At 42.9% G+C, this 72,089-nt stretch overlaps 1 protein-coding gene across 1 annotated transcript; it reads right to left on the bottom strand.

The window, feature by feature from the left end:
• Positions 1 to 47,499: 47,499 nt before the first annotated feature.
• LOC122940435 (whey acidic protein-like) lies at positions 47,500 to 64,612 on the bottom strand. Its single transcript, XM_044297111.1, has 6 exons — positions 64,501 to 64,612; positions 60,704 to 60,856; positions 57,570 to 57,716; positions 56,239 to 56,376; positions 49,064 to 49,222; positions 47,500 to 48,007 (listed from the first exon to the last, which is right to left on the bottom strand). Exons 1-6 carry the CDS (start codon positions 64,574 to 64,576, stop codon positions 48,003 to 48,005), a joined length of 678 nt encoding a protein of 225 aa, XP_044153046.1. The 5' UTR covers positions 64,577 to 64,612; the 3' UTR covers positions 47,500 to 48,002.
• Between the last annotated feature and the right edge of the window lie 7,477 nt (positions 64,613 to 72,089).

Raw genomic sequence — 72,089 nt, 5'->3', positions numbered from 1 at the left:
TGCCACTTGGTCAGGAACTTGCTCTCCACTGTGGGGACTAAGATTAAAACCTGGTCCCCTGGACTGAACTGTCTAAGATGGGCCATTCTGTTGTATATGTTCGCTTGCACCTCCTGTGCCTGAAGCATATGCTCTTTCACAATAGGTGTTATTTGAGCTATTTGCTCCTGCAATGTAGTAACATGTTCAATGACACTTTTGTAAGGCATGACCTCTCTCTCCCAGGTCTCCTTAGCGATATCTAACAGGCCTCGTGGATGCTTTCCATACAACTGAAAATGCGAGAAAGCTATTGACACTTGGGGTACCTCTCTGATTGAGAACAGTAGATAAGGCAACAGGTAATCCCAATCTTTCTCGACCACTTTTTTTAAACATGGCCTTCAAAGTTTTATTGAAGCGTTCCACCAGGCCATCTGTATGTGGGTGGTACACTGAGGTACGCAACTGGGTAATTTTTAATACTTTACAGAGATCCTGCATGACCCTGGACATGAACAGGGTCCCATGGTCAGTCAGGATCTCCTTGGGCAGCCCTGTTCTGGAGAAAATCTGGAACAGTTATTTGGCTATAACTTTAGAGCTAGCTTTCTTCAAGGGCACCGCCTCAGGGTATCAGGTAGCATAATCCATTACCACTAATATATATTGGTGCCCCCTCCCGGATTTTACTAAAGGCCCGACTAAATCAATTGCAATTCTCTCGAATGGTATCTCGATAATTGGTAATGGTATTAGAGGGCTGCGGAAGTTTGCTACTGGAGAGGTTACTTGGCTAGTAGGGCAGGATTGGCAGTAATCCTTAATTTCTCTGTAACACCCGGGCCAATGAAACCTCTGCAAAACCCTTTGAAGGGTTTTATCTGCCCCCAGGTCCATTACCATGTGTCGGTATGGTTTAGGAACCATGAGCTGTTCCACTAATTCTTCACGGATTTTAGTCACCAGGTACAAGTTTTCATTCATTGCAAAGTGAGGGTACCTTTCATCTGCCCCTGACTCTTGAGGTGCCCCATTGACTTCCCCCACATTGTTTAAGGCCCGTTTTAGAGTCTCATCTTGGAACTGAGCAGTCACAAAGTTTCCACGAGACACCTTTAAGTCCGAGACCATCTCCTCAAGGGCAGACTCCTCCTCATTCTCGCCTACCATGGCCGAGAATGGAAAGTAAGGGACCATCTCAGGGTCAAGGAGCATGAGGCTATCTGTGGCTCCAGGGCATTGTTGCAGTACTGCCTTGGCCCACAGGTCCCAGAACACAGGACAGTCTCAGCCCATAATCATCTTGTGCATCAACCCGTGCACGACCTCTACCTGGTGGTATACCGTACCCTCTTCTGTTTTTAAGGTGACCTGGGCTATTGGGTAGACCTTGGTATCAACATGAATGCATGTAACTCCCAAGGTCTTCCCAGGAACCAACTTATGAGGAATACCGGCCGTTAGGAGCATGACCAGACTCCCCGAGTCCAGAAGTCCCGTTGTGGGGTTGCCATTTGCATTAATTGTACAAAAAGGAAGTCTTCCCTCAACATTAGAAACCGCACTACACACAAACATTGAGGTTTGTCTCCCCACAGAACAGTCCATTTGTTCTGGGCTGATGGAACATTGGACTGCCATATGTCCCAGGCCATGGCACCTCCAGCAGATGACCTCTCTTGGCCTCATAACGTCCACGGGGGGGGGGGGGGGGGGGGTTGTTAGTCCCTTTCTCTGCACTTCAGAGTCAACCCACGCCTTCCAGTAGGGGGAGTTCAAGGATTCTGAGGCACTGACAGCTAGGGTCGGCTCTACGGCATAGTACCTCTCTACCAAGCCTATTAAGTCATCTGCAATCTGCGGATTTCCTTGTGCAACCCAGCACTGTACCAGCTTAGAGAGAGCATGCAGGAATCGGTCCATTACGACCCGTTCCATTTTGGCTGGGGAACAGACATCCGGCTGTAGCCATTTTTGGACGAGGTGCAGTAGATCAAACATTTGGGACCTGGGCGGCTCGCCTCTATAAAATCCCCACTGGTGCACCCTCTGAGCTTGGACTGTGATGGTTACCCCCAGACGTGCCAATATTTCTGCCTCTAGTCAGGAGTATTCCCGTGCATCCTGCAACGATAAGTCATAATACGCCTTATGGGGTTCGCCAGAGAGAAAGGGGGCCAGCACCATTGCTCAGCTGGTAGTCTCTCACGCTCAAACATCGGCTTAAATACGGTGAGGAAGGCTTCTACGTCATCCTTTGCAGTCATTTTTTGTAGGGGCTTATTCACAGACCGTGTGAAGCCCGTGCCCGTATTGCAGACTGCATTTGCGGATCCGCAATACACGGGTCCCGTTCCGTGGTCATTCGGCATCACGGATCCAGACCCATTCATTTAAATGGGTCTGCAAATCCGGAGATGCGGAACGGAACCACGGAACGGAACACTACGGAAGCACTACAGAGTGCTTTCTGAGGTTCTGTTCCGTGCTTCCGCACTGCAAAAAGATAGAGCTTGCTCTATCTTTTTGCAGAACGGAGGGATAGCGGACCCATTCAATTTGCGGTCCACAGCACAGGCACAGGCTTCACACGGCTGTGTGAATAAGCCCTAAGGCATATTGCAAGTTTTTTCTTCCGCTCACATTCTGTCCAGCCACATACCCCATTGGTTGTGCTGCCACCCTCTCTCTTAGGGTTGCAATTTGCTCTGACAGTAGACGGTTCGTCTCCTGCTGAAGGGCATTAGCCTGCTGTTGAGCCTGCAAAGCCTCTGCATGAGCCCTTTGCTGCAGCAGATTGCTCTGCACCATCTGCTTGATAAGATCCTCCATTTTCACCGACTTTTGTTGAAGCTCCGCTGCTTTAACCCAGGACTTTAATTGAAAAACTTGCTTTTAACAAAATAGTCAATTCAGTAATTTAGGCTACTGGCCCTTGAAGAGTCCAACCAGACTAAAAAAATATATAGCTTCTGACATTTTACTTGTTGCTGCTTCAAGCAATCCTGGATGTGCCCGCATCCGACACCAATTGTAGGGATTTTCCAAATGGTAGCCTTCGGATAAATACACAGTAGCCTTTTAGTGGTGGAAATCAAAGTAAAAAAATGTATTTTATTGTTGGCACACCACAATTCAACAGACAGCAGTGATCAGCTTACTTCAGCCGACACTTAAAGAAAAAACAATTCAGTCTCGAATCTGAACAAATCACATAGGAAGGATTAGGGCACAGTACCATACTCCCCACGGAGTGGAAGGGGACCTTGCTTTGTCCTTTGTTCTCGGCAGAGACCCTCCGGTTTTCACTCGGCTCCAAAAACACACAGCTACACAGAGCTCCACCATCAGCCAGGTAATCATCACCCCTGACCTTGCTGGCTGACTTTTGTAAGCCCGTCAAAACCTGGCCTGGACCATGGGGAGTAGCCACACGCCCAGCACTATGGACACTCCCAATAAGAGCTGTCCCGGATTAGCTTTTCACAGCTATGCTAACTACCAAAGTGTCCATCAGCAACTGCTGCGGACATATGCACTACTGGCTCCTACTTCACCGAGGCTAGGAACCTCGGTGACACATATCTTCTATCTGTGATGGTCCCTTGAGCCTTTCTACATACCCCCGCTCCCCCCCCCCTGCCCAAAGTCGGGGGTTTGGGCAACTCCAGAAAACATGCAGTGTACTATGAATGGTCCCTTGTGCCTTTCTACAGGACATAAAGGGGAATAATTACTATGTAGGGGCATTTAGAGTACTGGTTGGAATTAGGTATTAAGTTATGTTTTGGGTGGAGTTACAGGCGTGGCCTAGTGTGGAAAAAAATTGCTGCGGCGCACAATTTGTCCATCTTTCTTCTTTTCTAAAGTTGGGAGGTATGCAGTACTATACTTATATTTGCCTTTAAGGGGTCAGACCTTAGCCATTTTGACACAGTCAGTATTTATGGGCCAAACCAGATGAGCCAAAATCTAGCTACAAAAACTGGAAAGAGTTGTGCCTCTTCTGTATTCTAGATCCACTCCTAGTTTTAGCTCACAAATTTTGCTGAAAAATACTGACCAGGTGAAAGTGCCCATGCTGAAAGAACATTTTTGAACTGTCGACAGGACTTTTTTTTCCCGTCCTGCATAACGGAAATGAGATGGATCCGTTATGCTTGCCCATAGACTTCTATTAGGATGGAGAAAAACAGAATGCCTCTTAAAGGCTTCCGTTTTTCATTCCGTCTGGCCATTCCATTATATTTCGTTATAAATGGAACCTATAACGGAATGGCATAATGCTAGTGCGAACCCACCCTTAACCACCTCAGGACCGCCGTACACAGGATTGCGTCCTGGCGGCGGCCCTGCTCTTCTGGGTGGACGCATATACGCGTCCTCCCGCGAGAGCCGAGATTTACTGTGAACGCGCGCACACAGGCGCGCGCGCTCACAGGAACGGAAGGTAAGCGAGTGGATCTCCAGCCTGCCAGCGGCGATCGCTCGCTGGCAGGCTGGAGATCCGAATTTTTTAACCCCCTAACAGGTATATTAGACGCTGTTTTCATAACAGCGTCTAATATACCTCCTACCTGGTCCTCTGGTGGTCCCTTTTGTTAGGATCGACCACCAGAGGACTCAGGTAGCTCAGTACAGTCGCACCAAACACCACACTACACTACACCCCCCCCCCCGTCACTTATTAACCCCTTATAAACCCCTGATCACCCATGATCACCCCATATAAACTCCCTGATCACCCCCCTGTCATTGATCACCGCCCTGTCATTGATCACCCCCCTGTCAGGCTCCGTTCAGACGTCCGTATGATTTTTACGGATCCACGGATACATGGATCGGATCCGCAAAAAGCATACGGACGTCTGAATGGAGCCTTACAGGGGGGTGATCAATGACAGGCGGGTGATCACCCATATACACTCCCTGATCACCCCCTGTCATTGATCACCCCCCTGTCATTGATCACCCCCCTGTAAGGCTCCATTCAGACGTCCGCATGATTTTTACGGATCCATGGATACATGGATCGGATCCGCAAAACACATGCGGACGTCTGAATGGAGCCTTACAGGGGGTGATCAATGACAGGCGGGTGATCACCCATATACACTCCCTGATCACCCCCTGTCATTGATCACCCCCCTGTAAGGCTCCATTCAGACGTCCGCATGTCTTTTGTGGATCCGATCCATGTATCCATGGATCCGTAAAAATCATGCGGACGTCTGAATGGAGCCTTACAGGGGGGGGTGATCAGTGACAGGGGGGTGATCACCCTGATCACCCCCTGTCATTGATAACCCCCCTGTAAGGCTCCATTCAGACGTCCGCATGTGTTTTGTGGATCCGATCCATGTATCCATGGATCCGTAAAAAATCATGCGGATGTCTGAATGGAGCCTTACAGGGGGGGTGATCAGTGACAGGGGGGTGATCACCCTGATCACCCCCTGTCATTGATAACCCCCCTGTAAGGCTCCATTCAGACGTCCGCATGTGTTTTGTGGATCCGATCCATGTATCCATGGATCCGTAAAAAATCATGCGGATGTCTGAATGGAGCCTTACAGGGGGGGTGATCAGTGACAGGGGGGTGATCACCCTGATCACCCCCTGTCATTAATAACCCCCCTGTAAGGCTCCATTCAGACGTCCGCATGTGTTTTGTGGATCCGATCCATGTATCCATGGATCCGTAAAAAATCATGCGGATGTCTGAATGGAGCCTTACAGGGGGGGTGATCAGTGACAGGGGGGTGATCACCCTGATCACCCTGATCACCCCCTGTCATTGATAACCCCCCTGTAAGGCTCCATTCAGACGTCCGCATGTGTTTTGTGGATCCGATCCATGGATCCGTAAAAAATCATGCGGATGTCTGAATGGAGCCTTACAGGGGGGGTGATCAGTGACAGGGGGGTGATCACCCTGATCACCCCCTGTCATTGATAACCCCCCTGTAAGGCTTCATTCAGACGTCCGCATGTGTTTTGTGGATCCGATCCATGTATCCATGTATCCGTAAAAAATCATGCGGATGTCTGAATGGAGCCTTACAGGGGGGGTGATCAGTGACAGGGGGGTGATCACCCTGATCACCCTGATCACCCCCTGTCATTGATAACCCCCCTGTAAGGCTCCATTCAGACGTCCGCATGTGTTTTGTGGATCCGATCCATGGATCCGTAAAAAATCATGCGGATGTCTGAATGGAGCCTTACAGGGGGGGTGATCAGTGACAGGGGGGTGATCACCCTGATCACCCCCTGTCATTGATAACCCCCCTGTAAGGCTCCATTCAGACGTCCGCATGTGTTTTGCGGATCCGATCCATGGATCCGTAAAAATTATACGGACGTCTGAATGGAGCCTTACCAGGGGGGTGATCAATGACAGGGGGGTGATCCGGGAGTCTATATGGGTGATTACCCCCCTGTCATTGATCACCCCCCTGTCATTGATCACCCCCCCCTGTAAGGCTCCATTCAGACATTTTTTTTGGCACAAGTTAGCGGAAATTTTTTGTTTGTTTTTGTTTTTGTTTTTTCTTACTAAGTCTCATATTCTACTAACTTGTGTCAAAAAATAAAATCTCACATGGACTCACCATACCCCTCACGGAATCCAAATGCGTAAACATTTTTAGACATTTATATTCCAGACTTCTTCTCACGCTTTAGGGCCCCTAAAAAGCCAGGGCAGTATAAATACCCCACATGTGACCCCATTTCGGAAAGAAGACACCCCAAGGTATTCGCTGAGGGGCATATTGAGTCCATGAAAGATTGAAATTTTTGTCCTAAGTTAGCGGAAAGTGAGACTTTGTGAGAAAAAAACCAAAAAAATCAATTTCCGCTAACTTATGCAAAAAATAAAAAATTTCTAGGAACTCGCCAGGCCCCTCATTGAATACCTTGGGGTGTCTTCTTTCCAAAGTGGGGTCACATGTGGGGTATTTATACTGCCCTGGCTTTTTAGGGGCCCGAAAGTGTGAGAAGAAGTCTGGGATCCAAATGTCTAAAAATGCCCTCCTAAAAGGAATTTGGGCCCCTTTGCGCATCTAGGCTGCAAAAAAGTGTCACACATCTGGTATCGCCGTACTCAGGAGAAGTTGGGGAATGTGTTTTGGGGTGTCATTTTACATATACCCATGCTGGGTGAGATAAATATCTTGGTCAAATGCCAACTTTGTATAAAAAAATGGGAAAAGTTGTCTTTTGCCAAGATATTTCTCTCATCCAGCATGGGTATATGTAAAATGACACCCCAAAACACATTCCCCAACTTCTCCTGAGTACGGCGATACCACATGTGTGACACTTTTTTGCTGCCAAGGTGGGCAAAGAGGCACATATTCCAAAGTGCACCTTTCGGATTTCACAGGCCATTTTTTACAGATTTTGATTGCAAGGTACTTCTTACACATTTGGGCCCCTAAATTGCCAGGGCAGTATAACTACGCCACAAGTGACCCCATTTTGGAAAGAAGACACCCCAAGGTATTCCGTGAGGGGCACGGCGAGTTCCTAGAATTTTTTATTTTTTGTCACAAGTTAGCGGAAAATGATGATTTTTCTTTTTTTTTTCTTTTTTCCTTACAAAGTCTCATATTCCACTAACTTGCGACAAAAAATAAAAGATTCTAGGAACTCGCCATGCCCCTCACGGAATACCTTGGGGTGTCTTCTTTCCAAAATGGGGTCACTTGTGGCGTAGTTATACTGCCCTGGCAATTTAGGGGCCCAAATGTGTGAGAAGAACTTTGCAATCAAAATGTGTAAAAAATGACCGGTGAAATCCAAAAGGTGCACTTTGGAATATGTGCCCCTTTGCCCACCTTGGCAGCAAAAAAGTGTCACACATCTGGTATCGCCGTACTCAGGAGAAGTTGGGGAATGTGTTTTGGGGTGTCATTTTACATATACCCATGCTGGGTGAGAAAAATATCTTGGTCAAATGCCAACTTTGTATAAAAAAATGGGAAAAGTTGTCTTTTGCCAAGATATTTCTCTCACCCAGCATGGGTATATGTAAAATGACACCCCAAAACACATTCCCCAACTTCTCCTGAGTACGGCGATACCAGATGTGTCACACTTTTTTGCTGCTAAGGTGGGCAAAGGGGCACATATTCCAAAGTGCACCTTTCAGATTTTGCAGGCCATTTTTTACACATTTTGATTGCAAGGTACTTCTCACACATTTGGGCCCCTAAATTGCCAGGGCAGTATAACTACGCCACAAGTGACCCCATTTTGGAAAGAAGACACCCCAAGGTATTCCGTGAGGGGCATGGCGAGTTCCTAGAATTTTTTATTTTTTGTCGCAAGTTAGTGGAATATGAGACTTTGTAAGGAAAAAAGAGAAAAAAAAAATCATCATTTTCCGCTAACTTGTGACAAAAAATAAAAAATTCTAGGAACTCGCCATGCCCCTCACGGAATACCTTGGGGTGTCTTCTTTCCAAAATGGGGTCACTTGTGGCGTAGTTATACTGCCCTGGCAATTTAGGGGCCCAAATGTGTGAGAAGAACTTTGCAATCAAAATGTGTAAAAAATGGCCTGTGAAATCCGAAAGGTGCACTTTGGAATATGTGCCCCTTTGCCCACCTTGGCAGCAAAAAAGTGTCACACATCTGGTATCGCCGTACTCAGGAGAAGTTGGGGAATGTGTTTTGGGGTGTCATTTTACATATACCCATGCTGGATGAGAGAATTATCTTGGCAAAAGACAACTTTTCCCATTTTTTTATACAAAGTTGGCATTTGACCAAGATATTTTTCTCACCCAGCATGGGTATATGTAAAATGACACCCCAAAACACATTCCCCAACTTCTCCTGAGTACGGCGATACCAGATGTGTGACACTTTTTTGCTGCCAAGGTGGGCAAAGGGGCACATATTCCAAAGTGCACCTTTTGGATTTCACCGGTCATTTTTTACACATTTTGATTGCAAAGTTCTTCTCACACATTTGGGCCCCTAAATTGCCAGGGCAGTATAACTACGCCACAAGTGACCCCATTTTGGAAAGAAGACACCCCAAGGTATTCCGTGAGGGGCATGGCGAGTTCCTAGAATTTTTTATTTTTTGTCGCAAGTTAGTGGAATATGAGACTTTGTAAGAAAAAATAAAAAAAATAAAATCATCATCATTTTCCGCTAACTTGTGACAAAAAATAAAAAGTTCTATGAACTCACTATGCCCATCAGCGAATACCTTAGGGTGTCTACTTTCCGAAATGGGGTCATTTGTGGGGGTTTTCTACTGTTTGGGCATTGTAGAGCCTCAGGAAACATGACAGGTGCTCAGAAAGTCAGAGCTGTTTCAAAAAGCGGAAATTCACATTTTTGTACCATAGTTTGTAAATGCTATAACTTTTACCCAAACCATTTTTTTTTTGCCCAAACATTTTTTTTTATCAAAGACATGTAGAACAATAAATTTGGCGGAAAATTTATATATGGATGTCGTTTTTTTTGCAAAATTTTACAGCTGAAAGTGAAAAATGTCATTTTTTTGCAATAAAACTTCGTTACATTTTGATTTATAACAAAAAAAGTAAAAATGTCAGCAGCAATAAAATACCACCAAATGAAAGCTCCATTAGTGAGAAGAAAAGGAGGTAAAATTAATTTGGGTGGTAAGTTGCATGACCGAGCGATAAACGGTGAAAGGAGTGTAGTGCCGAAGTGTAAAAAGTGCTCTGGTCATGAAGGGGGTTTCACCTAGCGGGGCTGAAGTGGTTAATTAACATTCACCATATGTCTACCTTAGGTTGGCATCATTTTGGTAATGTTATTGTATTTTTTCGGACGTTTCAAGTAATTTTCACAATCAACTTTTTTAAGGACCAGTTCAGTTCTGAAGTCACTTTGAGAAGCTTACATAATAGAAACCACCCATAAATTACCCCATTTTAGAAATGACACCAATCAAACTATTCAAAACTAAACTGCTGATAGATTACATGGTGGTTGTAACAGTGGAAATGAGCAGTGTACAATGTGATGGAAAAACCAATCCAGCCAGCAAAGGAGGCAATATGAGTAATTACAATACATTAGTAAGAGCCTTGTATTAACTTTCTCTACATGATAAATGTCACTCGCTGAAGTGACACAACCCCTTTAAGTATTCAACAGGAATTAAAGCAAAATGGAGGCGAATTTCACTTTTTTTGCTGATTTTTCATTGTAATCTATTTTTTTCTGTAACACATCTGCATTCTCTGAATGGACATTCTAAAAGAGATTAATCCTGACCCTCAGGACGTTTTTAGCCTATGGGCAGTCGTGAAGTGGTTAACAAACAATGTGAACCCAGCCTTATCTCTGCTGAGGAGAAAGCAAAGCTATTAAATATCTTTTTCTCCACTGTATTCACTGAGGAAAATAAACTGTCAGATATTTCATCTGACAGTTTATTTTCCTCAGTGAATACAGTGGAGAAAAAAATATTTAATAGCTTTGCTTTCTCCTCAGCAGAAATAAGAAAAAGAGTGTAAAAGTAAATTCCCCATTAAAAGTGCTGCAGCGTCTTAAAAAGATTAAAATAGATTTAAAAAAATTTAAAAAGTGCTGAAGCGTCTTAAAAAGATTAAAATAGACAAATCGCCGGGACCAGATGGCATACACCTCCGTATGCTAAGAGAATTAAGTAATGTCATAGCCAGACCCTTATTTCTGATATTTAAGGGCTCTATACTGACAGGGAGTGTTCCACAGGATTGGCGCATAGCAAATGTGGTGCCAATATTCAAAAAGGGTCCAAAAACAGAGCCCGGAAACTATAGGCCGGTAAGTTTAACATCTGTTGTGGGTAAACTGTTTAAAGGTTTTCTAAGAGATGCTATCTTGAAGAACCTCAATGAAAAAAAGGAAATAATGCCATATGAGCGTGGCTTCATGAGGCATCGGTCATGTCAAACTAATTTAGTCAGTTTCTTTGAGAAGGTGAGTTCTAGACTTGACCGCGGTGAATCAATGGATGTCATATATCTGGACTTCTCCAAAGCATTTGACACTGTACCACATAAAAGGTTAGTATATAAAATGAGAATGCTTGGACTGGGAGAAAATGTCTGTATGTGGGTAAGGAACTGGCTCAGTGATAGAAAACAGAGGGTGGTTATTAACGGTACACACTCAGATTGGGTAACTGTCACTAGCGGAGTACCTCAGGGGTCAGTATGTGGCCCTATTCTCTGGTATTTGCCGGGCACCAGTACTGGGAGAAGGGTGTGGGTTGGGGCGTGACCGAGAATGTTGTCCTTTTTGAGGCGAAGCAAGTGGCCACCGTAACTATACATTGTTAGCCTATTTTACATGGTCAGTATTTTTGTATCAATATTTGTAAGCCAAAACCAGGAGTTGGTCCAAAACACATTCGGCTCCAGGTGTAGAGCAATAGTTTTTTTGGAATGCATCCATCAGAACATCCTCCTCATCATTGAATAAACTGAAGACTGGCCGATTCTCTGCTAAGAAAATAATTAAAAGTTATTATTAAAGGGAGTCTGTCACCAACCTGACTGGTTTTAAACTGATCACATTGTTCAGTGGGGCACAAAGACATGACACAGATGGTACCTTTGTTTTGTTTTTCAGATCATCCAAATCGCCCAAAAAGTTTTTATGATATGCTAATGAGCCATCGCAAGTGTCCAGGGGCGAGAGTTTGCTGAAGGTGCCCAAGTTCCCCCGCCTCACTCGCACCTAACTCCACCCCTCAGTAAACTCCGGACAGCCCTGTGGCTCTGTGACATCATATATCCCTATAGGCCGTTCGCGCATCGCTGCCGGGCCCGAGCATGCGCAGTGTTCTGCTCACAGTGGGAAGAGGCACAGAGATATGCAGTGCGCATGCGCATGCGCACTGTATATCTCTGTGCCTCTGTGATGCACGAAAGGCCTAGAGGGAAATATGATGTCACAGAGCCACAGGGCTGGCCTGAGCTTAATGAGTGGCGTAGTTAGGCGCGAGTGAGGCGGGGGAACTTGGGCACCTTCAGCAAACTCTCCGCCCCTGGGCACTTGTGACGGCTCATTAGCACATCAATAAAAACTTTTTGGGCGATTTGGATGATCTGAAAAATGAAACAAAGGTACCATCTGTGTCATGTCTTTGTGTCCCACTGAACTATGTGATTGGTTTAAAACCGGTCAGGTTGGTGACTCCCTTTAAATTTATTAAACATTTTATTATAAAATGTATTCCATATATATCATAAAATTCGGTGTTTCCATGATCAATCTGCAGCGTGGGGGTCCCACACGGGTTCTACACACTTCCAAAATAAAGTGGGGCTCTTTTCTTTGATTTAAACCTGAAGGCATTCTAGTGTTCAACTGAAAAATCCAATAGGCGTCTCTCAACAGAATCCTCTTTTTATAATCTCCCCCTCTGGGGGGAGAAGAGAGTTTTTCAATAGCAAAAGCATGAAAAGAGTTAACTCTGCGATCATGTATGTGAATAAAATGTTTGGCAGCATTATAAATGTTTATTGCCGACGGGTTTGATATATAATTCAGATGTTCTAGAATCCTATTCTTAAATTTGCGCGAAGTGCTTCCGATGTACATTAAATCGCAAATATTGCAATGAATAACATAAATAACCTCTACACTATTGCAAATAATGTATGTCTTGATCGGAAAAGTTAGTGAATGGTCAGCATTGTGAAAAGTTTTTGTGACATTGACAAAGCTGCACGTTCTGCAAGAATGGCTACCACACCTGGTGAAGCCAATACATAGCCGTTTATAGTCGTCGATTTATGTACATCGGAAGCACTTCGCGCAAATTTAAGAATAGGATTCTAGAACATCTGAATTATATATCAAACCCTTAGGCAATAAACATTTCTAATTCTGCCAAACATTTTATTCACATACATGATCGCAGAGTTAACTCTTTTCATGCTTTTGCTATTGAAAAAGTCTCTTCTCCCCCCAGAGGGGGGAATTATAAAAAGAGAATTCTGTTAAGAGACGCCTATTGGATTTTTCAGTTGAACACTAAAATGCCTTCAGGTTTAAATCAAAGAAAAGAGCTGATGTATTTTTATCAATGATCTGATTGCATCACTTATGTTTTGCTTTTCGCTTTTTGTACTTTGCGTTAGAGGTCGCATTTAAATGCCATCGTTCGTTAGTGAATTAACTTTAGATTTTATTACTATTATATGTATGTCCGCATTTTACATGTCTTTATTCACACCATGCAGGTCCGTTTGTGTTCGAGGAGGGTGTGTTTCTGCATTATGTCAGGTAACTGCACGCTCCCGGCACCACACCTACATGTAATTCACATCAGGTGGTTGATGCTGGAGAGGTGGTTTTCCTCCTTTTCTCACCTCCCATTTTGGGGGAGTGGATTGTTTGGTGGATTTATAAAATCTCCCATTCCAACATCAACCTATGTTACAACTAAGGACATTTGTCCGAAACGCGTCAACAACCGCTTTGTGCGAGGATCTGTCTGCATCTATGTTACGTTCAATAAAGAGGAAGTTTTTACCAAATATCATTCCAGTGCCGGATATTTTTCCTTTCTTCAGGGCGATGTTAGCGTCAAAAAGAAGCGCTCTCCTTTTACACCCTTGTCAGCTGATTCCACATAGATGTCTACAGAACCTGTTCTATTACACACTTATACAAGTAGAGCGCCCCGGACAGAGTGGAGAGGATGTCAGCAGTAAGTTTGTGTTGACGTCACTGATTCATTTGCCCTTCCTCTGATCCATCAGAACAATAACCCCCAAAAAACTGATCCTGTCTGTGGAGCATCCGCCTTTACTCAGTCAGCATTTGCTCAATAATCCATCAGTATTGCTAATGCCAATAAAAACAGGAGTAGATCTAAAACAGAGATGACACGTGAATGGAATATTTGCATGTCTTCGGTGTTTTGTACCCACTCCTGCTTTTGGCTACCAAATCACAAGCCAATTCTGATGGGACCATAGAGGCCTTACAGCTGCTACACAGACAGGATCCGTTGTGCGTCTCATTTTTCCTTCCTTCTGACAGATCAGAAGAAAGGTCAAATAAATGATGATGTCAGCTAGACCGAAAGCCAAAATAGTGGGGAAGTGGGGAGGGTGTGAACAGCATGTGAAGTCCACAGAGTGTCCCTATGACAGAGTGGTGAGGTGGAAGCAGCATGAGGAGACCACACAGTGGCCCAATGACAAAGTCTGGAGGTGGCGGCAGCATCAGGAGGCCACCGATTGGCACAATCACAGAGTATGTAGTTGGCAGCAGTGTGTGGAGGCCAGCGAGTGGCCAGGTTATATAGTGTGGAGATGACAGCATCAGGAGGCCAGAGTGGCAAGGTGACATAGTGGGGACATGGCAGCATCAGTAGGCCACAGAGTGGCAAGGTGACAGTGTGGAGGTGGGTGGCAATACTAGTACTCGCTGAAGATGGTTGGTGAAAGAAGGAGCACTTTGCATCAGATGTTTGGCATCAGGCGGGTAACAGCATCAGAATAGTAGCTGGGGCAGGTAGACAGAAGAAAACTGTCTCTTTTGTCAAAATGTTGGTGTGGCACCATGGATGATCTAGTCTGATGCATCAGGCATTGGTGTTTTGAAATCCCGGCTGATCCACGCCTGATTCATCTTGTTGCAGTGTCCCACTATGTGCTATATGTGGGCACTTTAAACTCTTGTTAAATGCCATATCAAATGTATTGTGGTATAATGCTGTAGTTCCCTTTAACAGGCTGGCAGTGTCATTTACCTTTATTCGCCCCTAGGTGGTGCAGGAACCACCTAGATATATATCTGGGGGTGGGGTGTAAAGTTAGTGTGTCCGATATTAATGAACAGATGGGGAAGTTAATGGAGGAGATGGAAATTTTTATTTCCACCTAAATAAATAATAAAAGATTTTACTGCATATCAGTGCAGCGCTTAACGCCGAATACAAGTTTTTTTCCCACCCAAATATTTCAAAAGAGATTTTAGCGCATATCAGTGCAGCGTTTAACATAGAATACAAGATTTTTTCTGAAGTGAACAGAATGTAGTGGAGGAAGTAGGTCCACGCTGGAAGAGCAAGATGCGGACCTCGTGCGGTTTATGTGCTGCAGAAAAGTCCCCGTAGTGTCCAATAAGCAATACCGTAGATAGATGCGGGCTGGTGTGAATTATTTCACATTTTTGTGCAGGGTTAGTGCATAGTGTATTCACCTGTATTGGTGCACTGCTCTTATAGACGTCGTCACGTAAGGGCGCAGTGTGTGAAACATAAATACAAAATTTCAACACAACGTAATTCAGTCCATACCGCAAAATGGACTTTCCCACATATAACTGCAGTGCTGAATACTGGATATATCTTGATTTTTGTACAGAAATACACCACTAAAGGCTTTACCTCATATAACTGCAACAGTGAAAGCTGTATATATTTTTATTTTTCTACTGCTAAGTGCAGCAGCGAATGGCGAATGTATATTTCTTTTTCTACTGCTATATGTACCGTAAATAAAGTTTTTTCAAGATATAAGTGCAGAAGCGAATGGCGAATGTATATTTCTTTTTCTACTGATATAGGTCAATAAAGGTTTTTCTACATATAAGTGCACCAGCAAATGGCGAATGTATATTTATTTTTACGCCAGTAAAGGCTTTACCAGATATAACTGCAACAGTGAACTGAGAATATATTTTCTTGTAGTACTGAAATATGCCCCTATACGTTTTCACCAGAAATAACTGCGTATATATTTTTCTTTTTTTAATAAAATACGCCCCTGTACGCTTTCACCAGAAATAACTGCAGAAGTGACCTGAGAATATATATTTCTTGTTGGACTCAAATAGGCCACTATACTCTTTTCAACAGAAATAACTACAGAAGTGAACAGATAATATATTTTTCATTGTTTACTGAAATACGTTCCTATACGCTTTCAACAGAAATAACTGCAAAAGTGAACTGAAAATATATATTTCTTCTGCATATATATTTTTTGTATTGTATTCAAATAGGCCACTAAATGATATCAGTGCAGTTAACAGCAAAAGTGACCTGTGTATATATTTATCTTTTTCCAAAGGATAAAGCCAATAAAGGCTTTTCAACATAGCACTTGCACCCCAAAAACTAGATGCTGGAATGACAGAGAGGTATTATGAGACTATCTGGATCCCCATGTAATGTTTCCCTGCATTTGTAAATCGATTGTTTTCACAATGAGGAATTTACTATGACTCTCCCTAGCATCTCACATGTCTGTCACCAGTGGCGTCGCCAGGGGGGGGCCAGAGGGGGCCACGGCCCCCCCTACATCATGCTCGGCCCCCCCATGTGCCCCCCCAACTAAAATGCGCCCCCCCCAAAGTGAGCCGCCGCCGCCGGGCACAGGGAGATGAGCGCTTCCATTGCGCTCATCTCCTTACTACTGCCTGTGCCAGCGGCGGTGCAGGGGAGGGAGAGGCGTGTCCTTTCCCCTTGCTCTGATAGGCTGCCGGCACTAGGCCGGCAGCCTATCAGAGGCCGGCGCAGGCGGCGCGATGACGTCATCGCGCTGCCTGAGCCATACAGCGTGGGACACAGACCAGAAGAGGCCTGCATCGCATCGCTGCCACTGAGGTAAGTATAAGTGTTCTTTTTTTTTTTTTTTTTTTTTTTTTTTCTTACAATAGTGATACTGAAGGGGTGGGGGACTTAATAATGCCACATGATGGGGGGGACTTAATAATGCCACATGATGGGGGGGGACTTAATAATGCCACATGATGGGGGGGGACTTAATAATGCCACATGATGGGGGGGGACTTAATAATGCCACATGATGGGGGGGACTTAATAATGGCACATGATGGGGGGGACTTAATAATGGCACATGATGGGGGGACTTAATAATGGCACATGATCGGGGGGGACTTAATAATGGCACATGACGGAGGGGGGACTTAATAATGGCACATGACGGAGGGGGGACTTAATAATGGCACATGACGGGGGGGACTTAATAATGGCACATGATGGGGGGGACTTAATAATGGCACATGATGGGGGGGGACTTATTAATGGCACATGATGGGGGGGGACTTAATAATGGCACATGATGGGGGGGACTTAATAATGGCACATGATGGGGGGGACTTAATAATGGCACATGATGGGGGGGGACTTAATAATGGCACATGATGGGGGGGACTTAATAATGGCACATGATGGGGGGGGGACTTAATAATGGCACATGATGGGGGGGGACTTAATAATGGCACATGATGGGGGGGACTTAATAATGGCACATGATGGGGGGGGACTTAATAATGGCACATGATGGGGGGGACTTAATAATGGCACATGATGGGGGGGACTTAATAATGGCACATGATGGGGGGGGGACTTAATAATGGCACATGATGGGGGGGGACTTAATAATGGCACATGATGGGGGGGACTTAATAATGGCACATGATGGGGGGGGACTTAATAATGGCACATGATGGGGGGGGACTTAATAATGGCACATGATGGGGGGGACTTAATAATGGCACATGATGGGGGGGACTTAATAATGGCACATGATGGGGGGGGGACTTAATAATGGCACATGATGGGGGGGGACTTAATAATGCCACATGATGGGGGGGACTTAATAATGGCACATGATGGGGGGGGACTTAATAATGGCACATGATGGGGGGGGACTTAATAATGGCACATGATGGGGGGGGACTTATAATGGCACATGATGGGGGGGGACTTAATAATGGCACATGATGGGGGGGACTTAATAATGGCACATGATGGGGGGGGACTTAATAATGGCACATGATGGGGGGGACTTAATAATGGCACATGATGGGGGGGGACTTAATAATGGCACATGATGGGGGGGGACTTAATAATGGCACATGATGGGGGGGACTTAATAATGGCACATGATGGGGGGGGACTTAATAATGGCACATGATGGGGGGGACTTAATAATGGCACATGATGGGGGGGACTTAATAATGGCACATGATGGGGGGGGACTTAATAATGGCACATGATGGGGGGGACTTAATAATGGCACATGATGGGGGGGACTTAATAATGGCACATGATGGGGGGGACTTAATAATGGCACATGATGGGGGGGGACTTAATAATGGCACATGATGGGGGGGACTTAATAATGGCACATGATGGGGGGGACTTAATAATGGCACATGATGGGGGGGACTTAATAATGCCACATGATGGGGGGGGACTTAATAATGCCACATGATGGGGGGGACTTAATAATGCCACATGATGGGGGGGGACTTAATAATGCCACATGATGGGGGGGACTTAATAATGGCACATGATGGGGGGGACTTAATAATGGCACATGATGGGGGGACTTAATAATGGCACATGATGGGGGGGGACTTAATAATGCCACATGATGGGGGGGACTTAATAATGCCACATGATGGGGGGACTTAATAATGCCACATGATTACTGGCACGTAATGGGGGCTTATTACTGACGTAATGGGGGGCGACTTAATAATAGCACATGATTACTGGCACGTAATGGGGTCTTATTACTGACACGTAATGGGGGGCGACTTAATAATGGCACATGATTACTGGCACGTAATGGGGGGCTTATTACTGACACGTAATGGGGGGCTTATTACTGGCACATGATGGGGGGCTTATTACTGGCACATGATGGGGGGCTTATTACTGGCACGTAATGGGGGGCTTATTGCTGGCACGTAATGGGGGGCTTATTACTGGCACATTATTGGTGGGCACTATAGGGGCATCTACTGAGGCAACACAAAGAAGGGGTGTTTTATATGGGGGGCTCTGTACAGTAGCATTTTATACTGGGACACATTATGGTGGGTACTATGGGGAAGGGGGGAGAGGAGTACTATGGAGTCATCTACGGGGGCACTAAGAAGGGGTAATTTATACTTGCAAAATTATGGGGGACACTGAGGGCATCTACTGGGGCATTTTATACTGGTACATTATGGGGGGCACTAGGAGGAAGGGGGAGAGGAGCACTATGGGGGCATTTACTGGGGGCACTATATAGGGGTATTTTATACTGGCACATTATGGGGGACATTAGCTCAACTGGGGGCATAAGGGGGTATTTTTTGCATTGTCACATTATAAGGAGAATTATTTCTACTGGGGGGCATAATGGTGGGCTTTATTACTCCCCCATGGTATGACCCCCTAGTAGCAGCACCTGCCTCTCCCTGCTCTGCTGTCCCTCTGCCCCTTCTCCAAATCCTTATTATGAAATCTTTCTCATTAGGATAAAACACATCAGCTCCGCCGAGCCCCCGGCCAAAGTGTGGAAGTGGCGTCCGAGATCCCCAAGGGCCAAGCCAAGTAACTGTAAGTGTTCATATGAAATATGTTTATGTTATACACATATAGCCTACACTGTGCCACACAATATACAGTATACCTCTACACTGTGCCACACAATATACAGTATACCTCTACACTGTGCCACACAATATACAGTATACCTCTACACTGTGCCACACAGTATACCTCTACACTGTGCCACACAGTATACCTCTACACTGTGCCACACAGTATACCTCTACACTGTGCCACACAGTATACCTCTACACTGTGCCACACAGTATACCTCTACACTGTGCCACACAGTATACCGTATACCTCTACACTGTGCCCCACGATATACAGTATACCTCTACACTGTGCCCCACGATATACAGTATACCGCTACACTGTGCCACACAATATACAGTATACCGCTACACTGTGCCACACAATATACAGTATACCTCTACACTGTGCCACACAATATACAGTATACCTCTACACTGTGCCACACAATATACAGTATACCTCTACACTGTGCCACACAATATACAGTATACCTCTACACTGTGCCCCACGATATACAATATACCGCTACACTGTGCCACACAGTATACAGGATACCGCTACACTGTGGAGTCTGTTCTATAAGCACCCTTGTTCTGTGGCGGCGGACAGAAAATAATCTGGAAGTGCCTCTCCCGAGACCAGGCTCTGGATCCGCCACTGGTCTGGACCGCTCACAGGAGTGTACATTTCTTCTAAACTGTAATCCGTATCCTCTGACCTGCAGAAATGAGCGCTCGCTCGATAACAACTAACAGGCAGTACCTGTAGGCTGTAGCCTGGCCCTGTTACCGAAGCTAGCCGAGTGGTGTAAGGTTAAGGTACTAGTAGAGATGAGCGGCCGCTTAATCCTGATTTAAAGTTAAAGTTACTGCAGGATATGGATTACGGTTTAGAAATGTCAAATGTACACTCCTGTGAGAGGCGGGGAGGGGGATCTGTGGATGACACTGTTATGGAGGGGGAAATGGGGATGACACTGTTATGGAGGGGGAAATGGGGATGACACTGTCATGGGGTGGATCTGTGGATGACACATATAGCATAAGATGCTATACCCGGTATGTGGCATCCACAGATCCCCCCATAGCAGTGTCATCCACAGATCCCCCTCTTTATAAAAGTGTCATCCACAGACAGCTGGACTTTTCTTCCCTGTTGCGGTTTTAGGTATCGCAGCATTTCGAAGCGTACTTGTGTAAATGTATCGTTGTTATAGCTGCCCCCCCTACTTTTGTCCTGGCCCCCAGTGTGCCCCCCCAAATTTTGAAAGCTAGAGACGCCACTGTCTGTCACTGACTGTGAAATGATTCCTCTCACTGTCCTTTCCCTGCACTTGTAAATCGCTCTCCATACTAGCATCTACACATGTCTCTCCCTGACTGTGAAATGATTCATCTCACTTATCCTTTCCTTTTTTTTTAAACAGTTTATCTTTCACTCTCCCTAGCGCCTGCATACACGTCTGTCCCTGAACAATGTACAATGGTAAATGGCAGCATCTAAGATGGCCACCGCATTTATAGGGCTGTGACATCACCCGGCTGGCTGGCTGCTGGAAGGCTGCATTATGGGTCATTCCACCTTCTCAGAGTTCCTTGCCCCATGTCCTCACATGTGTAGCTGCCATTTTGGAGGCCATTTTAGGAAATAATGCGATTCGTTATCACGAAGCGTGAGGAAATTCGCAATCGTTCAGAATCTATTTTTTCCTGAAATGTGGAATGAATTTGACTTCGTCACCTTCGATTCGCTCATCTCTAATCACAACAGTTGCAATTAGTTGTTCCAATAGCGTTTGTCCCTCTGTATAGCTGCGGTATCCCAGCAGAACCGCACACAAATGCTGCACAGTACAAATGCACTATATAGAAATTATATTATAGGTATATCACACCTCTGCCTCAATCAGTTTTTTTTTTTGGGGGGGGGGGGCAACTGGTATATCACACCAGTAGAAATTATTTGTTCCAATGGCGTTTGTCACTCTGTGTAGCTGAGCTAACGCAGCTAAACCGCAAATAAATTCTGCACTACCCAAATGCACTATATAGAAAGTATATTATTGGTATATAACACCGCTGCTTCAATCAGTTTTTTTGGGGGGCAACTGGTATATCACACCAGTAGAAATAATTTGCTCCAATAGCATTTGTCCCTCTGTGTAGCTGCAGTATTGCAGCAGAACCGCACACAACTGCTGCATAATACAATTGCACTATAAAATACTTTCTATGTTAGAAAGTATATTATAAGTATATTGCACCCCTCAGTAAGTCACACATATCGATAGCACACCTATACCAGTCCTTAAAATGACTTTTGTGGCCCCATTAGCTAGCGTTTGGTGTCCCTAACAGTCTGTCCCTGCTCCACACAGCAACCTCTCCCTACACTGGCAAAACACTGAGTTTAAAATGGCAGCCAGATCAGGTTTATTTATAAGGTAGGGGGTATGTCCATGTGCTGAAACGTCTCAATTGGCTGTCCTGTACCACCTGATGGATGTGTCATGGGTCAAAGTTCTTCACAATGTAAAAGAATATGGCGCCGGCGGACATCGCCATATGTTCGCCCGTTTGACGAATCGCGAACGAGCAAAGTTTGCAACGAAACGACCGGCGGGTGAACCACAAGGCCATCTCTACTGATAGGTTAATCGGCTTCCTATGAAATTGGCCCTAGCTTTTGTATGTTAGATATAGGGAGATTATTAAATGTATGGCCCTGTAAGGGATCGCTCTCTCAATCAGGGCGGCGATGACAGATTCCTTTTCAGACAATGGGGTTCAAGTCCAAATGGTGCTTTATTCTGGCACTTCAGCACCAGCACAAACACAGAGAAAAATAAACACCTGTCCGTCTGGGCTCTACCTAATATATGTGTTGTCTGTATTTCACCTATAGAGTGCAATTCACAAACAGGGTATTAGGTTCCGACACTCAGCAGGACAGCTCATCAGGCACAGTCCCACACAGGAGAGAGATACAGCTTTATACAGCCTCGTGGCCCCTCAGCCCTCCTGGCTGAGACCACATAGAGCCTCTTCAGGCTTCCCACTCTCTAGGGTCACTTTCTTTCCCCTGGACTCCTACACTGAGGGTTGGTTTATCCCTTAGTGATTACAGCCATCTGGCCTCACCTGTGGTGGAATAGGGGTGTAGACTGAAATATCCACCCCCTCTACACCCCTATCACATAAGAGGCCTGTCACTGCCTCACATACTCCCCTCCTCTGTTCAAACCTGTGGGGGTGAACATTGGCACCAAACCAGGATGCTCGTGACAAGGCAGCCGCATTACCTACAGTTATCCCTTTGTTCTGCCACACCCAGGCCAGCAGAGCTCGGTTTGTCACAAACACAGACTTTCTATCCAGCAGATCGTGTCTAAGGGTCATTTAATGGTCAGACACTCTTGTTCTACTCTTTCACAAGCGACAATGATGCGCTTTCGCATCCTTTTATCTCGCTCTCTTTGTTTCTTTATTTTACTCTCAGAGTTTCGGTCTTGGCTTCTGGAACTCCTTTCAGAAGATGTTTTTATACAAACGATAGGCTCTCCCTTTGTATTCTCTGGCTTCCATACATGCCCTTTCTTGCACTGCTGCAACTCTTGACTAATCAGTTCACATAGTTGTTCCCGGTCATGTTAGTTTCCAGACACTTCCTCTTTTACTTTTCGGAGCTCCTTCAGCAGAGCATGCTTGTCCCTACTCACTCCTTTTAAACGCATCTGGTTCACTTTTTCTTTGGCCTTTTGCAGTTTCCCTTCCAGGGACCTCAATTTTGTTTCAACTTCTTTTTGACAGATCTTTCAGCATCTCTGCTTCCAGACTTTCTAGTTCTGGAATGATCAGATATTCTATTTCCAATCTCTTTCTTCTCTTTGGCAGTGGTTTTCTCAGGTTTGGAGGCAGCTTCAGAGTCCTTTGCTTCTTCAGTGACTTTTTCCACTTCGGCAGACTCTCTTCCAGCCTTATCTTCGGTCTCGGCAGAGTCTGAAGTTTTCTCCCACTCCAGCTCATCGGCCTTAGCTTCTTCAGCCTTTGTCTCTTTGGATTCTCCATTCTCTTTGCTAGCCTTCTCGGACATGGCATCATATACCTGCACTCCTCCCTTTCTTTCTCATCGAGGTTGGAGGCACTGTGGATATTAGGGTCCTTATCATACTCTTCATCTTCCTCTTCTGGCACTCCCTTCAGAGTGTTACCCAGGACATTGTTCTCCATTCGTGCCAGCTCCAGGAGAGCCATCCCATAGAAGTAGAAGGCATGTGCACACTGGTTAGCCGTCTCCCTGTATTTCTTCTCCAGAAGGCTGCTTGCTTCCTGGAAGGCATTGACGGCGGTGGGGATGTCTTTCATGACCAGGTCCCAGTTACTCACTGCCATGAGTCTCTTGGCGTCTGCATCCACATCAGCCCCATCAACTTTTTACATCTTCTCTGCCTCGTCCGGCACCGCTGCATCACCGTCTCCAGACCCATTCTTAACAGGCTCTGGCTTGGACTTCTGTAACGCCCTGAGTGGCATTACCACACTTACACCCTGCTTCTATCTGGGTAAGCAATCTCAATGTCATTTTATACATTTATTCCAGGTCCCATGTATTGTGCATTTCCTGTTATGCATCTGTTTATGTTCAAATGTAATGTGCCTGGTTCACCAGCAGGTGGTAGCAAATATGGCAGAGCAGTATGTAGAATAGAATGAAAAATTTCAGTCCATTCTAACCCCCCTGTGGAAGAGTGAGGGCGAGTCCCATGTCCTGCAGAAAGGGTGGGGACCAGTTAGTTCCAGTTATTTCCAGCTAACCCCCTGCTAAGGTAGCAGGTGTGCAGTGTTGTATCCCTCCTGGACATGTGTTACTACGCCAGCCAGAACACCTTCAAATCTTCTGGAACAGAGACAACACATCTAGAAGTCTCATTAGCCAGGAAGAAGTTGCCCTGTGCCTTGCCATAGAGTCAGACAAAGAGAGAAGCTGCAGCAGAAAGCAAAAGGCAATGTTCCTTTTTAATCCTGTCAGCATAGCAAAGGGTTTGCCTGCCATTTTCATGCTAAAGCTTGCTGGAAACGAAGACCAAGTCTGTAAACCTTTTGATTAAATGTTTATGCAAAGTAAAGCTGCAGTTGAACTTCATACAAAGTCTGGACTCATTTTCCTTCATCATCCTCTCCACCTCCTCCTATTCACCCTATTTGCTCTGCTTTGGACGACTGCGCCTGGGGTTCCCAGATATCCATGTAGGAGCATCGTGACAAGTGCACAGCCGCCCCTAGGACATCTTAGGCCACCCTCATACCACTCTGGCATTCCTACACCTGGGTTCCACCATCACCTTCTACATAGGGGGACTTAGTCCCTCGATGCTGAAATGCAACTTGCGTCACAAAAAGTTACATTTATTACATCTTAACCTCCCTGGCGGTGTTCCCGAGCGTGACTCGGGGTTAATTTTCGCTGCCAGGAGCGGTAACCCCGAGTCACGCTCGGGGTAACATTGCAGTCCTCCCTCACCTTCTGCCGGCGATCCGGCGATGTCCTCTGCTGTGAGCGCCGGCTGGCATATTACTTCCTGGTTCCGTTCCCTGCGAGCAGCAGCTGCGCATGGGGGCGGAACTGGGCGGGAAATTCAAAAAAATATAAACAGTAAAAGTGACACACACATATAAAATAGGTTATACATTGTAATCTGAGAGGATTACACTGTATAACCTCAGATCTGACATTTTATTACTGTACAGTGCCCCTTGCCTGCAATTTTACTGTAATTTGTGCCCATAAAATAAATTTATAACATAACACCAAATTTCATGCAAAAAATTGTACCACTTTTGGTACAAAATTCCAGACATAATCATACCGCCAGGGAGGTTAAAAAGACCCTAGCTACATATCGTGCATTGCACTTCTTGGCATCTTTCAGAGGACTCTCCTCCTCAGGTTTCTTATTTTCCTTCATCCATACTAGATGAGAGATATCTGATACTGTCACGGTACCTTATGTGACAGAGATTAGAAGATCGGAGAGACTGACTGCACGTGACAGTCTCTTGATTCTCAGTGTTGTGGTTTGGTAATGACCACACCTCTTGTCAGGTGCAGCCCGTGGTCATTACTGCATTTCCTACTTAGTTTGGTCTCACACTTCATACCATGCGGTTGATATTCTCTGCTTGGATTTGGAAGAGTTGGTGTGTGGACCTTACCTTTGTTCCTTACGGCACAAGGTGTTCGAAGAACATCACTGTACAGTTGTTACAGGACAACCTGGGAGCAGATGCACTGTCGATCTCATCTCTCATAGATTCTTGTGGCTGGGGTTGTATAAATGTGTGGAGGGCTATGTGTCAGCCTGTAGTACTTGTGCACATGCTAAGGTGACAAATACTCAGCCTTTAGGATCTCTACTTCCGTTGTCCAGACCTTGGACTCATTTGTCCATGGACTTTATTAGAGATTTGCTGAATTCCTCCGGAAAAACTGTAATTCTGGTGGTTGTTGATCGCTTCAGTAAGATGTTGCACTTTGTAGCATTACCAGGGCTACCTAATGCTAAAACTCTTGCACAAGTGTTTGTTGACAACATCGTAAAGCTACATGGTATTCCCTCTGATGTGGTGTCTGATAGGGGGACTCGGTTTGTTTCCAGATTCTGGAAGGCGTTTTGCGCTCGCTTGGGGGTACAATTGTCCTTCTCTTCGGCCTTTCACCCTCAGTCGAACGGACAGACTGAGTGCACTAACCAGAGCCTGGAGACTTATCTGAGATGTTTTGTCTCAAAGAATCAGGAGGAGTGGTCTTCCTTTTTGTCTTTGTCCGAGTTCGCCATAAATAACCGTAGGCAGGAGTCCAATAATACAGTGTTTCCCAACCAGCGTGCCTCCAGGTGTTGCAAAACTACAACTCCCAGCATGTCTGCACAGCCAAAGGCTGTCCGGGCATGCTGGGAGTTGTAGTTTTGCAACAGCTGGAGGCACGCTGGTTGGGAAACACTGCAATAATAAGTCGCTTTTTTGGGGGCTTATCGGTTCCATCCAAAGTTTGGCACATTTTCTGGTACTGAGACTTCTGGTATACCTGAAGAGGAAAGATTTTCCTCTTCTTTGTCATCTATTTGGTGGAAAATTCAAAATAATCTGAAAAAGATGGACAAGAAGTATAAACGAATGGCTGACAAGAGGCGTGTGAGTGGTCCGGACCTGAGAGTGGGTGATTCTGTGTGGCTGTCCACAAGAAACATTAAGTTGAAAGTACCTTCGTGGAAGTTGGGCCCAAGGTTTATTGGTCCATGTAAGATCTCTGCCATTATTAACCCGGTAGCCTTTCGTCTTGACCTTCCGCAGGCTTTAAAGATTCAGTTTTCCACAAATTTTTACTGGAGATATGTTGAACCTGCTGAACCGTCCTCCCTGCCACCCCCTCCTATCATGATGGACAGTAATCTTGAATTTTAGATCGCCAGGATAGTGGACTCCCAAATCCCTCCAGTATCTCATTCACTAAAAGGGTTACGGTCCAGAGGAGAGAATGTGGATTCCAGCAGCCGACGTTAATGTCAGTCGCCTTGTGAAAGGCTTTCACAGGGATAATCCAGATAAGGTCGGTCCTGGGTGCCCAGAGGTCACCTGTAGAAGGGGGGTACCGTCATGGTACCTTCTGTGACAGAGGTTAGAAGATCGGAGAGACTGACTGCATGTGAGGTTAACTGACAGTCTCTTGATTCTCAGTGTTGTGGTTTGGTATGTCCACACCTCTTGTCAGGTGGAGCCCGTGGTCATTACTGCTTCCCTACTTAGTTTGGTCTCACACTTCTTACCATGCAGTTGATATTCTCTGCTTGGATTTGGAAGAATTGGTGTGTGGACCATACTTGTGTTCCTGCTCATCCATTTTCTATAAGATAGGTTGTACTGCTCTTTGTATTTGGTTGTTCCCCTGTGTTTGTGGTTTCTAGGTCTCAGGGAGCCGCTGGTTCGTTCACCTGGGAAGGAACCAGTAGTCTCATTCCTTGCCACTACCTAGGGCATTTCAGATCTCCTAGGGTCTAGGTTCCGACATATGTATTTTCAAAACTTCAGGGTCTATACATACTGACAGGAGTCAGGGCCAGGTTTAGGGGCTTCTTAGGAGGTGACCTTTTTCCTCTCCCTAGCCTTGAGGCCTAGTTCTGTGTCCCTCCCCTGTATTTGTGACAGATACACAATTGGTTCCCTGTACAATGTAGTCCCCACTTTTCTCTGTTGCAGCAGCAGATGTAAGAGTACCACCGTTCTCTGTTGGAAACCCTGAGGAAGTTCCATCCCGGGTCCCTTAAGTGCTTAGTCTGTGTCTTCTGCAGTTTTCTGTGTATCTTTGGAGTCTTTAATCTTCTCATTGATATCAGACAGTAGACCATTTATCTGTAAGGAATGAATCAAGGCAACTGGACGCACTGTAGATTTCTTGAAAACGTTTCACTCGTTCTTCCAACGAGCTTTCTCAATTCTGAGTGACTGTACAAGAATTCTCTGTCACTCAGAATTGAGAAAGCTCGTTGGAAGAACGAGTGAAAAGTCTTCAAGAAATCTTCAGTACGTCCAGTTGCCTTGATTTATTCTTTACAGATATACAATGACCTGGATAAATGAGAACCTTCACAGACAGTAGACCCTTTAGTTCCTCTATCTCCTTCTGGGTCTCCTTCTTTGACTTTTCTGAAGCGTTCACAAGTTGTTCTGTGAGGACAGTTAGAGTTGAGACTATCGTATCTATGGACTACTTGGAGAGAGAGAAATCACCCTCATGTTTGCAGCTGTACTGATATGCCAGGCCTAGCCGGTAGTGAGCCTCTGCTAGCAGTCAGTCCTGCTCTTCTAGACGCTCCTTTTGGATGGTCAGACCTGCCAGGAATTCTTCCACTGCCTGGGTATAGTTCTCGGACTATACGCTGAAGTCTCCCTGCTTGATCAGGTTCATGTCCTGAACCCGCTCAGGCTCTCTTTCATGTGCCTGGTTCATGTTGTATGTCACAACCCCTTCATGAACCCTGCACCCGAGCTCACTAACTATAGAACACTGTGGAGACTGCTTATCCGCACCTGGTACGTGTGGTACACCTTGTAGCACTGACACACTTTACTGCACATTTATCACAGTGGGTTCCATCAACTGTGTGCTCTCAACATCAATCAGCATATTTAAATCACAAACATTTTTACCAGTAGGGGGAGCTTCTTCCCCGATCACATCCTGCAAAGAAAAGGGGGTGTAATAATAATAATCATCGTCATATATTTTAGATGACCCCACATTTTCATCATGCATTTCAATTAAGTTGACATGTTCACTCTGCGCCTTATGTGCACCATTGTTTTCAATGGTCGTTTCACCTAAACCATTGTATATACTGTGCATCTCCCTTACACCTTCATTTAAAGGGACAGGTACACAGGTACAGGTTCTACAGGAGTTTTGTCACTGGCTGCAGAAGTGTTTCCATTTCCCCACAACTCCAAGAACAAGGGGAAATCACGGGCCAACATTACACCATGCATGAGCGTATTTGCAACACCAAGTTCATAAGTCCCAGTTCTCACTGGAGTCTCACACTCAGTGAGAGCCACAGGATAGTTCTTGCTATCCCCATGTATGTCCAGCACGCTTAGCATTTTGTCCAACACATAGTCCGCAGCTACCAAGCATGTACCAGGCTCCCTTGGCTCCCTGCGTTCAACAATTCTTGGACTGGAATGCCATCCACCACAATGTCACACACTTTTGTCGCAGTCTCTAGTCCCGATGTCTTAACACTTACCGGCTCAGCAGGTATGGACTGTCGCGGGCTCACATCACAGTTCATGGCTTCTGAGGTAGCAGGGCACTGGACAGCAACGTGCCCAACCTCCAGAGCCGTGCTCACTATCACATTATCTGCTACCCCAGCAATAATAGGAACGGTCTTACCACTTGACATCACGGGTTTTGCACTCCCAGGAGATGAGTGCGCTGGTGCTCCAGGGACATCTCCCCAAGGTAATCATCCTCTCCTGGATCTTGGGAACCTCCTGCCCTTGGTTCCTGGTGCCACAATAACATAAAGGCTCCTCAATGCAGTGGTTGCCATGGGAAACACCTTGACTTTGAATCCAGTCTACTTTCTCAGGATGACGAGTCACACATTTTTCCTCTGATTCTCCAGCTGCTCCAAAGCTGCCAAAAAACTGAAAGTTTCTGCCCAGCACAAATGATCTCATATGCCCCATCAATTAACCCAATATATAAATAAGTCATTACACGTTGTAGAATTAACCAAATATCTTTATTTATTAGTTGGGTATTTAAAGGCCGCAATGCTTATTACTTAACCAGCAATTGAATTATATACTGATTAATTAATCAAACTTTTAATAACAAATAGAAATATAGAAATATTTTCTACCAATAACCATAAACCACAAAGTCCACTCGTGAGAGTGACTTAACCCCCGTCAATAAGCAAAGCGACTGGATAAATAAATAGGGAAGGGAGGGAGGGATCTTGAGAGGATACTTACGTGAATGCGCTAAAATCGTTATTTTCTGTTCTTTTATAGGTTCAGAAAGTCTGTTGATGAGATCTCCAATCAAATTCATCCAAAATACACGAGCACCCACAGCATCTGGGTTAGCCCATTCCTAAAGCAGGTAAGTAATAAATATTTATCAAACTGTCAATTATCAATGTTAGGTGCCATGACATCATGGCTCCCCACATTGAATGTACAATTTGGTTCGCTCCATGATGTCATATGCCCCATCAATCAACCCAATATATAAATAAGTCATTACACGTTGTAGAATTAACCAAATATCTTTATTTATTAGTTGGGTATTTAAAGGCCGCGATGCTTATTACTTAACCATCAATTAAATTAAATACTGATTAGTTAATCTCTCATTAATAACAAATTTAATTATAGAAATATTTAAACCAATAACCATAAACCACAAAGTCCACTCGTGAGAGTGACTTAACCCCCACATCGCCAAATCGCACGCCGAGTGGCCCAATCAACATCGCCAGCCTTAATTAATACCATTATCTATCATGTTCTGCAAATCCGAAATAAATATATTGCATCCAATATCAGATAGTTGATCATATTTATCCTGGTAAAGTCCTCTAACGAATCCTTCGAGTTCAACATGTCTGTAAGAACTATGACCTATTTCTTTCAAATAAATCTCCATTTTTTTATTAATTATTTTTCTGATTGTTTCTAAAAAGGATAATTCAGCTTTGGACCAAGAAAACTTGGGGATGATATCCGAAAATACAAGGACAGAATCATCAAGTAAGTGGCATATTTTACATAACAACTCTTTTAATTCGTAAATTAACAAGTGCGTTTTGATTTTACCCAAGTCATAAGTACCAATGTGTAATATGATTAAATCAGGTTTCAACATTTTTGAATATATGTAATTGACTTTCTCGTAAATATTAGAAATTTTAAGGCCTGAGAATGAACTCCAAATTATGGAATAGTCTTTGGGGAAACCTAAGTTAACCGTGGATTGTCTATAGGTAGATCTTCTCTCAGCCAATTCAATCAATTCGTCCCCAAAAATCCATACAACTTTCGAAGATCCTAAAATTAATAAATAATAAGGTTAGGCCGAATGTAATGGTTATAACAATTGGACCTCCATCTACCTATACGTTTGATAATAGAGCTATCTAAACCTATTTGAGCAGCAAAAGTTGCTGCACCTATTCTAAATTAATGTGCGGAAAGTTTAAATTATGAAAAATATAATTAAATTGGTATTTTGACAAATGGGAGCATTTGGATCAGGTTTTCTTACCTGCAACCATTTAATCATATTATTGACCGGACAAATTGACTTAATTGGATAACTTTTCATGCACAGTCAAGTTCTCTTGCTAAATTGATCAGTCTTGGATTTTTTAATATGTAGCTTCAAAAAACCGCTCCCTATTATTATGTCCGCCTTCAAAATTGGAGGATTTGAATGTTTATTGTCAGCAGCAATCTCACTTATCCTTAAAGCAGCAAAGAAAGCTACTGAAAATGCTGCTGAAAATAAATGCACTTCGTATTCGGAAGAACATACCGACACTAACTTACTTACAACCATTTGTAATAAATCAACTGATAAAGGTCTTGTTTTTTCATTGGGAACTGACTTTCTTTTAATTCCTTTAATAATTTGTTTAAGACTAAAATTGTCTAAAATGGAATTGTAATCTTTCAGTTTAAAGAAAAAAGAAATGCCAGATATTTTTTTAGATATAGATTCGGCCTGTAAACCTTTTCTATAAAGATTGAGAGTAAATTCGATAAAATTTTCAAAATTGAATTCAAAAGGGGAAATATTTTGAGATACGCAGTAAAGCTCCCATTCAAGCCATGCGGCAGAATAAGCTGCCCATGTATTCTTGGCTAATGAACTTGAAATAAGTTCATTAGTTAGTCGTCTGTTATCTCCCAAAGCTGAGTAGGACATGGAACTCCCATTCGGGAAGCTCGAGGTGCCATTGAGAAGAACTCCTTGAAGCGCTGTCGGGACAAATAATCGGCGAGATAATTAGCTTTCCCTGAAATAAATTTAGCTTTTATCCAAATATTAAATTTAAGGCATAGAAATACTAACTTGCGTAATAAAGAAGAAACCAATGGAGATTTGGAAGATAAACAATTTATAGTAAAAACTACTCCCATATTGTCCAATCTTAAAAGTATTCTCTTATTCTGAAATTCCTTAGACCAGATTGTCAAAGAAACCAGAACTGGGAATAATTCTAGAAAAACAAAAATTTTTGAATACTTCCAATTATTGACCCATAATAAGGGCCATCGTTCTGCTGACCAAAAGTTGTTAAAATAAGCTCCATACCCTATGGCACCAGACGCGTCAGTATAAAGTGACAAAGTATCTGAACCTACAAACTCTTCCTGCCAAATGGTGTGACCGTTAAAATCGCATAAAAATTGCGACCAAACAGAAATGTCATTCTTTAGTTGTTTTGTGATACGAACGTGAGAGTTAGGTGTGGACTTACCTGATGTGGCAGCATATAATCTTTTAGAAAAGACCCTTCCCATGGGAATCACACGGGAGATGAAATTCAAGGAACCCAAAAGTGACGGGAGTTGTTTAAGAGTAATTTTCTCTTTTTTGGATATGCAATTTAATTGCTGAATTGTTTGTTAAATTTTTTCCATTGGTATGCTAAATTCCATCATTACTGTGTTTATAAATATGCCCAGAAACTTTAGACTTGTAGTTGGGTAAACAGTCTTATTGTCATGGACGGTGTACAGGAAATAAGGCAAAGCAACATGTATAAACGACTCGCTGGATCCAAAAACTAAGGAACCAAGGGAGACCCCTGCAGAAGACCTGGCACTTTCCCTGGCTGCTCAGCCTATGCAAAGATCCAAATGGTGGAGGTTTGCATATCCACGAACCTTGACTATAAAGCCCTGAGCACCCTACAATAGTGAGGGGACACGACCACCGGCTCCCTACACAAGATACGGAGGGAGTCAGGGTCACCTGGGATCCAACAAACAGATATTAACAGATAAAGGTACACTTAGCTTTGAAGCAAACAGGAGGACAGATCGGCGTGCACACACACTCCAGGAAGTAATATAAGCCGCTCAGAAAAGCCTTCTGGAGAAGAATTTAAAGGGAAGCAATTAACACATGACAGCTGAGAGAGGCTGACGAGAGGAGGAGCTGAATACCACAACACAGAAATTCAAGGAGGAGGTTCTGAAAGGCCTCTGTCAGAGCTTCTCAGCTGTCTGGTTGTGACACTTATCTAGGCTAACAGAATGCTGAAATAATTAGCAATACCAATGAATTTATTCAAAAGATTCAAACAATCATCAGAATCTTTACGACCTATAAATAAGAAGTCGTCCAGATAGTGTAAAATAAATCCACTACATGAATGAATATCTACTACCCAGTGCAGAAAAGTCGAAAATGCCTCAAAATAAAAGCATGATAAAGTGAATCCCATGGGGAGGGCCATATCATAAAAGAATCTGTCAAGAAATTTAAAACCTAATGAATTATAACCTATGGGGTTTATAGGTAATAATCTAAATGCAGATTTAATGTCAGCTTTGGCAAGAAGAGCATTTTGGCCCGCTTTTTGTAAAAATGACAAGGCTTGGTCAAATGACGAATATTTCACAATCGCTTTATTTTTATCTATCTCATCGTTTAAAGAACTGCATTTAGGATAAGATAAATTGTGAATGAGGCGAAAAGAATTTGGTTCCTTCTTTGGTACTAGTGCTAAAGGAGATGTACGAAAATTCAAAAAAGGAGGGGAATTAAAGGGACCAGCTATTCTACCTGCTGAAATTTCTGATAAATTTTTTTCTTTAACAATATCAATATTTTGTTTTACAGATAACGCATTTTCAACAATAATACAACCTGGACCAACAAACTCAGGTATGAAAAAAACATTTGAAAAACTATCAATTAACAATTTAGCCATCAGAGTGTTTGGGTAAAGACCTAGCTACTGAATTAGTCTTAGTAAATTCAGAGGTGTCACCTTGCTTAAATGATTGAAATTCTTTACTGGAATTTGGGAAATGAATTCCCTGTTTCTTAAAACATTTAGTAGCTGAATGTGAACCGGCACAGAAAGAACATTCATGTCGGTACTCGCAGTTGTGTTGCCATTTACATATTGATTCGTTGAACGCAAAACAGATACCTCTTTTGCTATTTTGGTAATTGGATTGACGAAAAAGATGATTTTTGTTAGGAAGCATAAGATTTAACCAAAGCCCAACGTCTTTGCTACCCCAATTGAGATTTGGATAAACTGCAAGTTTTTGACGAAATGATTCATCATATAAACACCATCCTATTCCACAAAATTTTTTGTACGCTTCTAAAATAGAATCAACATGGTAGAATAAACCAGTACAAAGGTTAGGATATTTTTCCCCTAAAACTGCTGCATATATGCCAAAGGCCTGCAACCAGTTTAAAAAAGATTTTTGATGTGATTTTCTTTTATCTTCTGTATCAGATTTTTTATCTTTTATTGTTTCACTTTTTAAATTTTCACTTGAAGAAGGCAGTAAAGAAAAATGTCGATGTATTCTTTCCTCCATATTTTTTCTTTTACACTTAAAGGGAACCTGTCACCAGTTTTATGGTGTCCTAACTAAGGGCAACATAAATAAGTGACTGATTCTCTTAGCAAAATGCTGGGTCACTTTCTTTAATTGACCCAGTCAATCTGCCAACATCTTGTATTGAAAAGCTCCAGCTGATAATGATGAGTCATGAATATTCATGAGCTCCTGACTCTCCCCGCCCACCTGCTGCTGAGTGACAGTTTGTTTCCATATGAATCAGCAGCAGGTGAGCAGGGGAGTGGCTATAGCTCTAAATTAAATATACGCTGGACTCAATGACATCACACTGAACTCCAATCAGCTCATTAGCATACGGCATGCGGCATCTTTGTGTGTATATTATGAGGTAACCATCTGTCACACCAGTAAGTGAATACATCTAAGGTACTTTTTAGTAGTTAATGATTGTATATAATTAGTTAGATTATAATCAAATATCCACATGACAGGTTCCCTTTAAGGGTAAATGGAACCCTAATGGGGAAATTTGACATGCAAGCACATCCTTAACAGATGTTTCTTTTATTCCTGAACTAAATTCAAGCTCAGGAATAACTGTCGGCTCAGTGTTAATATTAGATAAATTAAACATATTAGGAGGAGATTGAATATTTGGATTAGCATCAGTCAGACTATTAAGTGAATTGACTTGACTGACATTAAAGGGAACCTGTCACCAGTTTTATGGTGTCCTAACAAAGGGCAACATAAATAAGTGACTGATTTGCTTATCAAAATACTGGGTCACTTTCTTTAATTGACCCAGTCAATCTGCCAACATCTTGTATTGAAAAGCTCCAGCTGATAATGATGAGTCATAAATATACATGAAATTCTGACTCTTTCCTCCTACCTGCTGACAGTTGTTTTCCGTATGAATCAGCAGCAGGTGGGCAGGGGAGTGGCTATAGCTCTGAATTTAATATACGCTGGACTCAATGACATTACGCTGGACTCAAATCAGCTCATTAGCATGCAGCATCTTTGAGTGTATATTATGAGGTAACCATCTGTCACACCAGTAAGTGAATACATCTAAGGTACTTTTTAGTAGTTAATGATTGTATATAATTAGTTAGATTATAATCAAATATCCACATGACAGGCTCCCTTTAACTAAATCAGACCAAAAAGATATTGTATTCACGTCCAATGGCGGTACACATGAATTGCGACAGTATATAAATTGCAACACGGAATATGTTGTATATGTTATCACCTGCCAAATTTGCGCACTGCAATATGTGGGATGTACTATAAATCAGCTAAAAGTCAGAATACGGAAACATTTGAGTGATGTCCCGCGTGTTTCAATGCGCAATGTGTCAGCAGCCACTTTACATTTTGCGTCTGTTCACAATGGTGATACCGCTGCAATTTCTGTGCAGGGTATTGAAAGAGTAACTACACCGATCAGGGGGGGAGATCATAGACAGAAACTTTTCAGTAGGGAAACCTATTGGATGTTCAATCTTGAAACATGCATACCGAAGGGATTGAATAAGAAGCATGATTTAACCCTACAATATAAATGATATTGTTCCACTTGGCTGGATTTTCCTCCAGCAGGATTCTACTTACCGTCAGGTGCTGATCCCTGGTGGTGCAGATTATTCAATCAAGTGGTTGTTTTCATGGCAGTGTATAAAACGTGGGCTTTTAAGTCTGTTTGTTTGTCTTGATGAAGGGCTAAGGCTACTTTCACACTTGCGGCAGTGTGATCCGGCGGGCAGTTCCGTCGTCGGAACTGGCCGCCGGATCCGCCGATCTGCTGCTGCCTGAAAGCATTTGTGAGACGGATCCGGATGCGGATCCGTCTCACAAATGCATTGCAAGGACGGATCCGTCTCTCCGCTTGTCATGCGGACCGACGGATCCGTCTTGTACATTTTTTGCATTTTTACCGATCTGCGCATGCGCATGCCGGAACGACGGATCCGGCATTCCGGTATTCTGAATGCCGGATCCGGCGCTAATACATTCCTATGGGAAAAAATGCCGGATCCGGCGTTCAGGCATGTCTTCAGTTTTTTTCGCCGGAGAAAAAACCGTAGCATGCTACGGTTTTCTCTTTTGCCTGATCAGTCAAAACGACTGAACTGAAGACATCCTGATGCAAACTGAACGGATTACTCTCCATTCAGAATGCATGGGGATATGCCTGATCAGTTCTTTTCCGGTATAGAGCCCCTGTGACGGAACTCTATGCCGGAAAAGAAAAACGCTAGTGTGAAAGTACCCTTAGATGTAACAGTCCGAAACGCGTCTCAGCAAATTGTCCTATTTGACGTCTGGATTTTATGGAAGCTGATTAAAGCATATTTCATGAGGAGCTGGATTCCATTTGTTCTTTCACATCTTTTACCATCCGGAATGAACCTGGACCACTAACCATTTTTTATGTGATTGCTCCCCCTACTGGACATTAATAAGAATGATTCCTTGGATTATACAGTGGACAGTATTGTGATTTTATTTTATTGTGATTTTATTAATTTTAATTTTATTATTTTTTATTTTTTATTATTATATTATTATTTTCTATCTATTATGAATCTTCTTTCCACCATTTTTAACCCCTTGAATATCTCATATACCGCCTTATTTTAGTTGATCGACTACACTACCTTTTAACCTTTTCAACTATTTTTATATTTGTCTATCTATTTCCTACATTATTAAAAAATCTTTTTACAAACATCAATAAATCGTTAATAGCTCTACATAGATCGTGGTTATTATATGCAGCCCTAGGTATTTGAGTGCCTCCCATATTTATATTCTATTATAACCTACTTCTTTCGCGACACAGGGGTGAGCACCTATCCAGTTGTAGCCACTGACCAAGTTTATACTACTCAGTATGATGACAAATAGCTGTTTCGAGTTTTTTTTGCTGTGGATTAGGTCAGTGACCTCTGTAGTTATCATCACAATTACCTCCTCCTCATATTTCCTTTCTTGACCCCTTCTCCCCTTATTTCCTTTATTTTTATTTTATGGTACATAGAAAGCACATTGGGGGTTCTTTTATCAAGCTGAAATAGACCTAAATTAGGCATATTTTAGGTGCTGATTGCAGCGCAATGGTTAGTTGCGCCACAATCTATGAATTTTCCCCACTCACGCCAGGAGGAAGAAAGTGGGTGTGACATGGGCGGGGAAGGGACGGGCGGGTAGACCATTCTCATTTAACAGGCGTAGAAAATGTTCTAAATGTAAAACAGCTAGGAAGCTGTGTTACATTTAGAAGTGGCAGAGGATCCGCCGAAGTTATGTAGAGGACGGCGCCCTTTTATAACTTCGGCAATCCACCGCCAGCCGTAGGGCTTTATGAATATGTATAAGCAAGATATTGCTGCATTTGTGGGAGGGGAGGCTGATAACAAGGCTATTTATACGTACCTGTGGGCCCAGGCTGACTGATTGCTAGGCTATTTATAGGCACCTGTGGGCCCAGGCTGGCTGATTGCTAGGCTATTTATAGGCACCTGTGGGCCCAGGCTGGCTGATTGCTAGGCTATTTATAGGCACCTCTGGGCCCAGGCTGACGCTGATTCAGCTGATTTCACTACCTCTGAGTCAGCTCTAGGATACAGCAGCATGGTGTGGAGGCTCCTTACGGCTGGGCGATGGCAGAATGTCTCAGGAGGGCGCTGGTATTCATGGTAGGATCGGAGTTGTTTGCACGGGACCCACGCTGCGGTCCGCGACATGTAGCGCTCTGGGATGAAGCAAAGTTTGGGCGCTAATGGTCGAACGATGGTTGTTAGTATTGTTCGGCTATTCAGAGGCCTGGTGGGGCCATTGCATACAGTTATTGGGGTAGCACGTGCTTAGAGCAGGTATGATTGTATGTTTTCTGATACCTGGTTTACATGCGGGGCGCGTGTCTGCAGTTGGCACAAGCTATGCACGCTGTGTTTAAGTGATGGTAAATGTGGATCAATGGTCGATTAAAAAAAAAACAGAAGCATCGTACGGAGGCTCGTTCATATGCTGGGACGAAACAGAGTTGGGAGCTAATGGTCAAACGACTGTGGTTAGCATATTTTGTCCGCCTGTTCAGGGGCTTGTTGGGGGCTATTGAATATTGTTATTGGGGTAAGCATGCGCCTAGAATAGGTATGGTCACATGTTTTCTGATACCTCTTACAGACGGGACTCATGTCTCCAAGCTACGCACGCTTAAGTGATTAAGTGATGGTATTTTATTCATTTAGTTTTTGGAAGGGTCATGTATCAATGGTCATTTAATAAAGAAAAAAGAAATAACGCAGCATTATGTGGCAGCTCATTCACGCCTGGGTAAACAGCAAAAGGTGCCAGTCGAATGCTGGCGCTCACGGTAGGATCAAACTTGCTGCACAGGACTCACACTGCAGTCCGCGATTTGCAGTGTTCTGGGATGAAGGTGGTTGGGCGCTAATAGTCGGATGTTGGTGGTTGGGATTGTTGCCCGGCCGTTTCGGGGCTTGGGGGGGGGGGGGTCTACTGTGTATTTATAGTTATTGGTATGATAGATGCCTAAAATTAGGCAGGAATGAGCGAAAAAATAAATAAATGGTTGTATGTTTAACTGTCACCTGTTTTACATGTGCGGCGCACGTCCGCAGTTAGCGCCGGACATGCAAGGTGTCGGTAAATGTGTATCAGTGGTCTGTGTATGGGGGCACAAGCAGATTTGGTCAAGGCGTCTGTAATTGAGTTCTGATGTTCTTGTATGTAAGTGTGTTTAATCTATAAACATTATTTTATGGGCAAGCATGTGTCTGCGGTTCCATGCTATGTTTATAGGTGCACTATATGTCTAGCAATTGGCGTTGCATCAGGGTTTATGTTCAACCATGTTTATGTCTTTCTTAGGCCAATACGAGGTGGTGCTGTGGTGACCATCGTTTGTAAAAAAGAAAAAGAAAAAAACTGCCATTAGTCTCGCACGCATGGCTCCGCCATTAGAGTCTCTCACGCATGGCTCCGCATTAGAGTCTCTCACGCATGGCTTTTCCGTTTTAGTTTTATACATATGACTCCACCATTAGAGTCTCTCACGCACGGCTCCTCCGTTTAGTTTTATACATATGACCGCCATTAGAGTCTCTCGCGCATGGCTCAGCCATTAGAGTCTCTCACGCATGGTTTCTCCGTTTTAGTTTTATACACATGACTCCGCCATTAGAGTCTCTCACGCATGTCTTCTCCATTTTAGTATTATACATATGACTCCACCATTAGAGTCTCTCACGCATGGCTCCTCCGTTTAGTTTTATACATATGAAAGCCATTAGAGTCTCTCACGCATGGCTCAGCCATTAGAGTCTCTCACGCATGGTTTCTCCGTTTTAGTATTATACATATGACTCCGCCATTAGAGTCTCTCACGCATGGCTTCTCCGTTTTAGTTTTATACATATGACTCCGCCATTAGAGTCTCTCACACATGGCTCCGCCATTAGAGTCTCTCACACATGGCTTCTCCGTTTTAGTTTTATACATATGACTCTGCCATTAGAGTCTCTCACGCATGGCTCAGCCATTAGAGTCTCTTACGCATGGCTTCTCCGCTTTAGTGTTACACATATAACTCCACCATTAGAGTCTCTCACGCATGGCTCCGCCATTAGAGTCTCTCACGCATGGCTTATCCGTTCAAATTTTACACACATAACTCCGCCATTTGAGGCCGGCTGCGTGCTCCCACAACAAGTAGGTTCCATGTCTTTTCTGCCTTTAGACCCACTTGCATGGCTCGGTCTTCTGTGGCTCGCAATACAATTTTCTCGTGGTGGCTCGCACGCGTGGCTTGTGCCATTAGAGTCTCACTCACGTTATTGTTTTCTCTGACTTTTATTTTCTAGGTTGTTGGGTCTTCATTGTTTTCTTTATAAGCATGCGTGAGAGACTCTAATGGCGGAGTCATATGTATAAAACTAAGCCTGCCTTGGCAGACATCATCTTCTCCCAGGCATGCTTACTTCATCTACAAACTTGGGCTGAGGGTGTTGGTGTTTGGCCAAGTTCTGGGTATCGGTCCGTCTTCCAGTAGGAGGTACAGTAATAAGGCGGACTTTACGATGTCTGTCGTGTCTACAGACACGACAAGTCCTATCACGACTACAGGCGCAGCATACATAGTTTATCACGACCTTAAGCTTATTTTCTGTCACAACTGCAGGTATTATGTGTATGTTCTGTCCTTATTACAGGCAACATTAGCTCATTAATCGAAATAGCCATGGATTCCTGTGTATGGTTCCCCAGGCCTGGTGAGTTTACACATTTCACTTAATCTACTACTACAATCTACTACTACAGTAAGACGGCATACGCCATGTTCTAGCTTTTGGATCCTTAATAAAAAAAAGAAAAAAAAAGTGTGGTATTTTGCCACCAGGAACAGTCGGTGCCTGATCAGGGCCCTTGGCGGATGGTTGGAGTTCATTTAGGCCCTTCCAACAGATTCACCATTGTTTGTTTCAGTCTGCAGCTCTCAGGATTCAGACCTTCTCGTTATATGTCACAAGAAAAACAGTCGGCACGTTGCACGGAATAGGAAGTAGTCTCCACGAATATTCAAAGAAAATCCCAGCAATCATGTCTTCAATCATATGATGTTTATTTCATCAAATCAAAGCATGCCTTCATCAACAGGTACAGATATATAGAATGACCAGTTATATATAATGGGATAAACTCCTCCCCTTGTGACATCCTCACCAACTCCCCTCACCTACACAGGTGGTGGGAGGGGTGAGTGATTAACAAAAGTACGCCCATCAGTAAATCACTACAGCTGGGTATGTGTCTCAAACTACACTTCACAACCATATATATGCAGAAAATCCTCCAAACCATATGTATATACAGTACATACCAAAAGTTTGGACACACCTTCTCGTTCAAAGAGTTTTCTTTATTTTCATGACTATGAAGGCATCAAAATTATAAATTAACACATGTGGAATTCTATGCATAACAAAAAAGTGTGAAACAACTGAAAATATGTCATATTCTAGGTTCTTCAAAGTAGCAATCTTTTGCTTTGAATACTGCTTTGCACACTCTTGGCATTCTCTTGATGAGCTTCAAGAGGTAGTCACCTGCAATGGTCTTCCAACAGTCTTGAAGGAGTTCCCAGAGATGCTTAGCACTTGTTGACCCTTTTGCCTTCACTCTGCGGTCCAGCTCACCCCAAACCATCTCTATTGGGTTCAGGTCCGGTGACTGTGGAGGCCAGGTCATCTGGTGCAGCACCCCATCACTCTCCTTCATGGTCAAATAGCCCTTACTTTCAAAGTTTTCCCAATTTTTCGGCTGACTGACTGACCTTCATTTCTTAAAGTAATGATGGCCACTCGTTTTTCTTTACTTAGCTGCTTTTTTCTTGCCATAATACAAATTCTAACAGTCTATTCAGTAGGACTATCAGCTGTGTATCCACCTGACTTCTCCTCAACGCAACTGATGGTCCCAACCCCATTTATAAGGCAAGAAATCCCACTTATTAAACCTGACAGGGCACACCTGTGAAGTTAAAACCATTTCAGGTGACTACCTCTTGAAGCTCAACAAGAGAATGCCAAGAGTGTGCAAAGCAGTAATCAAAGCAAAAGGTGGCTACTTTGAAGAACCTAGAATATGACATATTTTCAGTTGTTTCACACTTGTTTGTTATGTATATAATTCCACATGTGTCAATTCATAGTTTTGATGCCTTCAGTGTGAATCTACAATTTCCATAGTCATGAAAATAAAGAAAACTCTTTGAATGAGAAGGTGTGTCCAAACTTTTGGTCTGTACTGTATGTATATCTACCACAAAACTTATTTCATACTTCCAGGTATATGAGATCCCTCAACGAATATTAGATGTCTGAAAAATAAAAATGTATACATAAATAACATATCAAATATGCATGATCTCATAATCTCTATTGAGGCCTCTAGGATGCAGGGTATCCAACGTATGGATCCAATAAGCCTCTCTGCGCAATAACAGCTTCTTCAAATCTCCTCCTCTCCTTGGTCTTTTAACCTGTTCCAATACTTGGAACCTCAATTGAGCAATCCCATGTTTGCACTGTTCAAAATGGAATGGGATAGGTAGCATTAAATTCTTAGTACGAATAGTGGATTTATGTTTCCCAATACGATCCCTAATCCCTAATATATAATAAGCCACAGGGACATTTTATCAAATAAATCACATTAGTGGATTCACATGTGAAAAAACCTTCAATTGCAAAGGGTCGCCCACTATGAGGATGATAAAATTTAGAACCTCTGATTATATGGGAACATTGAGAACAGTGCAAACATGGGAATGTGCCCTTACGTTGAGTCGCTAACACCGATTGTTTTAAAGTCTTCTTTGTACTTCCTATATCAGAATGTACCAGTTTGTCCCTATAACTAGAATTTTTCTTATTGCATATTAATGGAGAATTTTTAAACTCCTCTATGGTAGGATAAGCCTTCTACAACAGAGGCCAATGTTTGCGAATAATATTATCCAATATCTGATTATAGGGATGAAACTTATGTACCAGTGCTACTCTAGATGATGTATTTCTAGATGGTTTATCAAATTAGTGAGTTGTGTTTTAGTTTGCCTCAGGATTGAATGGGGATAACCCCTTTGTTCAAATCGCTGAGTCATCTCATTCATCCTGACAAGCTGCATGTCAGGATCAGATACAATACGCTGCACTCGCTGATATTGGGATAGCTCTTTTTAATGCCGGTGGATGAGAGCTTGTGAAATGGAGAATGCTGTTCCTGTCCATATCCTTTCTAAACAGGTCTGTAGATAGCCTGCCATGTTGATCCTTTATCACCATCGTATCCAGAAAACTAACTTTCTCATTATCATGAACTAAGGTAAATTTTAACCCTTCATGTGCATGGTTCAAATGATCGAGGAAGGTCAATAGGGTCTCCTGTGACCCCGCCCATATGCAAAAAATGTCATCAATAAATCTCTTCCAAACGAGGACATTATTTAAATACCAAACGGTGTTATATACCTGTAATTCCTCAAACTGTGACATATATGCATTTGCATAGGGCGGGGCCACATTTGACCCCATCGCGGTCCCCCCCCCCCCTCCCCCCGTTGTAGGTAGTAGTCATCCTCAAACATAAAATAGTTTTCATATAACACAAGCTTCAATTGCAACAAAAATTCTTGTTCATCCTGAGTATATTTACTCCTACCTAATAATGATTTAACTGCTTCAACGCCAGTAACATGGTCAATAGAGGTATACAAACTTACCACGTCAATAGTTACTAAGAGACTATCAGATGGAACTGATTCTAAACTGGAAATTGTGTTGAGAAAATGTTGAGTATCAGATAAAATAGATTTTGTGTCCTTAATTAAAGGGGTCAATGCTTTTTCCAACACAATTGCCAAAGGTGATAATATAGATCCTACAGAAGCTACAATTGGTCGCCCTGGGGGGTCAATTAGGGTCTTATGTACTTTGGGCAAAACATAGAACACCGGGGTAATCGGTGTATGATTAATCAGAAACATAAGTAATTTACCATCAATAACCCCTAGGGATAAATATTGGTTAACAATTTGCACAATTTTATCTTTAATACGAAACACCGGATCACCCGATAATTTCGTATAGGTATCTTCATCCGAAAGTTGACGCATAATCTCTGCAACATATTTTCCCCGATCCATCAGAACAATTGCGCCGCCTTTATCCGCAGGCTTTAGGACAAGATCTTTATCCTCCATCAATAAGCGGATAGCCATATTTTCTTGCAGTGTCACATTATGCGAAAACCGCAATTCACCCCTCTTTATCGAATCCAACTGGCTCTGAATGTCTTTATTGACTAAATGAATATAAGTCTCAATAGGATGGAACACTTCTCGTTATATGGTCATATGTTGTTAGTTAACATAGGAGTAAATTGTTTCTGGTTACCGGCCACTCTTTCAATCGCATCAGCGTTAACCATCTCCAAGAACGATGTGCCGGTGCACATAACAAAGAGGTAAGGTAGATGGAAGTCACTGTGATATATACGGTATATTCCGCACCTTCATCGTGAAAGGTCTTTTCCGTTCAAAATTGGGTGTCGTAACGGTATGTAAATATTTACTCTAAACTAAGGTCTGCTCTTTTTGGTCCCTTTAGGCTGCCCTACCACAGCAGTTATGGCATAACTCTACTGCTTGTTATAGATAGGGTTAGATAGGTTAGGTTCACTTTTCTGATAGCCGATCCGACCACAAATAGGGCTTTAATAAATGACCCCCATAGTTTTTTACAAATGGTTCACATTTTCTGACCCTTACGTCATACCTAAATCAAAATTATTTACATGCCGTTTACTGATGCTTGTGTTTTGCTTTTTTTTCCTGTTCTTTATTGTAATGACCAGAACATGAGAACATACATTTTTTTTCCATATGTTCCTTTATTGCACATTTAATAAAATTATTTAAAGAAAAAGATTTCTTCATAAATGTCTTCATAAGTGTCTTTATAACACAGACTAATACAATTTCCAAACATTCTCATTGTATGTACCTTGAGTGACAATAGTAAAGCTGACCTTAGATAATATATTACTATGGGCAGAAACAACCAATCCTGCAGGTGGCTGCTGAGATTTTTGGCTTTGTCATAAAGTAAACTTCTCAGAATTAGGGCTCATGCACATGGCCATATCCCGGCCAAGTTAAAGCCACCATTTATTTCTTTTACTTAAAAAACAAACAAGAATAGAACATTTTCTTCTTTTTTTTTGCCGCGGTAGGACGTGCGGATATGGACACCACGCGGGTGTGTTGTTGGCATCTTTTGCGGCCCCATTGAGAAAAAATGCAGAATGGATGCTGACTGAAACTACGGTGGTATACATGAGCCCTTTAACTGTTGAAAATCTGTTTGAGTTTTTTGTATAATAGTTTACAGAACTTACTGCAGACATCATAACTGAGCATCATTTGCTTTGCTTTCTTCATGCCTCCAGAGACAAAGCCTCTGTGTCTCCTCAAGCACCCCCTATAGCAGTGGTGGCGAACCTATGGCACGGGTGCCAGAGGTGGCACTCAAAGCCCTCTCAGTGGGCACCTACGCCCTAGAAAAAGTCTATGGTGTACCAATTTGCCTTAGACTTTTCCTGCCCTTCATCAGCACAGGGCGCACTATGAACAGCACAGGCAGCACACTGATTGTAGGCAGCTATTATAGCTAAATGATAAAGTACATGGAAAGTACATGTTGACACTTTGCGATAAATAAGTGGGTTTCGGGTTGCAGTTTGGGCACTCGGTCTCTAAAAGGTTCGCCATCACTGCCCTATAGCTATGTCCCTGTCCAGGGAAATACCTGTGGCATATGACTGGATGTCTTACAGCTTATGCCTATCTAATTACTATGGTCAACTTAAACCATCTATCTAATATATAAAGCTGAGTGTATGTATGTGTGTATGTCCGCTAATGGAATCTGTACCATCGCATTTACAATCACGAAATTTGTTACACAGGTACATCAGGCGTCCAGGAAGGTTTTAGACCGGGTCTCAGCTCTCTAGGACGTACCGTTCCTGAGATATTCCCCCAAAAATGCAAATATGGGACATCACATGACCTACATTAGCCAAAAGAAGCCTGCAGGTCTTTCTCTTCATATCCCAACTGCAATACACACGGTCACATGTCCCTTATCAGCCAATAAAAGCTCGCAGGCCCTTAGTCTCCACATACACACAGTTTTACACCAGGTTTCCATAACAACCCAGCAACTTTTCTTCACTGCTGTAGGTCAGCTTTAGAGGGGCAGGGCGCTGTGGATGACACTGTTAAGGGAGCGGAGTGCTATGGAGGTCACAGTTAAGGGGGTGGCCATTCAGGCCATCCTCAAAACTCCGCCCCCAGGTCCTGCTAAACCACACCCCGACCCGGTTAGGTCACGCCCCCTACTCCGCAGCCGACAGGTATTGAAAAAAAGAAGGTAAAAATCAACTTCTGTCAGCTGCAGGGATGAGAGGGATGGTGACTTTCTCCCTTCAGCTCACTCTCAGATAGCACAGTGATGCTGTCTGAGAGTGAGCTGTTCAACAGGGCATCCATGTGTCCGTCCAGGCCCTGCACCGGCCGGAGGACAGGGAGTCTGAAAGCCGGACTGTTCGGCCTAAAACCGGACCTCTGGCTACCCTAAGGGCAGGCTGCTGTGGAGGTCACAGTTAAGGGGATAGTCCGCTATGGAGGTCAGTGTTAAGGGGCAGATTGCTGTAGAGGCCACTGTTAAGGGGGTGGGGTATTCTGGAAATCACTGTTAAGGAGATGGGGTATTGTGAAGGTCACTAATAAAGGGGCAGCCGCTGAGGAGGTGACTGTTAGTGGGATGGGATGCTGTGGAGGTCACTGTTAAAGGGGTGGGCACTGTGGAGGTCTCTGTAAGTAGCAGGGAAAGATGGAGGTCACAGTTAAGGGGCGCTATAGAGGTCAGTGTTAAGGGGGCGGGGTGCTGTAGAGGTCCCTGTTAAGGGGGTGGGGTGTTGTGGAAGTCACATTTTAAGGGAACGGAGCTCTGTGGAGTTCAATGTAAAAGGGGCGGGATACAGTTAAAGTCACTGTTAAGGGAGAAGGGTACTGGGGCAGTCACTGTTAAAGGGGCAGTCACTGTGGAGGTCTCTGTTAAGGAGGCCGGGAATGGTGGAGGTCAGTTAAGGGGACTGTAACCTATGGTCAGTGTTAAGGGGCGGATGCTGTAGAGGTTACTGTTAAGGTGGCGGGCCCCTGTGGAGGTCACTGTCAAGGGGGTGGGGTGCTGTGAAACTCACTGTTAAAGGGGCAGGCTGCTGTAAAGGTCAAAGTTAAGGGGGCAGGCTGCTGTGGAGGTCCCATTTTAAGGAGAGGGGCACTGTAGTGGGGGTCAGTGTTAAGGGGTGGGGGGCTGTGGATGTCACTGTTATAGGGGATACTGTTGATATCTTTTAACGACACACACAAACATTAAATGAAATAGATTAAATATACCCGTGCAAAGCCGGGTCCTTCAGCTAGTATATTATATTTTCATCTGCGCTTGTCTCCTAGTCTACCTCTGGTAGATACTAAGTTAAAGAGATGCTTTGGAAAATCAATTTTCGTCGGGAGGGTCTCCAGAAAATAAGCTGATCAGATGGTGTACTTTTGCTGGCATGCCCCAGTGATCAGATGTAATATAAAGAGATGCCAGGTCCCCCAGAGAGCGAGATGATTTTTGTAGCTGCTCTCCTCTGGCTTATTGATGGAGATCCTAAATTATCTTGAATTCACTCATTAGGTATTTGGGTATTCTAAACCAGACAACCCCTTTATAATGATACTTATGAAGTGACATATTAACACATGGATAAACGCAAAAAGAAGCATTATATGTCTTGGTGTAATAAGATGCATGTATATTTGTTCCCTTGTCCAGGCCTTAATCTGGGGGAAAAAAGGAAAGAAAAAATGATGTGAAACCCATATTATACCATTAAGCATAATACACATTCAACATATAATTCTCAAAATATAACTAAGAGTCCATTGTCATTTTATCTAATCCCGTGTAAAAGGATTTTCTAGTATTTTCATATCGATGGCCTCAGGATAGGTTGGGGTCTGACTGATCAACTGTTTGAGGAAGCCGCGATGTTCACAGGAGCTTAAGTGAGTGCCAGGGGCCTCCTCCTAGTGATGTCCATTGGATAACAGCTGTGCTTGGTATCGCAGATCAGCCCCATTCACTTAAATATACCTAGGCCATATGACTGAAGAACGCAAAATCAGTTGCCTAGGAAGAGGTCTAAGCACTCATGGAGAGAAAATAAGCCATCAGTATTAAAGTCCTGGAAAACCCCTTTAGCAATATGCTGCCTGTCAAAGCAACCCCAGAAAAAGCTATACTGACTTTTCTATAAATGGAAGACCAACACATAACATTGTAAATTGCTGTATTTTAAAAGGATATTCCATTCTGGGCATTTATGACATATCCACAGGAAATGCCATAAGTGGCCAATGGGGACCCGCACCTATCTCAAGAATGGGACCCCATCTTGTGGCTGCACTTCTACGGGAGGTTCGAAATTAGCCAAGGAAGTGCACTGGGACATACTCAGAACTCCCATAAAAGAATGAAGAAAGCTGCGTATGTGTGTCTACCCCACTATTTGGACAGGGCCCCATTCATGAGATATACCATAATGCCCATATACAAATAACCATTTAACTCCAAATAACTTTTTATTCTAGAGCCATCTCTACATGGCCTACAGTTTGCTGGACAGTAAGTCCCTTAAAACACTTACGTTGATCTATTCGTAAAATTGCCCTTAACATTAATGTGCGCTAAACCCCTTGATTCCAGTGGGACCAAAAGGATTAAATTAATTAAAAGAAAAAAGGCCCCTAATCCTGGACATCACCTTAACACCTTCCTTTAATATGACCATCAGTCGGGTATACTACTCTGGATATAGTGAGTTGTTTAGGGCATACCATACAACGGAGCTGTGCATATCTTTCCCCAGATAGTTTTGCAGCATTTCTTAGGATTTTCACAGTCATAGTCAGTGTTACACCGTTCTTCCTTCTCAGTTAGACTGTCTTGTGTCTCCTCAGATAACTTAGATACCTTTGGACATATACCAATCCTCTCTGAAAAAAACAAATAGGAGAATGAACAGAAGGCTCTGCTGGAAAGTCATAATAAATAATTGTAACCCATTCCTTTTACATGGGTTGATTATTGTATGCAATCAATGATATAGCAAGTTGACTGGCACACAATTAGGTGGCATTCACACGACTGTAAGTGTTCTGTGGTCTTCAAACCACGGATCTGCAAAACACGTATACCGGCCATGTGCACACCACATCATGGTGCGGACCCATCGACTTCAATGACTCCCTGGTCCTCATGTTTTGGCGAAGTATAGGCGTGGATGCAATTGCTAAGCTTCCACATCCTCATGGCCGTGCCGCGAAAGGTAGGACATGTCATACTTTGCCACAACATGCAGATCTTTGAAGTTAAAGGGTCTGCACCATAAGGCGGCATGCAAGCTGCTGATAGCCATGATGAAGGTTTCCATATTTTGGGTTTTTGATATTTTAAAAAAAACATTACTAAATGAAGTTTAGCTTTTTTTTTTTTTTTTTTTTTTTTTTTTTTTGCCCCCTAGGGGACATTCTTTTACACCTTGTTGGCCATGACAAGGCAAGTGCATTCAGAGAAGAGAGGGCTCCTTTCCTTTTGTCTAACTACTCAGAAGCAGCATTTTCAAGGGGTAAATGGCCAGGAGGCATCACCGATCTTGCCTGCTGCAGGCAGGTCTCAACTGTGTGGCACCCACCACGTATGTAGAAGGCTCAGCTCCTGAGCCCGCTCCGTACATTCCGTCATGACCAATGCCGCAGATGAATATCATTGGTAATATACAGAGTGTACATTATCCCAAACATGCAATAAATTGCCCCCTGCCACAGTTTTTTACTTGTTCTACCCCAGCTCTACCTGCTCTCATACTTTCACTAAAAACTTCTGTACTCTCATAACTATTACTCATGTGCAGTTATTTTGTCTAAAGCTAAAAGGAGAGAAATACATTGTGAAAAAAGACATGGGGTCTTTGTTTCTATCGCTATAACCATGTCATATGTTAATGACAATTAACCACTTCCAGACCGGGCCATTTACCCCCTTCCTGACCAGGCCTAATTTTGCAAATCTGATGCCTGATTTTGTGGTAATAACTTTGGAACGCTTTTACTTATCAAAGCCATTCAGAGATTGTTTTCTCATGACACATTGTACTTCAGGTTAATAGTAAATCTGAGTCAATATGTTTTACCTTTATTTATAAAAAAAAATCCGAAAGTTTAAGAAAATGTAATTTTTTTTTTACAGTTTTCTAAGTTTGAATTTCTCTGCTTTTAAGACAGCTAGTGATGCCTCATAAAATATTTATTAATTAACATTCCCCATATGACTACTTTATGTTGCCATCATTTTAGTATGTAATGTAATTTTATTGGATGCTAGAAGGTTTAGAATTTTAGAAGCAATTTTTTATATTTTTAAGAAAATTTCCAAAGTCAACTTTTTTAAGGACCAGTTAAGTTCTGAAGTCACTTTGTGGGGCTTACATAATAGAACCAACCCATAAATGACCCCATTTTAGAAATTACACCCTCAAACTATTCAAAACTGGTTTTAGTAATGTTGTTAACCCTTTGGGTATTCCACAGGAATTAAAGCAAAATAGAGGTAAAATTTCAAAATGTCACTTTTTTTGCAGATTTTAAATTTTTATATTTTTTTTTCCTGGAACACATCAATGGTTAACAACAAAACAAACCTCAATATTTATTACCTTGATTCTAAAGTTTGCAGAAACACCCCATATGTGGTCGTATACCGCTGTTTGGGCACCCGGTAGGGCACAGAAGGCAAGGAGCGCCATATGGTTTTTGGAGGGCAGATTTTGCTGGAATGGTCTTTGGGCACCATGTTGCATTTGAAGAGGCCCTGAGGTATCCCCACAGTTAAAACCCCCAAAAAGTGATAACATTTTGTAAAGTACACCACCCAAATAATTTTTAAGGGGTGTAGCGAGCACTTCACTCAACAGCTGTTTCATAGAATTTTTATTACTTGGGTGTGAAAATGAAAAATTACATTTTATTTACAAGAAAATTGTGCTTTAGGTCCAAACTTTCTTTTTCACAAAAGATAATAGGAGAATACCCCCCCCCCCCCCAATTTGTTCCCCACTTTCTCCTGAATACAGTAACACCCCAATTGTGGTCGTAAACTGTTATTTGGGGATACGCCAGGGCTCAGAAGGGAGGGAGCGGCATCTGGATTTTCTAACATGGAATTTTTTGTCATGGTTTTTAAGGCTACTTTCACACTAGCGTTTTTACTGGATCCTGCAGGGTTCAGCAAAAACGCCTTCGTTACTGATAATACAACGGCCTGCATCCGTTATAAACGGATCCGGTTATATTATCTTTAACATTGCCAAAACGGAACCTGTTAGGAACTCCATTGACTTTCAATGGAGGACGGATCTGTTTTCTATTGTGGCAGATTGTGGCAGAGAAAACGGATCCGTCCCCATTGACTTGCATTGAGTGTCATGCCAGATCCATCTTGCTTTGCATCCCAGGACGGAAAGCAAACTACAACATGTTGCAGTTTGCTCTCCGGTATGGGAACGCAACTAAATGGAACGGAATGCATTTTGGAGCATTCCATTCTGTTCAGTTCAGTTTTGTCCCCATTGACAATGACAATGAATGAATGACAATGAATAGGGACAAAACTGAAGCGTTTTTTTTTCTGGTATTGAGCCCCTATGACAGATCTCAATACCGGAAAACTAAAATGCTAGTGTGAAAGTAGCCTAAGAGCAATAACTTTTTTTATTTTTTGTTGAATGACCTGTGTGAGGGCTTATTTTGTGCGAGACTGTCACGGGTAATGGAGAAGGGGAAAACACCAGATACACACAAAAGAAATAGACAACAGTCTAGGCCTCAAAAGCAAAGGCTTTTCCCTAACTCCTGCCAGTATGAACAGATCCTGATGGTGGAAATGCTCATACACCGTATACCTAGGCCCTGCTGAAACTAACGAACCCTAGGATAGGTAGCAGGAGACGAGACAGCTGGTTCTTTCTCAGATGAAGGAACCCGCGTCTCCCTGAGGCCTAGAACAAAACACACCAGCGAACAGAAAAGGCAACAAGCACTTAGGTTTGGGATGTCTGGAGAAGCAGGAGATCCAAAACATACAAGCTCTAGCTCCAACAGGAAATATCAACCGCATGGTCAGCAGTGTGAGGCGGACCTAAATAGAGCCTCATCACTGATAACGAGCAGAACACGAGGAGAGGTGAGATCCTGCCAAACAACAACATGCTAAGAGGAAAACAGAGAGACCTGTCAGATAGCCTCATGTGCAGCAATTCTACCCGATCTTCTCACCTCTGTCACGTGACAGAGACAAGCTGTAGGTTTTTTTGGCACCAATTTGGCGTACATTTGGTCGCCCGCTTGGCAGCTGCACGATTAGAGTGCAGCTGCAATCTCTTAATGGATGTTCCAGAACGTCCATTCAGAGAAAAACGATCGCCCAAAGGATGTTTATAGTGAATCGGCAATCGTGAAGTGGTTAATTACCAAAATAAATATTTTATAACGTGAATTCAAAAGATTTGAGAATAAATAAGTTTATGCAGGCTAAGTAAATACTATATTTACTAAATGTCATAAAAATATAAAACAGACAAATCACATACAGAGCAGTAAAAGTAAATAGCAATTACTGGCTTATACACAATATGGGGAGGACCCTGATCGCCAAGTCATAGCACATGGCTGACACCACATGGTGGTAAGAAATAGTATTTCAATCACAACATCCTACCTGGATGATGTTTATCAATGGATTGCCAATTAACTGTCTGTGTGCAGCAAAGTTTATACCTTTGAGCCCCTCCACCCAAGGATAGTCAGTGTGCAGTACACATGTCTCTGAGATAATCAATCAGGGATGTGGTCTTCTCAGGACAATTGGGGGGATGTTATCTAACTACCGCTAACTCACTACATTACAAGGAATATTATTACACAGACTATAGTATGTAATAAGGTAGAAGGTAATATTAAAGGGGGCAGAATTAAAAGGGACAGAACCAATCAGTACTTAAAGGGGTTCTCTGGGAATCAAGAAAATTAAAATATATTACTTTACAAAAAATATATTTCCAAATACCTTTCATTAGTTATAATGGCTCATTTTGTCTGGGGAGCAATCATTAGGAGAAATAAAATGACTGCTGTCCTATTTGTACACATAAAACCTGTTCTAATCACACAGGAGGACAAGTTACTTCACAACACAGAGGTCTAGAGCTGCCTCATCCTCCTCTCTGCTCTACTTGTCAGGGATTATGATCCTGAATACAGATGATAAGATTTGCAGATGAATCTCTGTAGGAATGGAGTTCATGAGGGGGCATGAAGTACAGAGAGGAGGATGTGGTAATGAGCAGCAGCACTTGTATGCAGTCTCCATTAGCACAGCCCCACATTACTACAGTCTGTCCTGTCCGTCCTTTCTGTACTTCATGTCTCCTCATGATCTCTATTCCTACAGAGCTTCAGCTGAATATCTTGTCAGCTGTTTTCAGGATCATAATCCCTGATAAGTAGAGTAGATAAGAGGATGATGCATCTCTTTACCTCAGTGTTGTGAATCAACTTGTCCTGCCGTGTAATTAGGACAGGTTCTGTGTGTACTAATAGGACAGCGGCCATTTTATTACTCCTAATGATTGCTTCCTAGACAAAACTAGCCATTATAACTAATGAAAGATATTTGGGAATATATTTATAATAAAGTAATATTTAAGTATTTTAATATTCTTAATTCCTGGAAAACCCCTTTAAGTATGCAAAATACCCTTCCAAGACAATTAATAATGGTCCCTCTTTTGTAGTTTTCAAACCAGCACCTGAAACTGAATACTTTTGTAATTACATGTAATTAAAAATTTATTTTAGCCACTAGGTTATTCAATAAAATTTTAAATTCAATAAAAAGCGCTTCCTGCTGTTTGTCCTTTTTTATTATTTCTTTGTCCACCTTGCTGAGGTGGACGCACATGCTCAGTTTTATCTTTCAATTCCCTCCTGAGCTATGATAGAGAGAGAGTTGCAGCAGAAAGGACACACCTGCCAAGCTTCCAGCTTGATATAAATCTAGCAGAGAAACTGGAACAATGACTGGGGATATCTCTGGATCTATGTGAAGTACAGGGATGGTTCTTACTTTTTTTAGAGAGAGACTGCCATGTTGAATATGGGGTCTGATTTTAATTTTTTTCAATAATCATGGGATAACCCCTTTAAGCATGTATATAGTGGAGCATCAAACTACAATCATGCAAGAGAAGGAATCATATTAAAATAGACGACGCTTCATGTGAAACACGTTGGGGCGTCCAGCTATTTATTCATATCTATGTGAGGTTTGTGCCTCTTATTGTGATTTACAGACAAACATTTCTAACTGTTGTAAACTTCTATTTGCCTCTTTCCTTACTATGCTATTTAAATATTGCTGGCCGCCCTTACGTCTTTTTGCCACTAGGTGTCCCCTAGGTGTCTTTCTTGCATTGTGTGCATTGCTTTTACCCTAGATTTGACCTTTTTGTGTATGGTCTTTAATAAGAGTCCAATAAAGCTATCAATGCTGAGCGAATCGAAACAACCAAAGGGGAATTCGATCCGAAGTTTAGGAAAAATTTGATTTTCCACGAATCCGAATTTCCTCACGCTTCATGGTAACTAATCAGTTTTTCCTAAAATAGCAGTTGCACGTCTTACAAAGTGAAAGTAAAACACGATAAGACCCATATTGCCGTGCAGCCAGCCAATCAGCAGATGGCCATCCCTTGCCTGTGATGTCCTAGCCCTATAAAAGCCTCATGCCGCCGGGTCTCTACCATTTCACTGTGAACTGACATAGACAGAGACGTGACCAGTGCTTATGCGCTAGGGACAGTGTTGCTGAAAACTAGTTTAAAAAAGACTATTGGCTAGGGAGAGTGCAGAGAGACTGTTTTTAGATTGTAGGGAGACTGCAGGTAGAGTGTATCGCTGTGTGCATGACATTCTACTGCACCCACATTAACAGTTAATCCATTATTTTACTCATACAGTTAGTGGGGGAGATTTATGTCACTGAAAAACAGCTTAGTTGCCCATAGCAACAAATCCAATTCCAATCTTCATTTTGCAGAGCTCTTTTGGAAAAAAAATGGTGGAATCTGATTGGTTGCTATAGGAAACTAAGCCAGTTTTCCATTACACCAGTTTTGATAAAGCTCCCCCAGTGTGCTTTAGTATATAAGGCAGATGTAATATATCGCCGTGTGCAGCAAGTTCTACTGCACCCACATTCAGAGTTAATCCGTTATGTTAGCGAAGCTTTACGTTGCGTCCATATTCCATGACAGTCAAATATTTCACTCTGTTCAACTGTGCAGTGGAGCGAAATTTATCATTGTGAATGCATTCTGTTAGTTGTTGCGTCACATAACGTCAGTATTAGGCCACAGTTAAATATTTTGTCCTGTTCAAATGAGTAGTGACGAATAATTTATCATAGTGAATGGCTTCTGTTGGCTGTTGCATTACATGGCGTCAGTATTAGGCCATGCTTAAAAATCCAACTACGAGCTTCTTAACTTCATGAATCTTTAATACACGCTGGAGATTTATGCAGCTGGCGCCATTTTTAAATGCCAGACCGCCAATGTAGATATATTGTCGGTGGTTGGGAAAGGGTTAACTTCCAAGCCTTGACACCGTGCGGCCTGAGTATACCTGATTTATAGCGATTTGTGACAAATTAATTAGTAACTAATCAAATTTCTTATTGTAGTTCGTAAAATCGGCCGAATCGAATTTTTCAAAACTTCGCTCATATCTAAGAGCTATATAATTTTAGATGAATCTTTCTCTTGCATGATCACGTGATATATTAGACAAGGCATGTGGCATCACAATGCAGAGAGAATTTGAGGATTAATTTCAATTCTTTGAAGACTGCAGATTCATTAAACCTATCAACTTTTTTAAAGTCTATCAGTATATACCTTTCAGTGGCTTCACGCATGTTTGTGTACATCCTGGTCTGCAACACTTTTCAAAACCCGGGCATCCGGCGTCAGTATCACAATGTGGGCGTTCTGCAATTAAACAATATCCCTCTAATCCGCAGAAACCTCTTTTATCTACAAAAAAAAGCTCAAAATCAGAACACAGAAACAGAGAAAAAGAAATATAATGATGCTATTAATACGAAATCGTTGCAGTTGAGAAGTTGTTTTATATGATTCCGGCACTTTGGGTTTCTGTTATAGGGATCTGAGGCTGAAAGATGGCACAGAATAATTTTCCGCATATACCTGTCCATCTTTATCCCCCCTATGGTTTGAGAGGTATGTATGCTGTGGTAAGTACTGAAGTGACCCAGTGTTTCACTGATAAAGTTATCTAATGGTTTACTTCTAATACTGTTAAAATGCGAATGTGATGCTAAATATGCACTTACAATCATACAAATGGTTATCTATGCATGATGAAATAGTTTGGCAGTCCTTAGTAATTGTTTCCGGGTAGTGGCCTGGCCCCATTTTCCCCCTGGCTAGTGGAGTTGCTGGCAGAGTCAGCCAAGATATGTATGCATTTGCTGGTGTGTAAGCCAAACAAGCTGAAGCAGGAGAAAATAATTCTTCTCCAGGGAGACACTGTCCTGTGAGTGAATGCAAGAAAAGCAATTTGTTAAAGGGGTTGTCCGGGTTCAGAGCTGAACCCGGACATACCCTTATTTTCACCCAGGTAGCACCCCTGATGTCGGCATCGGAGCATCTCATGCTCCGATGAGCTCCCTTGCCCTGCGCTAGATCGCCCAGGGCACGTGCTCTTTTGTTTACAATCACACACTGCCGGGCAGAAGCTTCCACCTGGCAGTGTGTTCGGTGACTTCACTGGCTCAGATGGGCGTGCTTTAGCGCTGCCCTAGCCATTTTACTGGCTGGGGCAGCGCTAGAGCCCGCCCATCAGTGCCGATGATGTCACCGGGCTTCCTGGCAGCCCCATGGAGAGCCTGGTATGTCACCGGAACTCTTGAAAATTTAGCGCAGTGCAAAGGAGAGCATCGGAGTATGAACTGCTCCGATGCTCAAGTCAGGGGGGCTGCCTGGGTGAAAATGGAGTAGCTGAACCCGGACAACCCCTTTAAGAACCAACATCTGAGGGAAAGAAGTATTGAATTATTCAAGATGGTTGGGGACCATTTAAAATGACAGTATTTGGACTGAGACAGTAAAGGAAATGTATGCACTCTCCCTAAACGATAACAGAAGTGCATAAACGGGTATATAAAATGGAATAAATCATGATATATATAAATATAATAACCTACCTCCATTAGAGGGCACACAGGTCTTTCCACAGCCCTTAAAGCAACACTTAGTTTTAGGAGCGCACTCGCTGTCAGCGGTGCACATATCATCACAACGCTCAGAAATGACGATCCCACTGGGGTTTACAGGACATGAACCAAACCTTCCTGTATACACAGAAATCATGGACATAAAAAGTGAATTCCATAGCAAAAAATGACAACTACTAAACAACAGGATGCAAACCTAATATATGATCAACAAATCTCATGGTTTGTTTATGACCAATTGTGCATTTCAACCTAAAATCAAATAACCTAAAGGAGTTGGCCACCTTTTATTAAGTGATAGCCTATCTTCAGGATAGGCCAGGACTAGCTGATCACCGGGGGTCCAACACTCTGCTTACCCGACAGAACTGTCTGCTTCCGGTGCTATAGCTGATCAACTAGTGATGGACTAGCTCGAGGACAGGCCATCACATGACAGCTCCTTTACCTGCACTTTGAAAAAAATGTTTGTTGTCATAGCAAGGGTTTTAATTGTTAGGGTCCTATCACTAGAAAAATGAGAGAGAGGTGCTCACATGGAGGAGATGGAATCGCGACTGGCTCAGAGGGACATTTATCAAGAATGGTGTTCCCACATGCCAGTCTTCATCCCTTGTGACCTGAGTGAGATGTGTCTAATTTATTAAGAGTCAGAAGTCTCTTAATAAATCAGGCGCATTTCTGCCCTACCATGCACCATAAACTAAAATATACGCCAGCTAGGGGAAGCCCCACCCCCTCTCGCTAACCCCACATGAAGCCCTGCCCCTTTTGCGAAGTGGCGAGAAGGTTACAAAGTCAAACATTGTGGTGCGCATATGATGAAAAACTCAAACAAAAAAGACGCTATCTGTGTATGGGTAGAAATATTAGTTATTACTATAAATTACTATAAATTCGCCACCCATATAAATTACCCAACTTGCCCCAGATAACAATAAACAAAATATAACTTTTATTTCTCCATCTAAAATGATATGCTATGTATTATACTGGTGCTCAGATTAAAACTAGCTAGAGCTAGTACCAGGGGTGCACCACCAAAGAGGCCAAGTGAGGCGATCGCCTCAGGCAGCACCAGGTAGGGGCAAGAGATGGCAGCCGAAGGGCTATGGGCTGAAGGGTAGGGGTTAAGTTAAGAAATTGGCGATGGGGGGGAGGGGCGCCATTTCAGTTTTTGCCTCAGGCAGCACCAGGTAGGGGCAGGAGATGGCAGCTGAAGGGCTATGGGCTGAAGAGTAGGGGTTAAGTTAAGAAATTGGCACTGGGGGGGCGCCATTTCAGTTTTCGCCTCAGGCAGCAGAAAGGCCAGGTGCACCCCTGGCTAGTACATGTTAGCCAAAGACACTGTGGAAGAGGACCATAATAGTCCTCTAATAGTCCTCCTATACCTGCTCACTGTTGCCTCCGTAGTCAGGTATCTTCACTGACATTACTTGTAAACTGTTCTACTAGCAATAGATCTCTAAAAACTATTTACTGCCCCCCAACATGTTTCGCCAGTTACACTGGCTTTATCAGGGGTAACGGGCAAAACTAACTAAGTAACAGTGCATAAATACACTGATAAATACCCCTCAGAGTTTTTATTGAGCCCATCTCCTGCAGTGAGGAAATACAATGAGCTATCCAGATTGTGCCAAATTTTGCCAAAATTTACAACAATGTCTAAGTGCACTCACATTAGTAAATGTGGGCCAATGAGTGAACTGAAAATGCCTCCGGACATGTAGCACTCGTGTCAGGGTGATTCAGAGCAGCTTTGTTATTTGGGCACATTTACATAGGCATTGGACAGTGGCATTTGGACACTGTAGAACTATGTTTCCTTCTCCCTCTTTTGCTTTGAAACAAATAAGTAAAGATGTCTTCCGGACCATCAGGCTCTGATAGCAAAGACATAGTGCATAAAGCGTCACATAATATAAAGTATTCATAATTCATTAAAGGGGTTTTCAGGGTAATAATTTATGTTAAAAAAAAACAGGACCTGAATCGGCTCATAATAAAATAGTGACACTCCCTGATCTTCCACCATTGCTCTGGTCCATGCTCCTCTCCACTTCCTGGTGAACACAATGGAAGGAAATGGCTTGGATTGCCCGCTCAACCAATCATTGGCTGAGGTGATTCACCACTGTAGCCAATGAATTAGCAGCCTACTAATCCATAATCACAATAGCTTTCATACACTGTTGGTCCTTAGGGCTGTGCAATGAAAGAAGGGTGCAGACTTTGTTCCCTCGAGGCACATCCTAGTTGTGGGACTCCTGCCGGATAGTAGTTAGGTTGCCCGTGATGTGTTTGTATGGGTGAAAGGCAGGGCGTGTAGAGTGCCATGGCCTGCCCATGGTGTAGGAGTCAGTAACCAGGCCACATTTAATAGAACAAACATCTTAAAATGGGAGTTCTTGTACATCCAACAATAGCAAAACACAGTTCCCTTCCCACCATTTACAGTGCGAATCCCCCTAAATGGTTTTGTATGAGTTTGAGCAAGCATGGAAATTATCATACTCTTTCCTCTCTATCTTTCTCAAGCCTCTTCCTGCAGAATCTATGTCTGGCAATCTCACGTTTGCAATTGTGCCTGCAATTCGCAACTTAGGCATACAGGTTTTAGAGACATGAACGGCCAAGCGTGCCGAAGTGTGAAGAGTGTCTTAACAGTATTCCCCTCACCGCAGTAAGGTCTGAATAGCTTTGGCGGGATACCTTACTGACTCCAAACCTCAGCCATGCAGATTTATTCATCTTCTCATCTCTTTTTCTTCCTTTCTGTAGATCATCTAGAGGTCAGTTTAGTCCCTGAAGCTTTAGTCTAGTCCTGTGAGGAGTATATGGAGTTGCTTTCTCACTTTTATTCTCCTTGCCGTAACTCTCTAGACTCAAACGGAGGGGGGGGGGGGTAAATCTAGAATCCACACCAAGCTTCCGGTAGGGAACTGTGTTACAGCTGATTAACTCTGTCACTTCCAGACATTACCATACTGGATATACAAAGCATAAAATGACATTAAATAACATGACAAGCATTAAACAGGAAACGCCTTTAGCGAAGTAAGTCTATGCCATTCATTGCTTTATAATGCACACATACTGACTTATAGCAGGCGGCTTGCAGAATTTGAAACCATTGTCTGAGCAGCATTTTTTGTTTCCTGGGCAATCACCGTCTTCTCTGCAAGATTCAGTCTTTACTGCATATGTTGAGTTAAAGAATCTCTCTGAAGGACACACTCCCGGCTTCGCGGCCTCTAGAAAAAGGTCACAGACAAAGCAGTTTACTTAATGTCAGCATTCAATATTCATTTTCACAATTGGTTGCAAAAGCAGATTCACCCATAATCCTGTTTCTGCCATGGAGACTGGTAATTGGCCTTACTTATTCTGAAGAATGGACACTTTAAAAAGGAGTGTCTCTCCTTACAAGTCTATTTTAGTAAATTCTTGCATTCCTCATGAAATAATTCTGGATAACTCGCTGTTGTGCTTTCCTCTGTTATTTCTCCTGAGAGCTTCTAAATGTATTTATTAATCTCAAATAGAGTATATTGTCTAGAAGGTGTGTGTCTACACAATCTGACGCTGGCAGCACTGGTTGGAAAAGGGCGTAGAAACATAACCCCAACTAGTAACACCAAGCTGTCAATGTATGCATCATATTCAAGGAGGAATAACAGAGGAATGGCACAACAAAAAGTTCTAAGAATGGATTATGCAGAATATTATGGGGAAGGCTCATAAAAAAGTATTTCATAGACATAACAGGAGAGCCAAAAGATCCTCTTTAAATGTTATAAGTATCTGCTAATCTGTCCACGGCTGTTAAGGAGAAGTTCACATAGTTTGACTTCGCTGCAGGAAAAAAAATCTGCTGTGAATTGTATTCATGCTGCAGATGTTCAAATCTCTAGCCTGTCGCATCTGCTTCTTAAATGTGCCTTTGATTTTTCCTTTTTGGGTAAACTTTGATTTGTCCTACGTCATCCAATTTATATTAGTACTGTGGATTTAACATGGATTTTATTGTGGTTTTTGTACTTTTTGCTGGTGATTTTTTTTCTCTATAGGCTTCCTAAAACAACCTAAAAAATGAATGCACAAAAAGAAACTAGTTTAAAAATGCCTCTACAAATGCAAGCATGCCTTGAATAACTATTTATAGTGCAGGCATTTTTGTAAGCATGTTAATGCTATTTCGGCCAGGTTTATGTCAAAACCTAACATCTACACGGTAAAAAGCTGTATATTGCATGTATGGCAGTGTGATTATTATGGCTGGATATTAAATATTGGCATAAGTGGTTTCATATCAGATTTGTTTTCCTCACTAGCTCAAATCCTACATAATATGATCATAGAGGGTCACAATCCAATCTCCTGCATAATGTAAATTAAAGATAATTAATGGTTCAAAATCCAAGGTCCTAAAAGATGTGATGGCAAAGGATTACAATTAAAGGTCCTACTTAATTTGATGGTTAAAGTGTAACTGTCATGTTTTCATAAAAAAAAATCAATTTTAGAATATGTTACTGCTGCTGCAGCATTATGCATAAAGCAATCTTTAGTTTCTTCACATACCACTGTTTTCCTTGAGTTTTTCCCTTAGTTACGGCTGTTTAAACATTTACAATATGAAGACCTTCTCAAGATGGCTCCTCTGCCAGTTCTCTGAGGCCAAAACTGCTTTCCCTCACTTCCCATACACTCTTACTGTAGCCAGCAGCTCCCTGACAGCCAATCAGATTGGATTACTGAGAGACACACCTCCTCACTCTAAAGCCTAATGTAGGCATGCAGTGTGAAGGACCGCCCCTCCGTCTTCCTAGCCGGAGACAGACAAGTCCTAGTAACGGTCTTTTAAGGGAGCAGTGGGAAGGGACAGAGGACATTAATGAAAGCTGTTATTATAAGGTAATCACAGATCTTTTGACAGTCTAAGGCTACTTTCACACTAGCCTTCATAGGTCCGTTCGTGAGCTCCGTTTGAAGGAGCTGACGAGCGGACCCGAACGCCTCCGTCCAGCCCTGATGCAGTCTGAATGGAGCGGATCCGCTCAGACTGCATCAGTCTGGCGGCGTTCAGCCTCCGCTCCGCTCGCCTCCGCACGGACAGGCGGACAGCTGAACGCTGCTTGCAGCGTTCAGCTGTCCGCCTGGCCGTGCGGAGGCGTGCGGATCCGTTCAGACTTACAATGTAAGTCAATGGGAACGGATCCGCTTGAAGATGTCACCATATGGCTCAATCTTCAAGCGGATCCGTCCCCCATTGACTTTACATTGAAAGTCTGAACGGATCCGCTCAGGCATCTTGCGCACTTAGAAAATTTTCTAAGTTATTAATGCAGACGGATCCGTACTGAACGGAGCCTCCGTCTGCATTAATATGATCGGATCCGTTCAGAACGGATCCGATCAAGCGCAAGTGTGAAAGTAGCCTAACTCAAGTATACATGCCTAGCTGTACTAGCAAATAAAAAAATATGACAGTTACACTTTAAGGATCACAATTCTACATAATGTGATGCTAAACGATCACAACCCAAGGTCTTATAAAATATGATGGTAAAGGCTTACAATCCAAGGTCCTAGAAAGTATGACATTATAGGATCACAATTCAAGGTCTTACATAATCTAAGATCCAAGAAAATGTTATGGTAAAAGATTACAATTCGAGGTCCTACATATTTTTATGCATATTGATCACAATTAAAGTTCCCACATAATGTAAATCTAAAAGTTCACAATAGAGATGAGCGAATTACTAAGTCACAAAGCGCATTTTTTTGTAAGTAGAGGGTGCATTGACAGGGAGCTGCAGTAGCGCCGCCCCCCGTCATTGTACCCCTCAGATGCCGCGTTCATAGATGATCGTAGCATCTGAGTGTAAGAACAGTGAGAAATTAACATTACATTTTTTTTTTAAATCAAACTTACCGCATCCATTTGCTCGCGACAGGCCGGCCGCCGCCATCTTGCTTGAAGATCTGGAGTAAAATCTCGGTCACCGCGAGATTACGTCAACACGCCGGCCGAGATCTTCAATCAAGATGGCGGCTGGCGGCCCGTCGCGAGCAAATAGAGGAGGTAAGTATGATTTTTTTTGTTTTTTACACTACTTCAGGTTAAATCAATCCGCTTACACGAAGCACAAGGAAATTCGGCTTCAAGGCGAATCAAATTTATCCTGAAATTTGGATCGAATTCCACTTCGTGGGATTTGGTTCGCTCATCTCTAGTTCACAAGTTAGGGCCCAAATAAATATGACGGTAAAGGATTACAACCCAAGGTCCTACATAATGTGACACTAAATGATCACAATGCAAGGTCCTAGAATTTAGGATGCTATGGGATCACAATACAAGGTTCTACATAATGTATAATTAGATGCTCAACTATGACTATGCCATAAAAAGCATCATTATCATAGGCTTCAAACAAGGCAATATTGAGGTATAACTGTCCCTGACTCAACTGACAAGTATGTTGAAGTCATTATCCCTAAGCTTCTAAAATGTGATGCTGTAGTACAGTAAAACCTATTCTGACCCTACATAATCAGACGAACAAAGACTGTCTTCTCTTACAGTAAAATACTAAAAAGACATTTTTTTTTATTAATCTAAAACTATGTTGTGCAGAGAAAAACAAGAGAATATAGCACCAATATAAATTGACCCATTAAGACCAAGACCCCTGAGCTTCAGCAGGAGAAACACTTGTAGATCACTAGCTGTTGGGATTTATTATTGCTATGCATTTAAGGACCCTCCGAACAATTTCAGATGTTGGTCCTAATGTACCCCAGTGTACATACTACATACAGTACATTATATATCTATCTATCTGTTCTATAGTAGTACTACATCTACCATTTAGTCTTCATAACTTACGAGCTGATGATATTCTCGGGGCAACAACACAGACCAGGAGCCCCAGAAGGGAGGCTTGAATTCCATTCATCTTCATCTCTACGAGAGGTATGAGAGCTGTAATGTGTCTTGGAGTACCAGGCTCTTATAAATATACAGGCAACGGTAATCCTCTTTGTGGGTGGTGGCCTTCCACAAACAAAAAAATGGGAGAGTCAATGGGATTTTGTTTGTGTTTTGTACCTTACACATCTAAGTAATGATTGAAAATTTCCCAAGAAAGCATTTTTTTTTATGTGGACTGTAGTTACTAAACTTCAAACTATTATAGTAACATGCAAAACCTGCTCCTCTGGTACTACAGTAAGTGTCCCTTCCTAGATCCTTAGTATATATCTTTGAAAAATGGAGGTAGCTTTCTAGGATTCAAGTGAAGAAGCTCTACATGGCCCTTCCACCAGTCAATGGCTGATATATATATATACACTCACCTAAAGAATTATTAGGAACACAATACTAATACGGTGTTGGACCCCCTTTTGCCTTCAGAACTGCCTTAATTCTACGTGGCATTGATTCAACAAGGTGCTGATAGCATTCTTTAGAAATGTTGGCCCATATTGATAGGATAGCATCTTGCAGTTGATGGAGATTTGAGGGATGCACATCCAGGGCACGAAGCTCCCGTTCCACCACATCCCAAAGATGCTCTATTGGGTTGAGATCTGGTGACTGTGGGGCCATTTTAGTACAGTGAACTCATTGTCATGTTCAAGAAACCAATTTGAAATGATTCGAGCTTTGTGACATGGTGCATTATCCTGCTGGAAGCAGCCATCAGAGGATGGGTACATGGTGGTCATGAAGGGATGGACATGGTCAGAAACAATGCTCAGGTAGCCCATGGCATTTAAACGATGGACAATTGGCACTAAGGGGCCTAAAGTGTGCCCAGAAAACATCCCCCACACCATTACACCACCACCACCAGCCTGCACAGTGGTAACAAGGCATGATGGATACATGTTCTCATTCTGTTTATGCCAAATTCAGACTCTACCATTTGAATGTCTCAACAGAAATCGAGACTCATCAGACCAGGCAACATTTTTCCAGTCTTCAACAGTCCAATTTTGTTGAGCTCGTGCAAATTGTAGCCTCTTTTTCCTATTTGTAGTGGAGATGAGTGGTACCTGGTGGGGTCTTCTGCTGTCGTAGCCCATCCGCCTCAAGGTTGTGCGTGTTGTGGCTTCACAAATGCTTTGCTGCATACCTCGGTTGTAACGAGTGGTTATTTCAGTCAACGTTGCTCTTCTATCAGCTTGAATCAGTCGGCCCATTCTCCTCTGACCTCTAGCATCAACAAGGCATTTTCGCCCACAGGACTGCCGCATACTGGATGTTTTTCCCTTTTCACACCATTCTTTGTAAACCCTAGAAATGGTTGTGCGTGAAAATCCCAGTAACTGAGCAGATTGTGAAATACTCAGACCGGCCTGTCTGGTACCAACAACCATGCCACTCTCAAAATTGCTTAAATCACCTTTCTTTCCCATTCTGACATTCAGTTTGGAGTTCAGGAGATTGTCTTGACCAGGACCACAACCCTACATGCATTGAAGCAACTGCCATGTGATTGGTTGACTAGATAATCACATTAATGAGAAATAGAACAGGTGTTCCTAATAATTCTTTAGGTGAGTGTATATATACACCTCAACCCAATCGAACACTTGTGGGTAGAGTTGAAGAAGAGACCTGGGAACAGATTTTGGTTGAGAAATGCTTGAATCTAATCGAGAACATGCACAGAAGGAGTCAGTGCAGTGTTGAAAGCCAATGGTGGATTTACAAAATACTAACAAAATAATTTTAGGAGCAAAACAGTAACAATACAGTTACATGACAAGAAGCTGCATACAGGGGTGCACCTAGCCTTTCTGCTGCCTGGGGCAAAAACTGAAACAGCGCCCCCTGCAATCACCTAATAGGGAGAAAAAATAATTGAAGAGTATAGAAAAGGAGCACAATATTTGTGCTATTTAGCTGCCAATGACTAATAGTGCATCTACATTGGCAGCTAAATAGCACAATTATTGTGCTCCTTTTCTATACTCATCATAGTGTTTTAACCAGTCATTATTTTTTTTCTCCCTATTAGGTGATTGCAGTGTAAATGTCACAGAACTAATACCTACATACTACAGGGGGGTTATCCTTTTTTATTTTATTCTATCGCATTTTATTTTATTCTATCGCATTTTATTTTATTGGATTGGATTTGGTTCATGGGTGTGTTTATGTACTTTTATTACTGATATTAAATTAGTTACATATTTGACCCTCTGCGTGACCTCAAATTTTGAAACCTCATTCAATTTTCGGAAATCCTTACAAAACCTCCATGTACCATTGGGCTTTGGGATTAGTACTATGGGGCTAGACCATTTTTACATTCTTCAATGACACCCAAATCCAGCATGCACTCGAAATCAGATGATACCTCCTCTCTGCGTGCTTCTGGTATCCTGTATGGCTTAAGTGTTACTGTACGGCTTTCTACAAAGTTTTCTTAGATGTGTATGGCCTAGTAGATCTGAAAATGTACCTCTGTTTCTCAGAAGGAACTCCTTTACCTCCTGTTGCCGGTGTACTGACAGTGATTCCCCTATTCTGACAGGAGGAACTGGTTGTGGCAAACGGCATTCGCGGTCACCAATAATTCCCTGTCTTTCCAGGGCTTGATCAGATTAACATGATAAATCTGAAAAGGCTTTCTTCTAGCTGGCTAGTGCACTTTGTATTGCACTTCACCCACCTCTTCTACAATCTCGTAGGGGCCCTCACACTTTGCCAAGAACTTACTTTTCACCGTGGGCACTAAAATAAGGACTCTGTGCCCTGGATTAAAATTCCTCACCTTAGCTTGTGGCACCTCTCTTATAGAAAACATGAGGCAGGGTAGCAGGCAGTCCCAATTAGGACCATCCCTCTCTTTTTTTAACATACGCTTCAGCGTCTTGTTAAACTAGTAATGAGAAGCATAAGCAATATTCGTTTTTGCAATATTTCGCGAATTTTTTGCATAATATTCATAATAAATTCACGAATTCTAGAATTGGTGATCTCCAGTCATTATTTTTGCGATTGCACAAATCAGCACTAATGATGCGCATATTTTTTGGGCTATACATGAAACTTCACATTTTATCAGGTCTGAGTAGATATTACTGATTGGCGCACTAAGTATTGTTGTGACATCACAGCACTACGTCTGTAGCATGTTTGTATGGACAGCAGAGAAATAGTAATTCTTAACGGATCTCACAAACGGAAAGCCAAAACGCGAGTGTGAAAGTAGACTAACTCAGGACTAACTAACTCAGTTGAATGGAATGACACTTTTCACTAAGTGATCCTTTACTACATTCTGGTGAAAAAGTAATTTTAAGGGCTCATGCACAGCACCATATGTATTTTGTGGTCCGCAAAAAAAGTATCCACAAAAAATATGGATGACGTCCGTGTGCATTCCGTATTTTGCGGAACGGAACATGTGGCCCCTGATAGATCAGTGCTATCCTTGCAGACAATAATAGGACATGTTCTATTTTTTTGTGGAACGGACATTCGGAAACGGAATGCATACGTAGTAACTTCCGTATGGTTCCGCATACTGTCCACAAAAAAAATGGAACAGACACAGAAAGAAAATATGTTCGTGTGCATGAGCCCTAAGGCTACATTCAGACAACCACAAGTGTATTGCAGTACGCAAATACAGATACCGGCCGTGTGCGTTCCGCGGACAAGAATAGGACAAGCTCTATATTTTTTGCTGGGCCGCAATATGGATTTGGACAGCACACAGTGAAATGAGGGATCCCCATTGAAATGTGTGGATCTTCACCAGTTCCAAATTGCGGAACGGGTGCGGACCCAGAAATGCAGTCATCTGAATGCACCCTAATCCATATGCAAATAAGAGATTAAGTGCAATGAGGGCGGGCCCAAGCCATTCTGTGCGTTATATCCTGGGCAGCAGCCTTCTTCTCCTTTGCAGCAGGTCTGGCCATTGGAGTTGTCTGTGCCCTCTCCTAGCAGGCCTTGGCTAGGCCTCTCCTCTCTGGCCTGTATGGTGTGCTGGTGCTGGTGCTGATTCGTAGCAGCCAATGGCTGGTCACCTTTGGGTACTTAAGAGAACTTCCCATGTGGGAGGGTGCTTGAGCAATAGGTGGTCTAGCTTGCTATATCCCTGTAAAGGTGTGTTCTATTACTTTGTCTGCCTGTTTACCGAATTCTGCCCATTTTCCAGATTATGACCTTACCTGTGCCTGGCCTCCGTAATGACCCTTCACTGACTGCCCTGACCTCAGTGTGCCCCTGACTATGGTTTTGATCTCTCAGTGCCCTGTATTGGTGCCTCAGTGTCCATCGTGGGTCATCTGTTAGTGTGACTGCAGCAAAGTCTAGATCCCTGTACAGGGGTTGAAGGGTGAAAATTTAGGGAACTGCAAGGATAACAACCTTAGGTATGCCGTATCCGGCATTCCGGCAACTGATCAGGCATTTTGGACGAAGATAATGCCGCAGCATTCTACGGTATTTCCTCTGTCCAAAACACCTGACAGTGACTGAACTGAGGACATCCTGAATGGATTTCTCTCTATTCAGAATGCATGGGGATGAAAATGATCAGTCCTTTTCCGATATTGAGCTCCTTTGACGGAACTCAGGGCCGGAAAAGAAAAACGCAAGTGTGAAAGTACCCTTAAAAGTACTTGTTCTGCAGAATGAAGCAACAGATCAATACGTGAAAGGTATTGTTACATTCAGCTGAGCTAGCCCTAAAAGGCATTGTGCCAGGTGTTACAGTGAGTTTCATAGTGACAGATCCCTTTATTTTATTGTGTAATGCCTTGAATACCCCTTTAGTTATGCCACGACACACAGTTTTGTGCTGTGCGTTTTTTCTTGTGACTCGCTCAAGGTTTTTTTTTTGTAACTTTTTTTAAGCATTAATGCCCATATAATGAGTTTTAGCACCTGGCATTTTTTGTAGTGTTTTTTTGTATGACTAGCTTTTTATTAATTTTTTTATAGATGAAGGTATGTACCCCCTGAAATGTCACTTCCTCAATAGAGCGGTATGGGGAAAATAAACACTGATCAAAAAATACAAAAACGGCAGCACAGGACATGCACCTCAAGGGCAAAAAAACTTGTTGTCCTTTGTTTAATATTTCCCATAGACTTCCATGTAACATCTGGAGCTGTCTTTTTTTTTTCCCCCCCAAAAAAAAAGCCAGCCAAAAACACTTCAAAAACCTCAAAATTCCTCAACAATAGCAGTAAAAACCTATGTGTGACACCAGCCTAATGCAAAATATATTAAAGGGTCGTCTGGCATGGAAAGCTTGAGCTTCAGTAATCAAGACTATGTAAAAGAAAACCTATAACATGCTGTCTGACAGAACAAGAGACTCTCATTGTGATCACTCTTTTCTCTTTGAGTTCTGAATGGGGGATACTGGACCATTTACTCAATCAGACAGCTTTATTAAAACTACCTAAAAGACAAACATTTTTAATTTTACCCATAGAAACCAATCACAGCACAGCTTTCATTTCTTTAACTGCTGTAGAGAGTTCTAGGCAGTTATGGGGGAGCTTAAAGGAGGTAGGGAGCAGAAACTATAGGGGTCATTTATGAACCTAAAATACTCCTACATTAGGCGTATTTCAGGTGTGGATTGCGGTGCAACAGCTAGTTGTGCCGCAATCTGCAACTTCTACCCGCTCACACCGGGTGTAAAAAAGTGGTTGTGGTGTGGGTGAGGAAGGGAACTCTGTAGGATCCTCTGCTTCTGCTACGCCAAGAGAGGAAGAAAGACAAGTTTGGAAGATTTGCATGGCCAGATGAGGAGTCAGTTAGCTAGGTAACCTATGTAAAGTTGTCTAAACCCTGCTGCTGTTGATAGGTAACTAGTTAAGACACCCTACAGAACTCAGGAATGACTTGGCCCCTCGTATCATTGAATCTGCATGCTACTGTTATAACCCTAAAAGGAGATGGAGGGCTTGCTCCTAAGCCCCAATTGCCTGCAGACCGGCCTTTTGGCAAAGTAAACTCTTTATAGTCCTGACTGGTATGGGCCCTGAAATTACTATAATTAACTATTTTTCAAACCTGCCATGCAGTCAGGGAGTGTCCAGCCTACTTTTTAAGGTAGTGAATAAGTAAAGCTAGGGCTATGTTGCAATCTTGGGCACAACATGCGTCGTGTGACCAAAGATCACAGTGTAACAGGGCAGCCATACAAATAAATGTGGTCATAGCATGACTTGCATGTTTGCCACAACCGCAACCCCAGAATCACAAAAAAAACATACCCTGCTGGATTTTTTGCAAATCTGGGGACGTGGCAGCACACATGAAAGTCACACTGTGACCCTATTCATTTCTATAGTTGCTCTACTACACTGCGATCCTTGGTTGTGTGACACCTGTTGCGTCCATGTCTGCCGTGTAGCCCCACCCTAAAACTCCAGTAATTCAGGTGTTACCATCACCCTTGTCAATGGTGTGTATTTCTACAGAGTTTAAATGTATGTTGACACAGGACAGATGTGCTGAATAAATCCACAGTATGTCAATTTATGCTGAATAGGGTGTATGTATATGGGTGAAATCTGCTGCATATCCACAGTGAATTCTGCAACAAACCCGCATCTAACTCCTGCAGATTTTGCCACAAAAATCTGGGACACGTTTTTCCACTGCATATCCTGAGGATAGGCCATCAATATTGTGCAGCGAGCCCTTGAGGAGCCAGATCGAAGGATGGTAATGGTAGTGGCTCTGACTATAGGATGTATCAGAGTGGTTTCCCTCAAGCTGTTGCTCCCTAGGGCTAGAGTAGTTAGAGGAGTACCATTTCTTCCCTCAGGGCACTCTTTGTCACTGGGGTTTCTGCCTGATGGTAGTTTGGGGGTGCCCTTGATATTAAGTGTTCATTTGGGTCAAAGGCAAGGCATGTAGGTCATTGGCCAGGGATTGGTGATGTAGGAGTCCGTAAACCAGTCCAGCTTTAAACAGAATAAATGTCTCTATTTACTGTAGTGCTAAATGGGAGTTGTAGTACATCCAACAACAACTCCTTTTCCAGATAGTTAAATATGGCTTTTGGCAATGCTAGAAGTTATGGCCCTCTTTATATACTATCATGCTAAAGTCTCTCTCAGTAGAATCAATGGCTGTTGACTGTATTCTTGCAATACTGTCTTCAATTTGCACTGTGGTGTGCAGGTCCATTAGACTATGACTGGCCAAATCATGTCCAAGTGTGTAGGGTGTCTTAACTTGTTATCCCTCCACGGCAGAAAAGTCTGAATAACTACGGTATAATCACAGGTTACTTTTTTGATACCACACTCGACCATGCAGATTTTCTAATCTCTGCTCTTTCTTCTTTCTTCGAATCTACTGAGTCTTTGCAATTTGAAGTTTTTGACCGAAAGAGAGGTGCACATTGTGTTCACTTCCTCCATCTTCAAGCTCTCCCTCAGACTCACTAGAACACTCTAGAGCTAGCAGTAGACCCAGCCCA

Source organism: Bufo gargarizans, chromosome 6 (genome assembly GCF_014858855.1).
Source record: "Bufo gargarizans isolate SCDJY-AF-19 chromosome 6, ASM1485885v1, whole genome shotgun sequence".
Lineage (NCBI taxonomy): Eukaryota > Metazoa > Chordata > Amphibia > Anura > Bufonidae > Bufo > Bufo gargarizans.
The sequence above is the reverse complement of the archived record's forward strand: the minus strand, read 5'-3'. Positions and strand labels throughout refer to the sequence as shown.

Bases quoted from the DNA above. Each gene is read 5' to 3' on its own strand.
- LOC122940435 (XM_044297111.1), bottom strand. From the start codon at position 64,576: ATGAAGATGAATGGAATTCAAGCCTCCCTTCTGGGGCTCCTGGTCTGT. The intron at 57,717-60,703 runs GTCAGTATGTGT...CTGTGTATACAG, and splicing joins CTGCAAGCCGCCTGCTATAA to GAAGGTTTGGTTCATGTCCT. The intron at 56,377-57,569 runs GTAGGTTATTAT...TTTTTTTTGTAG, and splicing joins CTGTGTGCCCTCTAATGGAG to ATAAAAGAGGTTTCTGCGGA.